Source organism: Letharia lupina (genome assembly GCF_014066315.1).
Source record: "Letharia lupina isolate WasteWater1 chromosome Unknown contig_8, whole genome shotgun sequence".
Classification (NCBI taxonomy): domain Eukaryota; kingdom Fungi; phylum Ascomycota; class Lecanoromycetes; order Lecanorales; family Parmeliaceae; genus Letharia; species Letharia lupina.
In genome coordinates, this window is record NW_023502977.1 from 1 (window position 1) to 65,622 (window position 65,622).

At 40.6% G+C, this 65,622-nt stretch overlaps 14 protein-coding genes across 14 annotated transcripts; 7 read left to right on the forward strand and 7 right to left on the reverse strand.

The window, feature by feature from the left end:
- Positions 1–12,455: 12,455 nt before the first annotated feature.
- HO133_009912 (uncharacterized protein) lies at positions 12,456–13,051 on the reverse strand (the record flags this gene model as incomplete). The annotated part of the gene is made up of 2 exons (XM_037300769.1): positions 12,456–12,879; positions 12,933–13,051. The coding sequence occupies 2 exons, from the start codon at positions 13,049–13,051 to the stop codon at positions 12,456–12,458; spliced, it is 543 nt and encodes a 180-aa protein (XP_037153586.1).
- Positions 13,052–13,498: 447 nt separating this feature from the next.
- HO133_009913 (uncharacterized protein) lies at positions 13,499–14,191 on the forward strand (the record flags this gene model as incomplete). The annotated part of the gene is made up of 2 exons (XM_037300770.1): positions 13,499–13,639; positions 13,694–14,191. 2 exons carry the CDS (start codon positions 13,499–13,501, stop codon positions 14,189–14,191), a joined length of 639 nt encoding a protein of 212 aa, XP_037153587.1.
- Positions 14,192–14,226: 35 nt separating this feature from the next.
- Positions 14,227–17,723, reverse strand: HO133_009914 (uncharacterized protein; the record flags this gene model as incomplete). The annotated part of the gene is made up of 4 exons (XM_037300771.1): positions 14,227–15,472; positions 15,524–17,237; positions 17,287–17,636; positions 17,668–17,723. 4 exons carry the CDS (start codon positions 17,721–17,723, stop codon positions 14,227–14,229), a joined length of 3,366 nt encoding a protein of 1,121 aa, XP_037153588.1.
- Positions 17,724–18,523: 800 nt separating this feature from the next.
- HO133_009915 (uncharacterized protein) lies at positions 18,524–19,930 on the forward strand (the record flags this gene model as incomplete). Its single annotated transcript, XM_037300772.1, has 1 exon — positions 18,524–19,930. One exon carries the CDS (start codon positions 18,524–18,526, stop codon positions 19,928–19,930), a length of 1,407 nt encoding a protein of 468 aa, XP_037153589.1.
- Positions 19,931–20,021: 91 nt separating this feature from the next.
- Positions 20,022–22,437, reverse strand: HO133_009916 (uncharacterized protein; the record flags this gene model as incomplete). The annotated part of the gene is made up of 2 exons (XM_037300773.1): positions 20,022–22,035; positions 22,094–22,437. 2 exons carry the CDS (start codon positions 22,435–22,437, stop codon positions 20,022–20,024), a joined length of 2,358 nt encoding a protein of 785 aa, XP_037153590.1.
- Positions 22,438–23,070: 633 nt separating this feature from the next.
- Positions 23,071–24,162, forward strand: HO133_009917 (uncharacterized protein; the record flags this gene model as incomplete). The annotated part of the gene is made up of 1 exon (XM_037300774.1): positions 23,071–24,162. The coding sequence occupies one exon, from the start codon at positions 23,071–23,073 to the stop codon at positions 24,160–24,162; it is 1,092 nt and encodes a 363-aa protein (XP_037153591.1).
- A 972-nt stretch (positions 24,163–25,134) lies between these two features.
- On the forward strand, positions 25,135–25,797 carry HO133_009918 (uncharacterized protein; the record flags this gene model as incomplete). The annotated part of the gene is made up of 2 exons (XM_037300775.1): positions 25,135–25,162; positions 25,208–25,797. The coding sequence occupies 2 exons, from the start codon at positions 25,135–25,137 to the stop codon at positions 25,795–25,797; spliced, it is 618 nt and encodes a 205-aa protein (XP_037153592.1).
- A 2,196-nt stretch (positions 25,798–27,993) lies between these two features.
- Positions 27,994–28,833, forward strand: HO133_009919 (uncharacterized protein; the record flags this gene model as incomplete). The annotated part of the gene is made up of 1 exon (XM_037300776.1): positions 27,994–28,833. One exon carries the CDS (start codon positions 27,994–27,996, stop codon positions 28,831–28,833), a length of 840 nt encoding a protein of 279 aa, XP_037153593.1.
- A 1,553-nt stretch (positions 28,834–30,386) lies between these two features.
- HO133_009920 (uncharacterized protein) lies at positions 30,387–30,927 on the forward strand (the record flags this gene model as incomplete). The annotated part of the gene is made up of 3 exons (XM_037300777.1): positions 30,387–30,390; positions 30,446–30,610; positions 30,662–30,927. 3 exons carry the CDS (start codon positions 30,387–30,389, stop codon positions 30,925–30,927), a joined length of 435 nt encoding a protein of 144 aa, XP_037153594.1.
- Positions 30,928–31,769: 842 nt separating this feature from the next.
- Positions 31,770–32,913, reverse strand: HO133_009921 (uncharacterized protein; the record flags this gene model as incomplete). Its single annotated transcript, XM_037300778.1, has 3 exons — positions 31,770–31,924; positions 32,064–32,540; positions 32,610–32,913. The coding sequence occupies 3 exons, from the start codon at positions 32,911–32,913 to the stop codon at positions 31,770–31,772; spliced, it is 936 nt and encodes a 311-aa protein (XP_037153595.1).
- A 1,342-nt stretch (positions 32,914–34,255) lies between these two features.
- HO133_009922 (uncharacterized protein) lies at positions 34,256–35,035 on the reverse strand (the record flags this gene model as incomplete). The annotated part of the gene is made up of 1 exon (XM_037300779.1): positions 34,256–35,035. The coding sequence occupies one exon, from the start codon at positions 35,033–35,035 to the stop codon at positions 34,256–34,258; it is 780 nt and encodes a 259-aa protein (XP_037153596.1).
- A 289-nt stretch (positions 35,036–35,324) lies between these two features.
- HO133_009923 (uncharacterized protein) lies at positions 35,325–35,825 on the forward strand (the record flags this gene model as incomplete). The annotated part of the gene is made up of 1 exon (XM_037300780.1): positions 35,325–35,825. One exon carries the CDS (start codon positions 35,325–35,327, stop codon positions 35,823–35,825), a length of 501 nt encoding a protein of 166 aa, XP_037153597.1.
- Positions 35,826–36,983: 1,158 nt separating this feature from the next.
- Positions 36,984–37,509, reverse strand: HO133_009924 (uncharacterized protein; the record flags this gene model as incomplete). Its single annotated transcript, XM_037300781.1, has 3 exons — positions 36,984–37,055; positions 37,130–37,215; positions 37,296–37,509. The coding sequence occupies 3 exons, from the start codon at positions 37,507–37,509 to the stop codon at positions 36,984–36,986; spliced, it is 372 nt and encodes a 123-aa protein (XP_037153598.1).
- Positions 37,510–40,077: 2,568 nt separating this feature from the next.
- On the reverse strand, positions 40,078–41,429 carry HO133_009925 (uncharacterized protein; the record flags this gene model as incomplete). The annotated part of the gene is made up of 3 exons (XM_037300782.1): positions 40,078–41,019; positions 41,217–41,345; positions 41,418–41,429. The coding sequence occupies 3 exons, from the start codon at positions 41,427–41,429 to the stop codon at positions 40,078–40,080; spliced, it is 1,083 nt and encodes a 360-aa protein (XP_037153599.1).
- Between the last annotated feature and the right edge of the window lie 24,193 nt (positions 41,430–65,622).

Here is a 65,622-nt window from a genome sequence, read left to right on the forward strand (position 1 = left end):
GTTAAGGTGTCTTTTTGTGAAGACACTATTGAATACTAGTGACGTATAGTTTTTATCTTGAGATGTTGATGTCTAGTCTCTCTCTGAGAGGGTCGATGTCTGTACTGGGGTATCGGCTTAAGGGGGGGTACGAACCGAAGTGGGAGTATCAACTAATATCCGATTAGAACCATCGTCCCACCTACTCTCTCACCTACTCTCTCACATATCGTCCTACTCGCTCCTTCGCTCGCTGACCCCGCTCCGTATGTCTGGTTAGGGTTAGGAATACTGTGATCTAACGTCCTCACAGAAGAGGTTGATGGAGGAGTATATTCTCATCTAGGTACTTCCTATATCGCTTTGTCTTTCAAATTTGTTAATATTCGAATATTATCGTATAATACTTGATGGTTACATATTTTTCTACCCGGGAGTGCCGTGATATGTATAGATGGACGATCTGGTCTCTCGCTAGGGGGCTGATATCTAGATGAAAGCATTGGCTGGTAATTGACTGACGCACCTACCCACCTACCAATCTACTCACCTACCCACTCACCTACCGACTTGTCTACTGACTTGTCTACTCACTCACCTACCCACTCATCTACTCACTCACCTACTCATTCACTCGCCCCGCTTCGCTCCGCTCCTCCCTACTCCGCACGTCCTGGTTAGGGTTAGGGACACACTTAACCCAGTCTACCTGTCAACAGGAGGGAATAACCCGGTATGCATACTTCTCAAATCGCCTCATCATTGATATTTATTCTCGATTGGTTATTACATTGGATACTGACGTCTGATGGCGGGTGCTGGTGTCTGTATGAGATTGGCGGTTGAGATTGGGGTGCTGCTGTCTGCATGAGAATGGCTGCTGATATTCATACTTATCCGACTGGAATATACATCCTCCTATCCACTCGCTTCGCTCCACACACTCGCTCCGCTTCGCTCCGTACACTCGCTCCGCTTCGCTCCGTACACTTGCTCCGCTCCGCTCCGCTCCGCTGAGCGGCCTTCGGCCGTGCTGCGCACGTCCCGTTTAGGGTTAGGGATACTTCGACACGGCATACACATCGAATGCGTTGATAAGAAGGGATGATATTACCTTGCCGTTGGCCCTTACTACTATATGGCTGGTCATAGGGGAACAACTATCTGATAATATATTCAGATATGCCGATGTTTAAGGAGATGGCGGATGTGCTTTCTGTTCGGGGATACTGATGTCTGTATGGAAGTGTCGGCTGATATGGGGCTGTATCCCATTAAACGATTCAACCAGCTATATCTGACTATACGTCCCTCCCACCCGCCCCCCACCGACAACACCCACACCACCCACACCACCTCGCTCCGCTACGCTCCGCCGGGCGGCCTTCGGCCTCGTCGCTTCGCTTCGCTTCGCTCCGCTCCACACGGCCTTCGGCCGTGCTACGCACGTCCTGATAGGGTGAGGGATACAACCACTTTCATCGCGTATGTCCAGGGCTGCTCCAGTTCCCACTATGCTTGCACCCGCCAAGCGTATGGTGATATTTTTCGATATGCTGATATCTAAGGACATGGCCGATGTGCTCTCTATTCGGGGATACTGATGTCCGGCCGGGGGGTGTGGATGGGATATCCCATCCACTGGCGCCTTGCGTGTAAAATGTCTTGGCATTCCTCACCAAAAAAATCTACTATTCTATTTATATGATATTTCTTCTAAATACTCTTTTCAATAGATAATATAATTATATATCGCTATTTCATATAGCTTATAATCGAATATATCTCGAGGTATCTACTAAGGTCGTTTTCTTCTATCTTAATAAGATATTTTAATTATATTAATAGATAATTCTAAGAGTAACTTTCTAATCTTTATAATCTTCTTTATCTTTTATCTTATATATAAGTAGACTACGTATAACTTAGCTTTATCTTTTATACGTTCTAGTCTATTATAATTATATATAATTATAAAATATACTTATACTATTAGAGAAGTTTTAATTAAAATAAATATATTAGAAAGTCTCTTAGAATCTTCGAATAATTAATTAATAAGTTTTATACGAAATTATTTATAGATATAATAATCTTATAACTTTACTTTTAATTATTTTAATATATAGTAAGCTAATTTATAGCTATTAACGATAGTAATATCTAGTAAGAAATATTATAAAGATTTTTAACTCTTATAATATACTCGTTATATATTATAATAACATCGCAATTAATTAATATTATTTATATTATTTATATAATAATTATAATTATTAATAAACTCGAGAATAAATAGCTCTTTTCGAGCTATAGTATAGTATATAAAGTATATACGTTTATAGCTATTTTAGCTAAATAACGACGGAGACGTTTTACTATCTCTCTATCGTTCGAGATAGTTATTATAAATAAAATTATATTCTAGTCTTTTTAAGTAAATTTCATAACTTTTCTATTATCTAATAAGCTTTTATAGAGTTTATTCTATTCTAAATTAAGATTTTACTTAGTTCTAAACTCTATAAGCCTCTCGTTTAATTCTCGATTAAACTTTATCTTTTCTTATTATATCTTAATATTCTCTTAAGTCTTAGAATCTTCTTATCTTATTATTATTATATATATAGTCTTAGCGACTTTAAATTCTTTAAATTATAGTTATAATAGTAATTATATTAAAGTAAATAAGTTATTTAATTAAACGATATAGATAAAGTCTTAATAAATATCTTCTTAAGTTAATAAGTCTAGCACTACGATCTAAGTTTAATTAAATCTTAGATTCTTAATTTAAAAGTCGTCTAGATTTTAAGACCTCTCTTTCTTATTTTAATTCTTGATATAATATATTTAATCTATTATATAGCCTTCGTTAATTAAGATTTATATCTTAAAATCTTTTAATATTAATTTATTTAATATATTTATAATTTCTCTAGTATATCTTATAAATTATTATATTATCTTATTTATAGCTAGATATATATCTAATTTCTAATACTTTTTAAAGATCTATCGAAGCGTATTACTTAAGAGTTTTAACTTATTAAATATAAACTCTCTTTAACCTGAAGGTAGTGGCTTTAAGATATAAAAAAATCTATCTATTTATTATTATCTTTTTAGATTAATATACTTAATAATCTACTTATAAATAGATCTTTTTAAAGAATTAATATTTTAGAAATCTGAAATACTTGACTTTATATAAAGATTTATTTAAATAAATACTCTTAAATAAACTCGAAATTCTTTAACTATAATAGGAAATTAAGTATATATATTAGATTTTTTAAACGCGGGGTATAAGAAAGTATACTTATTTATATACTATATAAGAACTTATAAGATCTCTTCGATAAAGAATAAGCTAAAGATATTATAAGAGTTAATATGTGCTAGAGCGCGAGCTTTTCAATAGTGAAAAGCTTATTAAGTACTAGTTTTTAACTATTTTTAATTTTTAGAAAGATTCTCTAAAACTTCTTAAATTCTTCGAGAGCTCTCTAAAAGCTCTTCGAGAGCTTCTATCGAGAGACTATTAAAGTAAATTTAAAATTTAATTATTAAGTAATATTTAATTAATTTTAAGCTTACTTTAATAGCCCCTCGATAGAAACTCTCGAAGAGCCTTTAAAGAGCTTTAAAGAGTTTAAGGGATTTTAAAGAATCTAATTCTGAGAATCGAGAGAGACGTTATAATTTATTTAATATACTTAGAGGGAGATCTTCTAAAATCCTTCTAACCCTTCGAGGGCTCTTTAAAAGCTTCTATTAGAGGGACTCTTCTCGCGAGCTCGATAAATCTTAGTTTTTAATATATCTTTACGAATACTTTATTAAATTTCATCTTCGCTATATTATTTAAAAGCGTATAGTTAACTCTATAACTTTATAAATTTATTTTATTATTATTTATTACGTAATATTAAAGAAATTAAATAGAATAAATTAATAAAGTTAATATTCGAGGTTTAGTCTTATAATATTTTCTCTTTTAAACGTACTCGTATTTAGATCGAAAATAAAGAAATAAGATATATTTTAGACTAGAAATAATAAAATTCGAGAATCTAATTAATTACTAGCCTCTTAGCGTAGAAGTTATTTAAGATTTTAAGTCTTAAGTATTAAGAAAGTAAGCTTTTTAATTAAAAGTAATAATATTAGATAAATAGCTTTGATTATAAGTAAGAGAATTATTGATATTTAGTGGTGTATAATTAGGCAATGGCCATAGCTTAGGAGAACGTTCTTTTAGGGCTTTCGGTACTGGATCCTTCCTTACGTGATCTAAATCATTTGACATCTTATTGCGAGGCATTTTTATTGATTTTTTAGGCTATTTGGCTTTCATCCGATGTCTGGTAGACGCGTTGTTTTGATGGTTTTTGGTGGTGGGGCTGTAGGGCTGAACCCCTGAATTTTACACCCTGCCAGTGGATGGGATAGACTTGTGCGTCATGGGGTAGACACCGTTTATCGACGGGGTTGATCCCTCGTGAATGATGCCCCACTCATGCAACTCATGTCTTTCAACCGTGAGCCTACGTTAAGCAAACAGTCTTAACCGATAACGGTGAGTTAAAACGGTCTAAAAACTCGATCGATGATAGCCCAAAACGAGTATCGCGGTAGTACTCCTTTCCAGTCCTAGATCCGCATAATCTCGCCGTCCAAAACACGCTCAATCGGCATCCTCTTCGTGATATCAATTGTCGATATCACCCTTCGCCCTTACAAGGATCTGATGTTCCATCAAAGAGGATGCTATTCTATTGTAGTCGCCACCGCAACTATAAGAGGTTCGGCTGGGTCTGACGAAAAAAGAGTCAAATCCTTGCCGAACGATCCAGTCCCGGACACACACCGTACGTATTGCGATGGACTTTAGTTGAATCCCACCGCACTATCGGCTCTTTGGTTTTCACTTTCCCGAAAAGCAGCATCGCATTCGTCGTACAAGGTCGCCAGCAACTCCATGCGCCCGTGTGGCGTGACGCAACAGAAGACGGGCGATGGGGATGCCAGTTTGGCCTTTTCGCGACCATGTTGTGACCATTGTCTTGTTGGTCAGGGATTCGCCTTTCGATCAAGTCTTGCTCATCCCGACATCTCCAAGTCATAAACATCGTAATCACATACGTCCCATGACGACACTATATATGCTCCCTACTCGATTTGCCAGCCGCTCATCGACAGCCTTACCTCTATGTTTTCACACCCTCAACAGACTAAGTCTTACAGTTTAGGGTCCTCTCGTTCCCGCCGGATATTCCCCCCGCCCCACGGGTCTGAGTCGTTCACCTATCTCATCTCGCACGCACCTCTACTCAGTTCCCGACCAAGCAACCCTTCTCTCCACGGGCGCCACACCAACGTAACGCATATACGTGCCGGTCCGGTAGCAATGGTTGGACGGAATTTTCTTTCCGCGTTGAAGGAAGAATACGACCAGTCATTCATAGAGGTCGTGCCGAGATGGGATTCGGTTTTGATAGCAATGTACGGTCGGCATATTTGCCCGATTCGCTTTCGACTATAAGCGGACAGTTCTTCGGGGCGCTGGAAACCCAGGCGTAGTTACAAAACTGACTCATCCCGTCGGATATTCGCCCCTACTGCATTCTCTAGCGTCTGCTCCCACTCAACATATGACTGTCAATAACCCAACGTCGACACCAGATTCCACAGGTGTACTCGGAGCCGGTGCTCCCGGTTCTCCGCGCACCTAACCACTTGATCACTCACCTCACCTCGTACAGCCCGTCCCATGCACTACCTGTCAACGATGGAACATATACGCCGTGGTAGAATGTCAGCAATGAATGTTTTGGCTACACTTGCATGCATCATCTCACAGTCCGTTATCTCCGTATGTCGGCGCTCTTTGTATCAATTAACTCATATACGTGTAATGCCGCTGCTAGTCATATCACTGGTGTTTAGAATGACGCCTTATTCCAATCGTGTTCCAGTCTTATTGATTAAATCCGCACTAATGAAATTACGTTTTGGGATACGGAAGTCGTTTCTTCAGTCTGCGGGGCTTCTGGGTCACGATTGCTATAACGACGTAAATTGGTACAAGTCTCATTCAGTAACGATCATCATCCAGGTTCAATCTGCCATACGGCGCTGACTTGTACGATGGCTTGAATTCCGTCTTAGGGCGGGAATGGAGAGCGTTGGAGATGTTGTCGAAGATCGCTAAACCTTGACAGCATCCGGGTCATTTCAACCCAACTGGTAGGAACATAGGCATGTCTGATCACAGTATATATCATCTATCCCATCGTCTGGCGACTTGCGGGTAAAATGTCTTGGCACCCACCACCAAAAACCTATTAACATGGTATGGCCTCCAAATGCTCCTTCCAACAAGCAATATGATTACATATCGTTATTCCACGTAGCTTACTGTCATATATACCTCTTGGGGTCTGCTGAGCCCGTTTTCTTTGGCCCTTATTTGGTATTCTGACGGTGTTAATAGATAATTTCAATAGTGGCTTCCTGATCTTTGCAAGTTTCTCCACTTTTCGCCCTGCATTTAAGCAAACTACGTATCGTTTGGCCTTGCCCCCCATACGTTCTAGCCCGCCATAATCGCGCATAGCTGCGGGGTATACTCGTGCTGATAGAGAGACTTTGACTGGACTAGGATAGCCGATAAGTCGCTCGAAGTGTGCAAATAACTGAGTAGCAAGTAGGCTTTAGATCCTCTCTCACGTGATTAACATCATTTGACACCTTATTGCGAGGCATTTTTTATTGATTTTTTAGGTTATTTGGCTTTCATCCGATGTCTGGTAGACGCGTTGTTTTGGTGGTTCGTAGGGTCAGGCCGGTAGGGCTGAACCCCTGACTTTTACCCCCTGCCAGACGATGGGATACGTGCGACGTTTGACTGAAAGTGCAGCGCAGGGTGGGTTTCGAGACTTTACGTTGGGACTGATGCTGGAACTCGAATAACAATGCCATATCGTGTCTTGTGTCGTACGTCTGATGGTCAATTTTCTCATGTTTGTCTAAGTAGACAATATATATGCGTCGGGAATAATCTCGCTTAAACAGCAAAAAAAGAAACCAAAACAAATATATTATTATGGCACATGTGAGATATAATGTGTCTCCGCTTCTCATTGGATATATGATCAACTACGCGAGTGCACATTTATCTTTTATTCCTATCGGTAGATTGATAAAGTGTAGTTGTCGAACAAGGCAGACAGATTGCCGAAACCCTAGGTTACCCCGACAACGCATCCGAACGCTAATCCAAACAACTCGGGTATACTACCGCTCAACGTCAAGAATCACACTCCCCCCCCCCATAAAAAAAAAAATTAAAAAAAAAAAAAAAAGAAAAAAAAAAAGGGATATTTTTTTCTCGTTACGTGACTCGTGGGGCATAAAACGCGTCATTTGGAGAGTTCACACTGAAAGCTTGTTACTGACGCTCCCTTTCGTATATTCTAATCTTCCAACTCACTTCAGTTGGTCCGCCACCATAATCTGTCACCCGGGATTGGTTCAGCGAATCGGCCTCACTAATTACGAGGTTTTTATGTCCCCAACAACGCACCGCACATCGGGCACGGTCTGAAACTGCACCACCTCCAAGGTGCCTGTTTCGTTGTTTGACATCGCTCTTGCACTATTCGATCGAGCTACTCGTGGATTCAGAGTGAGTTACTTGATAGAGCGAGGACACCAATAGATCAAGCGACATGCCGCTGGTGGAAATATTCATTGGTGTCCTCGCTCTATCAAGTAACTCACTTCTGGAATCCACGAGCTATCCCCGCATCGGATTGCCAAACAAAATTCTTCTTTGATCCAACTTGGCGTGTTCCGCTTTCAAATAGGGACAACTAACCGCCTACAGTCTGGAACCACTCCAGAAAACGTACCGCGGTTCCGACAAACCCTACATCCATCCCTCACACACGATTCTCAACCTGACATATAATGGTCATAGCGAGAACACGTCTCATATCGTAATCGATCGTACATGTTGCAGGACCCTCCCTCAGCCTGTACCGGGTTAAAAATATGGCGGTCGGTACTCGGTTCAAATCGAATAACGGCATCCGCTGAGTGTTGATGATGCGATCATGAATTGCGTACCCGACCGTCCTTTTTCCCGGTAATCGGTCATCCGTTGACCTCGAGCCCAAATGCAACCGCGAACGTATATGTGTTGACGGCATCAGCGTTGATCAATCAGCGCTGTGACTTGTGTCGTGCGATAACTGGTCGCGTACATCGAAACCTGCATGTTAAATACAGGATCACGTGAGCCGGAAATCCAACGACGCATTGAAATCGCCTCGACCTTGCCTCCCCCGATGGGAACTAGATTCGAACCGCCCTGTATCCGTACCTTTCAGATTCCGTCTGTATATTCACATACCGCGGTGGGGCTTAAGGGTTCAGGAACTTGCATTGAGTCGCAGCAGATCGAAACCCTCGAGTGGATCGTCCCTACGATCACGTAGCGGTGTTCGTTGAAACATCTTGACCGGCTCTAAATGTCTATGATCACAGTAAGAGCTTAAGACGAGCCGCGCAATGCTTTGAAATCTGCGACCGAACAGCCCGATTACCCACCCTTCGATGTTGGCGCATTGCACCGGGAACTGACGCCCATTGTGATTGGTTGACATACCCCTCAACTCCAGTATAGCTGCTTGGACCTTCGCGAAAGCCATACTTGTTCGAGGTACCACGCTCTCAATAATCGTAGCGGTCATTATTTACACACCCCTGGCACTCGATTCACCTGCGATTGTGTCTGTTCTCGTGTCGGTCCCACCTACCCACCCTCGCTCGATGTGGGCCCGTCGTTCCTGGACTCGTGTTACTCACAGCTCCGTGTGCCTGTTTAGGATGTCCTTCCTCGCTGCTGCATGGAAGGACAGATGTCTGTTGCCGGGTGTTGGTCCCTCTCGTAATAATCAAGCATCGACGAGGGCATATGTGTCAGTGTATCATATGCTATCATGACTGGGATGAGACTCGCTTTGATTCAGCTCAGTCAAGATATAACGATGTGATGTACATCGACTCCTTCATCTTAGCCAGGTCATTCGATAAGACGACACTTAGGTCTTCGACTAAATGGCGTGAACGGGATAAGACGACACTTAGGTCTTCGACTAAATGGCGTGAACGGGATCAGCGACCTATCCGGCTCGATTCTAAATCGGCACTACTTGCATGTCCTCCTTCAGTCTGTTTATTCTGAAGTATTCCTGACACGTTCAAGAGCTTGTACGCATGGTGAAGGCGTGGATGAGTCGCATTGACTTGGAAACTTGGACATACGAATCGCCTAACCGCTCACGTACGGTGCTGGTGCAGCTCGTTTGAAGCCGAGACCGGACGAAATCATTGCCACTTGTCCAACCACTTCCCTTGCATCCATTGTGAAGACACTTCTCCGTCCAGATTGGGTATATGCGCCCCTTTCTTTCGTCGGAGTGTCGAACGATTCCCGCATCCGGCCACATCACTCGCAATCAGTTTGAATACTTGCATCGGTCGGGTCTTGTACTTTACTTAATTTCCAAGGTTCAATATCTCTGAGAGACCCGCCCACCCTCCCCCGTTCGACATGGGTCTATCGGGCTGTGCTTGTACCCACTAAACCATTCAATGTCAGTGTAACTGCTATCCACCCTCGATGCAAGTAATACATCGCTGTGACTGGAGCCCTCAATCAAATCCGACATTGCACCCCTTTGCGAGTGGTTCGTTTGTCGGAATGGCCCGTCCACCCTCCCACACTCGTGACGGCTCAGCATCATGAATTGCTAGGATATGTACTTGTCAAAGTTCACTGCGTCAGAGAGTCCCACCCACCCTCCCACCATTATCATGGGTTTGTCGGTCCAGCCTTGTATCCAACAAAGCCGATCGGTGCCGGTGTAACTGCTATCCATACGCGATGCAAGTAATACATCACTGTGACTGGATGTCTGAATGCAATCTGGTATTCCAACCATTCTCATGTTTCGATGGTCGGAGTCGCCCATCCACCCTCCCACCTTCCAGACAGGCGCATCATCATGAATTGCCACAATCTGTACTTGTCAAAATTTACTGCGTCGCAGAGAAGAACCCACCCACCCCAGATCGAGACGGGTTCATCAGGCTGGTCTTGTATCCATCAAAGCCGTCAATGCCGGTGTACTTGCTGTTCATATCCGACGCAAATAAGACTTCAATGGCTGTGGCGCTCAATCAAACCTAGCATTCCACCCATTGGCGAGTGTTTCGATGGTCGGATTGAACCACCCACCCACCCCCAGTCGTGACGGGCGCAGCAACGTGATGTCATTGAAGCCGTTTTTGTGGTTGTCGGTCTAGATCTTGTCCGCTATCCACAAGAGGAGCATCCAACACATGGTGTCAATCTCCGCCGAAACCATTCGGTCCCTCCAAGGCTACTCCCGTCTGCGCACGAGACATGGACCACGAACGATATGAAAGTCGTTGGAATGCTGATATGGCAATACCTAACAGAGTATTAACGGATGCCCTCTCCTATCCACCCGAACAGCAATTCCATGTTTTTGGTCCACTGCCGTCATTGGCCACTGACGAAGAACCACCTGTCGCAATTTCGTCGCGTGCAACCTAACAGGAGTGTCCATGACATCCGTAGGCCGGCGAAATGACTCTCATGCCATGTACACCATATCCGCCACTGTGTCCCGTGTTCGTTACGGCAATGGAGCCGATGAGGTCGTCACTGCAACTCGGATCCTCGTAACAGGTCCTGCTATGCACCCGTCGATTATCTTCGATAGCCAACATCTGTCGTGTTGGTTGTAGCTGGCTTCGCGGTCGGTGCGGTGCCATGTCACTTGGACAGGCATTCCTCCTCCATTTTGGTATCCTGGATGAATACTCAATGTCAATGCATCCAGTATGCTCTGAATGCCGTTCCCAATTCTTTCTAGATATCGGTTTAATGGGTTTGGCGGATTGCGACCGTGCAATATGGTGGAGTCGCCGGTCGCGAGACCATCCTGCCCCTCAACATCACCAATACTGCTCGTATCAGCAAATAGAAAGCGGGGCGTGACGTTGGATACTTTAAATACCATTCTCCCGACCGGTAGCATCTCCGTTGAGTGATGTTGACCCATGATTCTGACTCCATCGAGGCATCCATCTCCCCGTCACACCCTTTCTTACTTGACGCCAACGAATGCAATAGAATCTCCAGAGCCAGGACACATTCTTCCAGTCCGTGAGCGGCCAGTGCATGTCTGCCAGCGCCGGTCTCTTCTGTCCATGCCGTCGCGCTGTCTTCCACCACTGCCACAATCTCACCAACTGCACTCTACAAACACATTCTGTCTACACGTCCTGGACATTCACTCTACTCTATCACTCTCTATTCCATCCATTTGGACGTACTCTTTCTACATACAGTACAATTGGAAGTACTCTTGTCTACACCATACAATTGGAAGTACTCTCTTCTCTATACTATCCACCCACCCGCCCGCTCCCCCAGCCTCCAGCCCCACCTCCCACCTACCTAGGGGAAAAATTTGCACCCCTCCGGGTGCATTATATGTTGAGAAACTAAGGCAAGCTAACTCCAATCTCCGACGCTTGTTCGAAGTTTACCAGGAGAGGTAAGAGGGACGGTCGGGAAACAGTGTGGACAGGCTCCCCGACCGGAAGGAACGTACCAATCTCGGCCGTCGTCATCGGAGGGGCTCGGATCCGACTCTTCGGCATGGTTCCCCTCCCGGGCGTCGTTCGGCTGCAAGGGATCTCGTATGCTGTAATGCGCTCGCGGAGTTTGGCCGCAACGGTGGCAGTTTGGTCGTTCGGGCGGGTAGGGCGTACATCTTTGTTTACTGCATTACTCCACCATAAGTATACAGATGGCCGGCCTCATTCTCCAATAGACCACACTTGCCTGATGGTGCTGAGCGCTTCCAATAATGTCATGGTGGCTCTCTGGGGCCCAAATTCCCCGCCCCCTTCCACCCCCCCCCACCCCCCCTTTTCCCCCCCCTTTTTCCCCCCCCCCCCCCCCACCCCCCCCAAAACCCCCCCCCCCCAAGGGGGGGACCGAGTATGTTGCCTGCGTGTTCGCTGAGAAAGTAGTCGAGGAACTTGCAGATGGGGTATTCGAGGGGTCGTTACCCAAAGATGTTGCGCGTATAGTCGCTGATGGAGTAATCGAAGGAGCATGTGAAGGGTTATTGCCCAAAAATGTTGCGTGAAGTCATGGGTGTAAGTCTCTTGAGAAATAACCAATCTTCCAGAGTGGCAACCAATCTATCACTGAGTCCATGGTTCTCGTTACCAATTATCGCGAAAATGGTTTCATATCATTACCGAGTATCAGCGAGAGATGTACATGCGACCTTTCGTCTCTTTGGTATATTGTCTGCTAGATACATTTCAAAGCCATATATTCTGCCGTTACGGAATCTCTATACAGGTATCATGTCTCCAAAATCTCCGGTCCCCACATGACCCTTTTTACCGTCGTACACCTCGAATGCCATTCCAAAGTACCCATACAAGCTGGTAAACAACGCGATACCTCTCAAAGTCGACACCACTGATGCGTAGGTCATGCGGAAAGATGGTGCAGCGAAGTCGTGCACGTTTATGACAACGTTGCCATACTTGTACTCGACCCGATTTAAGGGCAGGAAGCCGTCTCCTCCCTTTGCGAGGACAGCGCCGAAGAGGTATCCGATGCCTTCAATGACGCAAAGGTCAAGCTCCGTTTGCGATACAAGTTTGGTAAATCTGGAGAAAACGAGGCTGGTTTGGGTGCCTGGGATGTAGAAGATGATGGTGTTGTTGAGCAGAGATACCTTCTGCGGACTGGACGCGTTTATGGGTGCCCTGCATGTTCAGTAGACGTCCGCGCCAAGTCTGGCTGACTCGCCACTACTCACACTTGGTATATGGTTCCAATTGGTTGATTCAGTGCGATGTTGACGGGAAGGGTTGATGCGTAAGCTAATGTGCCAAAAAGGGTATATGCTAGGAGGATCAGCAGGAACCGGGACGCCATGACGCTGAGTATTGACCAAAGCAACAAGAGATTAGAGGAAGAGAAAATCTTCGCGGGGTCTGAGTCGCAATGTCGAGGGACAAGGGCCGTTCACCTTTGAGTGAAAGCGACTTGCGACTTGCGACTAGCGCAGCCTACACTATTTTAGATGGGAGCGGCTGTGGTAGGCTGAATCTGCACAGTGAGATCTTTAACCTATTCTTCGCATAGTCTCCAACGGAGATCCCCCCGAAACAATCTTTCCTATAACAATCTACAGCTCTGCTCTCTAGCGATACTGTGCGTTACATTACGAATAATCTTCATTCAATGCTGCGCCTTTGGAGCATAATCCTACTTGTACGATCGCACCCTTTCTACTGCCGCACATCTAGACCTCCTGGGTGGTAATTCGAGGCCTGGCATATGTGCGGAGACAGGATCATTGCCCAGCATGAAATCCAACAGATGGAGACCTGCAGTCTTCGTTTTGCTTCATATCTTACCAATTGCTTATGTGTTCACACTCCAGGAAATCATGCGTCCCCGCAGTCTTATAGCACCGACGCTTGTGCAAAACAACAGTACATCCTTATCGTCAATTGCAGGGTAAGCTTAGTCATATGCTTGGATTTGGACAAGGTCAACGAACACATGTACCAGATCTTGAAAACCCCACACTCCCCCCTGGACCCATGGACCTACATGGGCCCCAAAGGCCGCTACGAATTCTCCAACTACCGCAACCCCAGCATCAAACCTAACTGGCTGGCGACCTTCTTGTTGACCTGCCTGGGCGACATCTTCGATGCGACCGCAACCCAAGGCTTCAGACCAGACGAGCCTTACCCGGACGGAACCTACAACTGCCATCTGGATTACGTCTCGACGTCTGGATCAAGAGGGGATTTTGCACTCGGAATCACAAAGATAGAGGCGCCGGTTTGGTACATGACTTTCTCCGACATCGTGGATGATCTGGAAGCGCTTTGGTATGCCGCGCTGTGGTTTGAAGAAAGGGCCGCTGGTGTTCCGGAAATGGATTTCAATGTGTACCAATTTGATCGACAGAGTTCTGATGCTAGGGGCTCTTCTTTCCTGGCGTCTCGTGGTAACTTTTCATTCGCACTCATCGGCGAGGCCGACGTGGGTAACGCATAATTGTAGTTTGTTTGAACGATGGGTTCGTCGGAGGGTTAGACAGGCGCGTCACGGCGTCTTTTTGCCACTCGCTCCTTGAGTAGTTCACCAACCTTTCGAAATGGAATCGGCTTGGTCAGGTATTCGTCGAAACCGCATTTCGTGGCTTCCTCCCGATCGCGACTCGCACCGAGACCGGTGAGAGCCACAATGTATGAGCGGGCGTCTTTTCGCGATCGTTGACTGAACTGTGGCTCATCATGTTCCTTCTCATCGGCGGCGCCCTCGGTTTCAAACCGGCGAATCTTTCTCGTCGCCTCGAACCCATCCATTCCAGGCATGGAGATATCCATGAATACGACATCGTACGGTTCAACTGCCTTCTGGACCGCTTCCACAGCCTCAAACCCATCGCGCGCACTGTGGATAACGTCATCTTTCCGCTTTGAAAGGAAGCGTTGTAGGAGTTGCAAGTTGATTTCATTGTCATCCACAGCTAAGATTCGCAATCCTCCATTGGGTTTTCCTTTCTGGTTGGCCTCTTTGCGTGACGAGGTAGCATCTGTATGCCCGACTTCCATCGAATTGAATCTTTGCACCAAATCGCCCTCAAATTCGTTGGCAGCAGGCCGCTGAGGATCCGAGATGACCGACAGATGTTGGGGCCGTTCTTGTGGTCGTTGGTTGTCGTTCTCATTTCCAACCAAAGACACAGGTTCCGCAGGACCTGGAATGACCATCTCCGTACGTGGCTGAAGTATAGACAGTAGGTGCCGCGCGAGTTTGTACGGCCCAATGGGACGGGTAACATGCCCGACAACCATCCCAGCCGGATACCGTTGATGACCCTTTGACGTAAGGGTCCCGTTGAGTAGAAGTGTCGGAATATGTTGATTCCCCAGGTGAGACAACGCCGAAGTGGTGCAAGGCTCGTGGGCCTCCAAAGCGATCACCACGTCTGCGTTTGGTATGGTACCCCAGTCGGCGAAGGCGGTTACCGTAAACCCATACCAATCCGACATGTAGTTCCCGACGTGGTTCAAAATGATGTCCTGACCGTTGGCAGGATCTCCACGCATATTCGGAGGTCGCTGGAGCGCGACAGTACTTCCGACGGCAACCTTCTTGAGTGATTCCAATGTGTCATCGGCATCTTGAGGGTTTCCAATGCTGGGTTCTGGAATATCACACCCGTGTGAATGCTCCGGCTTTTCCATTGGAAGGCAGATCTCGACTTCTGTCCCTTTGCCTTGTAGACTGCGCACCGCAATGACACCTCCCAGCTGTTGAACAATGCTCCAACTAAAAGTTGTCAGCAGGTAACATGGCTCCCGTTGTATCAAAGAGACTCACACGATGGAGAGTCCCAGGCCAACCCCAGAAGCGAAGGTGTCGTCTTGCGCGAAAGGGGTATAGAGTCTGTGCCGAAGATACTCATTCGATATGCCACGTCCAGAGTCTTTGACCGTCAAAGAGACTGCGCATTTCTCAGCAGACATACCCTTGACCCCTCTTGCACGCGCCCTGACCGGGTCCTCCGCTCGGAGAGAGATCTGTATGAAGCCATTGTCGGTGTACTTTTGTGCGTTACCGAATATGTTCATGATGATTCGACGAATGGCTCCGGGCTGTGTAAGGAATCGCCAATCTCGCTCCTCAAAGTCCATGACGACCTCTACCGGCTTCCCCAAGGCCTTGACCACCTGCGACAAAGATCGAGGCCCTCTGGGCAAATCACCAGAGGTCGTGATGTCATCAAAATTCTTCGCGACGACCATGCCGTCGACAACCTCTTCACATAGAATCGCCATGTTTGTAACGGAATGCAATTCGTTCGGCAACGGACGGCCTTGTCCGGAAGTGGATCTGGATGCTTCGAAGGAATTGATTTTGCTGAATTCAAAAACGTGATTGATGGTTTCGAGTAAAGTACGGCCACAGTTTTGAACGGTCGATATCAACTCCGACTGCGTTTCGTCATCGGTCAGCTCCCGCAAGAATTCGGCACTCGCAAGGATGCCATGCAGAGGGCTTCGAAACTCGTGTGATATGCTGCTGATAAAGTCCGCTTTGGCTTGGTCCGCCCTGATGACATCGAGGCGGCTGATCTCCATGGTGACCGAGTTTGTAAATGCGGCAAGGTATGCGATCTCCGAGTGGACGGTGAACACCGGTACCGCGGAGTGGCTCCATACCAAACAGCCGGCGTACCATCTTTTGGTGGCTGCGTCCCACATGGGAAGGAAAACGATTTGTCGAGAGCTTTCAAATTTCCGTCTCAACAACGTGGCTTCGGCGATCTCCTCGGACATTCGCCTTTTCACGTCAACTCGGTGGCGGCCGGATTCACTTGACCTGTCTTGGACGTCGTGCAGCTCAACCTGCTCCAAAGACGAGAAGTAGTCTCCTTTGTCGAAATACCAAACGTTGCCTTTGGGGTACATGTTGAGCAAGGTCTGAAGGGTCTTACAGTCCAGTACATTCTTTGCAGGCCGGGCGGGCTGATGTTCCGTGCTCGTCGACATTGCCATGATTTCGGCGGCAGGGTTGCGATCGTCAGAGCTTCTGATTTGCCCCTCATGTGGTTCCGGGTCGGAAGACGAGTGGGCCGCTTGAGGGAGCTCTCGGTTGTGCCGGAAGACGGGCCTGTCATCTTTTCCATCCGCGGCCTCGGTGCTCCGTGCGATTGAAGTATTCGGGTCGGAGTATGCGTCCGTATAGCCGGCTTCGCTGAAACCGACAGCGGTGTCAAGAAACATGACTCCACCCGACTCGATCTCCAGCGACTCCCGTAGGATGATGGCGGCGCTCTCGAGTGTACGTTTGACCGGGTCTTTGGTCTGCGCGGGTGGTCTTTCCGAATCCTCTTGAACACGTCCTTTCTCGTTGAGTACATGTTCCGTATCCGATGATGCTCGAGTCTTGGGTTCATCATCATCACCGTCACGGGACTTGCTCTCAAGGAACCGTGCTATACCGTGGCTCATGAGAGAGACGCGTCTCCTCTCCGCAGCCTCCCGGTGCATCTCCAAATGTTTCATGACGCTTGCCGCTGATTGGCGCATAACTGTAGTCGAGTCAACATATCGATCGGACCGATGATGAGTGGTACGAACCTCTCCGCTGCTCCATATTTAGACCTTCAGGTCGTGGGTTGACGTCCAACAAGAAGAAAGACCCGATCTTTACCCCACGGCTTGTAGCGATGGGAGTGCCAGCATAGAACCGGTAGGCAGCGACGGAGCCATTGACGAATGGGAGATGGCAAAATCTCTCATCCTCCAACAGATCCTCGACCACGAGGCACGGGTACTCCGATGTGGAGTCGTCTGCCGCAACCGTATATTGACATATGCTCTCCCGCATTGATACCTCGGAGCATCCGAACCAATCCGCGTGTCCATTCACATTCTTCCCATCCAGCTCCGCCCCTGCCAAGAAGTATTGCGTCTCCCCATCGATCAAACTATAGGTACGCTCAGCATTCTTCAACGGACGTAATCATCTCCGGCCTCCTGACCTGATCATCGCCCTTTTGGCCCCCAGGCGCCATGCCGCAGTCTCCGCGAAAGATACGAGTGCATCGTCGTTTTGCAAGGAGACATTGAAACCGCTATTGGGGGCATGGCTGCCTTTTGAGGGAGCGAAGAACCTGCACGCCACGGTCGGATCAGATCAAGGAGGCACAAAGGGGATTTTGCCTCGGATTCACGTAGCAACGTACTTTCGAAGTTCTTGAGAACGCTGACTTTGAGTTGGGCCTCCAACAAATGGCATTGTGGGACGAGCGGACGCGACCTTGCTCTTGGGGTTGGATGCTACTGGCGAATGCCGTCTCTTCCAGGGCGTGGGCGCGCATTGGGGTCCTGCAGCCGTCGGAACCACATTGGAAGGTTCGAGAGAGGGGGGCTTGAAGAGGGTGAGGATTTTGAAATGTCAGGTGTCGTCGTGCTTTGATCGAGTCGAGGACATCAACAAGATCGCCACTAATCACGATCCGATGAAGCGGCACTAGAGCCGCGACAAGCGCTGAAACACTTTCAACACTAAAATAGCTCAATACCAATCATACGACTAGTGTGCCTCAAGGTCCTCATTTTCAACAGCCTTCTCGTTCGTCATCAAGCGGCTTGGCAACGTTCATCCCACGCTGTAATGCAGATATTCATACTCTTCGCGTCTTTTACGTGGGGGCAGCAGCACCAGACCTGGGGAGAGCACCGGCAACCCATCTTCTGGGGTCGTTGGAGAGATACTTTATGATTTAAACATCCCCAAAGCTGAATCACTATCAATCACGAAATCCTTGTCCCGTCTTTGACGCAGGTCCATACTCAAAGACACCGGGATCAAATGTCTTTCGGCGCTCTTGATCCAGGATCAGGTATGCAGCTCTCGTTTATTGGCCGGACCATCTCCGAATGCACATCGTGTCCCAGCGAGCCTAATGTCGCCGGATGCTGCCGGTTCCCGGCCAACGCGGAGGAGCGTCAACATCTCTCGGAATGCATTGATGCTGGTTGCGCCGAGCCGGTTTGCGATGAGTGCTCTCATCACGAAGATTGCTGCGACGATTGTCTCGTGGACTGCGGGTCAGATTGTGGAACTTCCTTTGGCTGCGACGAGCTTGACGTCAGGGTTGATGATACCTACGTCTTTGAGGGCTCTCACTCTGAACTCTTCGGTGATCAAACAGCGCAAACTTTCGGCTTTGGCTGCCGTCTTCCCCGGCTGGCAATGGACAACACGATTACCGAATCGGGTAATTTTGGCAAAACCCTTGACGATACCAGGTCATCTACACTTCCTGCACATGGTATGAATCAGAGCTATCCGGGCTCTAAAATACAGTCGTATCCTTCTTTCCAGACTCCTTGGGCGCCTCACACACCACTCAATGCGCCGGAAGCCACAACACCCAGCGGAGCAAGCTATGATTCTGACTTTCTGGGACTACGCAACCATGAGCTCGCACCCGCCAATGTCTCACCCCTAGCACGTAACGGTGATCCTCTCACATACACGTCAGACTCTACTCATGATAGCCCGGACCCGATGGACTTTTCACCAAGTGCGCATTACGATCACGTCAATCTGCTCACCGAGGAGTGTGATCCGACGAGACCGTTCCATCCTTCGTTACGCTGCCAATGGGCTGACCCGAACGGAAAGCCATGCGGAAAGAACTTGCGACTGGGTAACGACATGCATGAACACTTGAAATCCGCTCATGGAGTCAAGAGTGGAGTCTTCTGCCGCTGGGTCGGCTGTACCGTCGGTGTCTTCGGGGCATCTTTGCACAAGTTCGCCAGCAGTGTCGAACGCCATACATGGGGTCACAGTGGTTATCGTCCTTACAAGTGCTCGGCATGCAATGAAGGTTTCGCTGCGGCCAGTGTCCGCGATGAGCATTACACGAATATCCATTTACGCAAAAAGGTCTTCTCATGTGACTTGTGTCCTCACCAATGCACGAGCGCTACCAACCTGAAGAGGCACAAGGACGACAAGCACAGCGCAGAGAGATTCCAGTGCGAATTCTGTAATCGAAATGACAAGCGAAGACTCTTTCCTCGCGGACCGAATCTAGCACGCCATTTCCGAAACTGCAAGTACGTGCAGGCGCAGTTCCCAGAGGCTGCTGCCGCAGGAAAAGCGAAAGCTGACTGGCTGCCACCTGGTTACAAGAGGGGGCATCATGGCATGGACAGGGCCAAAGTCACACCTCCAAACTACCTGCCGGCGCAGATGGATACATGAGAGCAGGTGTGATGTTGTTGAGACCATTGACTAAGCCCTCAATGCCGTTCAATGATCCACCTTGTTCATGGTCCAAGACTCAAAAGGCAGCTCAGAAAGTCTTCCACAAGAAGTCATCGACGCTTCTTTCGCCCAATACAGCGCTCATGGCTTCCTGGCATGTACTTACCAACTCCTTGAACCCGAATGGCTGCAACTTGTGTTCGTTGGCCTTGTAACGATCGGCGGCTTGAAGGATGGCATCCAAGAAGCAAACACAGTTTCGTCCACGCTCTCCACCATCGTGTGTCTTGTCGCTTACGATAGAGATGATTTGCACACAACTCATGTAGATCTGGAAGAAGTTGACCCTTGCGATTGGAAAGGGACCGGCAAAATCTGGAAGAGTTGCTTCCTTGAGATGAGAAAATTGATGCGGGCATGACATGGACGTGTATTCCTGTGTCGGGTGGTTGTGCGCGCATGTATGCATCTCGTGATCCTTCTCACACGTGCCAGGACGGGCGGGAGCGTGGATACGATTCCAGAGACTTTCATTGACATGGTAGCCTTTCTCCTTGATGTGATAGAAGAGCGATATTTTGCAGTAGGCGAATCTTGTGTCGTTTGCCTCCTTTCGTAATCCAAATCCGGCGGTGGCTTTTGCCGTGTGAGCTGGGACGGCCATATGATGAGAGCCAGACCTGTGGTCCGAGCCATCAGACCTGAACTTCAACCTACCCCCCATATACCTGATGCAGCAAGCTTTGAAATTCCGGCTCGGCCGACCACCTGGAAATAGCACGTCATTGAATGTATTACGCAGCTGCTCGAGCAAAGGTATCGACCTGAAGCCGGTGAGCTCTCTCAGAGCATGATATACGTGGACGACAGATCCCACGTAATGCCGATAGCTGAACAAGCGCAGGCCATAGTAGAACAGAGTCTCATGCATCTCGAGTATATGAGATCCGGAAACCCAAGGTGACTGGAAGTACAGATCAAAGCACTTCTCCTGGAGGAAGGTTTTCAGGTCCAGTTCGAGGTTTCCCAAATGAAACGCCAGGGTTTGGGGACATCGGCACGGCATACTGGAGTCTTCGAGTACGGTGTGTACGCTGTGTAGCGCTTCCTGTGCGAGCTTGAGTGCTTGCAACCGACAGCTTGGAGGTGCGCACACCCCTTGGCATGCCAACATGAAGCTCTTGTAGGCATCCAGGAGCATGCGAAGCCCAAAGGCGCAGCGAAGACCGTTGACATTGTTCTCCTCATGTGTGAGGAAGTATCCGATATCTGCATACAAGGGCGATCCCGCACGAACTATATCTGTCGGCAGGCATTTGGCTTGCACATGCTGTTTGATATTATACAATATCATGCTCAGACACTTTTCGTCCGCTTCCCCCGAGTTCGGTCCTATTCGAAGAAGTATGTTTGAAGGCTTCGGTGTGCAGACCATCTCACTTCCATGCTTCGTCGCTCGGATGCTATCCTTCAGGTGCAACAGCAGGTGCCACGACTGTTGCAAGTTTTCGATTGCTTGCGTCCCTGGCTGTTCCGCGATGACCTTCACGGCGGTGGATCCCATTGGAGCGTCTTGCATTCCCATCAACTTCGCGCGCAATGCCCCAGGGTCGGAGCCATCGCATAAAAGATCAAGTCGCTGCTCAACGCTTTCGAACCTCGCAAAAGCAACATTCGTCATGAGAGCCGCCATCACCAGGGGGGTGTCACCCTTTCCGGCCTGCTCCCAAACCCCCTTTGTCGCAAGCAGTAGATCATCCATCTCCTGGAAAACATCGATCAGACTAAATGACGACCACAACGGAGGGAGATATACCTGTAGCTCCTTGCATATCTCAAAGGCATCACCCAACGGGTCATCAAGGAGTTGAGGGGTATCGTCAGTCCTTGGCACCGTAGCGACACCTTGTCTTGCACCTTCTCCATCACGATGATCGCTTGGCAAATCCGATCCGCAGTCACAGCAAGTGTCCGTCGTGCCAGGATTGAGGGCCGCAAATCGATTTTCCCATACCACTTGACTTTTCTGCCTACCCGTTCGCTTGCGGTCCTCCACGGGCTTGGCACAACATCCGTAGAGGTCGGTATAAATCTTGGTCAGGCTGCATCATCACCCCACGCCGGTCAGCAGTGCACAGGGAGCGAGACGTACCTACTCACCTTTCCGTGAAGAACTCGTGGTTGACGGTATCTTCAACGGTCACCTCGGGGCCACTTTTCGTCCTGAAGAAATTGCTGAGTTGTGTACGAGCGGCTATTACCTGGCGGAACTGAAAGTCAATGGAGTCTGGCATGACCACCGCCTTCTTTTGTACCACTTCCGCCAGGCCCAGCAGGTCCCTGATGGAGATGTTATGGAGACTTTTAATTTTGTTCGTGCCATGGCTCATCAACCAAGCAATTATTGCTCTCGTGTCTTGTTTGTACTGAACGTAGAGGTCGAAGAGGGAGGGAGGGATTCGTCCTCCGCTTGGAGGAGGTGGATGCGAGGTACCGAGCAGCATGTTCCCGTTCCCGCCGCTACTTGCATTTCATCTCCGGGATGCCCGTGTAATGGTGAGATTGGGCTACGGTGTATGCGGAAGATTGGTGATTTCTTAGAGTGAGCGAAAGATTCAAGAGATTTACAATGTCAAACTCGAAGGATTGTTCCTTGATGCAAAGATGATGGTGATTAGCAGAAGAATGACAAATGCGCGGTTTGGAAGCTTGATCGGAAGTCGTATATGGCAAACAATTAGAGGACCTTGACAGCAACGGGTAAGCGTATGGTTGTCTTTGAGGACTTTCCGCCGAAGGAGTCCTCCAATGATGGTTTGAGGAAGTTGATGGTTGGGTGATTGCGTGCTTATCTTCATGCATAAAGAAGTAAGCTTACACAAGGTCCTCATTCGACTAGTGCGTTCTAGGCCAGTTCATGGATTATTCACCAGGGTACACAATAGATTGTAAGATTAACATCAAGGTCCTCAACGTAGCCTTGCCTGTCTATCATTGGGTCACTACCAATGTCCCCCCTCCACCTCCCCCCACGATAATTCTCCTTCACCTTGATCCTCTGCATCCACAATTTTATACTCCCACCATTTCACTATTCCACCAAGTAAATTTAAACACCTCCTCATCCTACCACAATCATGTCTTCCAACGACTTTGGTACCGCAAACTTCAACTCTTCCAACGTCGACCTCGCAACAGCCGACCCCCGCGATGTCATCTGCGCCATCGCCGCCTCCGCCAACGAATACAACGGCCAGCTCGGCGCCCGCATATCAGCCCTCTTCGTCATCATGGCCGTTTCCACATGCGCCACCTTCTTCCCCGTCATCGCCAAAAGAGTCCCACGACTCCACGTACCCCTCTACGTCTACCTCTTCGCCCGCTACTTCGGCGCCGGCGTCATCGTCGCCACGGCCTTTATCCATCTCTTGGACCCGGCATACGGCGAGATAGGGCCCAATACCTGTGTGGGTATGACGGGAGGTTGGGCGCAGTACTCGTGGTGTCCCGCCATCGTCCTCACCTCTGTCATGATGATCTTTCTACTGGACTTTGGAGCCGAGCGCTACGTGGAGATCAAATACAACGTGCGCACGGAGCAGGACATCCAAGCCGCCGTCACGGGCGTCGAAGATGGTCCTCATGGCATACCCACAACGGACACGTCTCCAGCGAAAAACGATTACGAAAAAGGTTTCTCCGAGGAAATCGAATTCGGCGACACCGAAGCCGGCCGCCTCGCATTCAAGCAGCAGATCGCCGCCTTCCTGATCCTCGAATTCGGCGTCATATTCCACTCCGTGATCATCGGGCTGAACCTCGGCGTCGTCGGCTCCGAATTCAGCACCCTCTACGCCGTCCTCGTCTTCCATCAATCCTTCGAAGGTCTCGGCATCGGTGCGCGCATGTCCGCCATCCCCTTCAAACCTGGAGCCTGGCTTCCGTGGATCCTGTGCTCCGCGTACGGCTTGACGACGCCCATCGCCATCGCCATCGGACTCGGGCTACGCACGACGTACAATCCGAATTCCTTCACGGCCAACGTTGTCAGTGGCGTGCTGGATTCGATGAGCGCGGGGATTCTGATCTACACGGGGCTCGTGGAGTTGTTGGCGAGGGATTTCCTGTTCAACCCGTTGCGGACGAGAGATGGCAAGAGGTTGGCATTTATGATGGCGACGACGTTCCTGGGAGCGGGCATCATGGCCCTGCTCGGGAAATGGGCTTGAGGTGGATGGACAGAGGGTATGGATTCGAGGGGGAGGGTGGACTGGCTGTATTTTTGTTATTCATGGAGGCTTTGTCGGAAGGTTTGAAGGCCGGAATAGAGGTTTTGTATTTAGCTTATCCTGTGTATAGCCGGTCTGGACTTTGACACATAATCTTGTTTACATTGCTTCCATCTTGGAGTCGCTGTGTAATCATTCAGTGGTGGATTAAGTGCCCTGATATCGAGCGCGACCGGACAGCCTTTGATTCCTTCACCTTGACGGATCATCTGTCTTTCTTCGGATACTGTCGAATGATCTGAGCCCCTCATCAGAAGTCAGGCATTTTACACTCGTATCTCCAGAAATTCCTACCCATCTACGCACAGCCGCCCAAATCGGAGTGCGAATCTGTCACATAAGCGGAGAACACATCCGCTCCAACCATCCAAAAAAGCACTTCCCATGCCGCCGCACCTTTCACATCAAGCTTCTCAGTGCCCTTTACAACTTCTGAGTAAGATCACAGCCCCGACGTTCATTCAGAATATACAGGGATACCTATAACTGTATCTATCTCCGTTGACCTTGGAAAGAAGCATTCTAGGTACTATACATCCGAGTTTGGGGTTGTACGCGTAAGAATTTCGGGATGAGTGTATAGATATATATTGTAGAAATGGTGAGTGCGATGACGGCTCTCATCGTCAGATATGCCTAGGTCTATCTGGACGTTGTGGTAGGTCGGTCTCTTTAGACTCGATCGTTGGCGTTTCCCATACCGAGGCTGCCATTCCAAGGATATTGAGATGTTTCCAGGCCGACGTGGAGCGTTTGGAATCGCCGACCAACGTAATACTATTAAATCATTGTCTCGATGATCGTCAGAAGAGAATGTTTCACGGAAACGTTTATTCCTGGTAACAGCTGAAGTATCATTCGTTCATTGAATTATTGACAAGTTATAACTTACTCTCGTATTTAATCGTCACGATGGGTGCCGTTATTATAATTCAAATAGGTGACTTCAATCGGTGCACCTGCTATATAATGTGGTGTATGACAGGTCTTGCTTTACCGCAGATGCCTGACATCGCCGCAACCCTTGTCTATCGCATCACCACGACCTATCCTGCCATCGTATTCACTAGCATCGGCATAGAATTAATTCTTGTTCACTTGTTCATCTGCATTCGGTGGTGGGACGCTCTCCGAATATATGTTCAGCGCGACGATAAGACGTCAAACGCACCGTGGCTTCTGAAGATTCTGGGGATATATCGAGTTCCTACATCAAGAATCCAAACAAACCTATCTCGAGAAATCTTCACCTTTTCGAAAGCGATGAGGACAGGAACATCGGCCATGGAGAGAAAGATCCCGGGCGGACCATCGGAAATGCAACATCTGACGCAGGTTTGGTCCGAGGAACCCGAAAGTATGAATACAGGGAATGCCGGCGCTCGAGGCGGGTCTGTGGCCGACGATCAGTCAGAGCCCACACCTGCCGCAGATACAATCTCACAGTCAAGTGGAGTCGATCCGCTTTCTAGATCCGGGACCAACATGCCGTCAAATCAGAGAGTCGGCGATGCAATCCCGACAGGGAAGGCAATTACTGACAATCAGACTCCGCTCCCGACAGACGGCGCATGAGTAAAGGCTACCTATTAGGATGTGTAGTAGCAACCGTAAGGACACATCGTACTCCAGGTAATCTTACTCACCAAAGGCTTCATACAGTCTTCCGGATCCTTCAAGGTTTTGCCAGCATTACTGTCATGTTGAGCCCGCCTAGACTTGAGCAGCAGCAACCTTTTTCTACCGAGGTCAATTGCTGAAAGACTTATAGACCTATCAATGGGTTGGAGTCTTGAGAGAGTCTCAAACTGCATAGGCGGCTGAGATATTTGCTCCAGACCTCTAACAATTCACAAATACCTAGCAGATAGGGCAAAGAACAGCCGTGGAAAGTCTCTGACGGCATCGGTGGGCTATCTATGGACTTGAAGACTAACGGCATAGGTCTCCGGGTACGATGGAGTCCTAAGCCGCGGCCTCCTCCCAAACCCGCTGTCCATGCTTGTATATGTCCTTGGAATAACTTTTTCAAAATAGGTCGCATGCTTTGATACAAACATTCTTTGATCGCAATGCACGATATAAAAACAGAACAAAGGATTCATTATATCTTTATACCGTTGAACAAGCCGCCTTCTACGCTGAAGCCGACTCGATAAAGACAAAAGCAAACGGACAAGCATGTTCTGAAAGAGCGAATAACAAAGGGAGGTCTTCCCATAAATCCGCATGGCTCGAAGACTTCCTTGCCATGTTCTTAATGATTGATTGTAAACACTGGTTTCGCGCGGACGATGATGAACATTGACTGCCAAATCAAGAATTGTTTCGTGTAAGACTGTGCCTCCGCGCCCCTACTGCGCATCTTCGTCATGTCTGACCTGAAAAAGATCCTTAATGATCCATCCCAATCTTCAGAGTCCACCCTGTCCATTCTGTTCAATGCCGGTGACGCAGGCGATACCTTCCAGCGCGATATATTCCAATACCTTAACATTTGGGATGCCAGAAATATACGGATTGCAAGCAGACGTCTCGACCAAATTGTCAAAGGAGTGCCTATGTGGCAGACGCATGACAGACATGGTAACCTCATCTATACCCGCAATAGGCCTACGAACTCAACTGCTCCCACAACCCGTTCGACGCTGCGTTGGCTCGGAGCGCGGTGTAACGGGGAGCGATTTCCAGGACGGATCCCGTGCCAGACAGATCCCCTTACCAGCCTCCAAGTTAAAACGTGCACTGGCATTCAGCCACCGTTGAACGCCAGCCCTCCTCGGGCTTATCCATGTTGTGGCGATGTCTGCACTAGTTGTGTCAGCAGTGTGGCTAATCACTGGAGCGGTCTCGAGAGCCAGGCAATCAGGAAAGCGCATCGGACCAAACTGTGCAGACAATGTCAGCTCTACGAGGCAAGACGCCACCCGTGCGGTTACTCGGGCTGTGTTTGTCGGTCCTTGCTGAGCGATGGTTGGAAATGCTGGTCATGTCGGCACGAGACTCTCAGACAAGTAGGGAACAAAAGCACGAGACAATGGACATTGATTCGGGAATTCCATCGAGATCGTCAAGGGAGAAAGATCTCTGATCCCGATAGACCTCCGACATCCAAACCGGTTTGTCCTGGCTGCGCTCGATCTTTCATTAATCGGGACCTCCAGATTAGTCATGTAACCTATTGCATGTCATGCAACGGCGTCATCGTTAAAGCAAGTGTGGGTCCTGACTATCGTCCCACGGAACTAATGCCTACTCAGCCAGTGAGATGGTCGGCACGAATCGCTGCCAAATATGCCACGACGCCCCCGCTGGACTTTAAAGCGATCAAAATCCCCAGACGTTCATGAGCGACTCACCTTCCCACAGCTCCGGATGTGATGAATTTTGCCCCAAAGCCCGAGCGTGGGAAACAAAGCCAAACTCGAGTCGAGACGGAAGGCTTGGATCAACACTTGGTCGATTGGGTGTTGGTGTATCCTGATTTATGTTGTCTTTGCGGGACAAAGATACTGCATGATCGGCGTGAGATGTATCAAAGACGAATATAACAAAGACATACAGCCTGCACAATGCTATTCGTAACAAAGCTTCGACAATCGTATTCTATAGACTGTATCATTAGCACATTGTCTATAAATCCGCTTGATAACACTTTCCAGAACCCAAAAATTCTAGTACTTCTCTTCATTGCCCAACTTGTATTATCCTTCTTCATCATTCCTAACCCCACTCGAGACAATTCATTTCCCATTCTAACAATCTGCAACGATGAGGCTTTTTCCTCGCTCTATCCTGGGGTCCTTGGGATCCGTCACATCGCCCAAGAAGGGGAAAGACAAGGGAGCCGGACAAGACGCCGCGGCACCAAGTGTGCCAGGAGCAGGTAAAGACATACCAACACCCAGTATTCCGGGTGTGGGCAATGACCTGCCAACCCCTAGTGTGCCAGGGATCGCTAACGACATACCGACACCGAATGTCACCGATCTCCACAAGGACTCACCCACATCTAGCGCCGCTGGAGCCGCAAAGGGTACACCGGTCCCCAGTGCTGCAGGCGCGGAGTCAGCAAGCGATAGAAATGTGAACCCGTCTATATTCACCACATTTGTCACTGTCTCTGTCACAGATATCAGTACAGTAACTAGTGCAGATGTCACAGTGACCATTGTACAGCACGACTTGGCCACCGTGGCGACCACCGCGCCAACCACCGTTACGGTAATACAACATACTCTACCAACGACTGTCGCAACCACAATCGTCAAGACTAAATCCGTAACACCGTCTACCGAGCATATCGCAGCCGCGCACTCGACCGCGCCGCTCCCGCCAGCAGTAGCCGCAATGCCAACTGCAAAGAAGCACGTTGATCTCGCAGTGGTCTTATCGATGATTTTTGGGTTGATCACCTTGGGCCTCTTGGGCGCCGTTTACCTTTTGGTGACGAGGTCCCGCCGTCGCGCGGCGAAAGCAAAGCAGACGACCGGCATGAAGACGTATGCGGAGGAATTCGAATGGCCTCGGCAGCGACCTGTAGAAATGGATGGTATCAAGAGGAATGATGAATGGGGCCCGGTACAGAAGCATGCACGGGGCGTAGTGTAAAAGGTTAGAGGGAAGAGGGAAGAGGGAAGTGGTGAGTGGACTGGAATTCCAGGTTTGGAAGAAGCTTTGACACCTTGATTGTGCTAATGGCTGCTCCTATCCGTTTTCACAATAATGTACGCTACCAGTATCCGTCGTTTGACCGCATAGTGAACGTCGCTTTTGAACATTTTCCCGTCTAGCTGATCAATACTTTGTGATGGCGCAATTGCGGTGGGGCTCATGCCTACGCATCTGTCCGTCTTGAAAGTGACGGTCTCGATCGGGCGCCTTGCGCTGTCTATTGGGCCAAGAAGGCCTGTATTTGGTATCCGTGAAGCATCCTGGCCATAACCAAATGGTGATGTGTTGGTGCTAACCTCGGCGGTGATCCACTCGTAACACCCACAATCAACGCGATGCATCATACTCACGCATCTTTTGCAAGAGCTCAAAGCCAGTGCGGCCGCCTCCTCGCCTATACACCGTCGGGCTAGACGAATTTCGGTCAGCTGATGTCATGACCGATTACCAATCATTGCCACGTCTTCTTGTCAATAGTTGCCAATTTCTTGGTTCGTTGCGTGGGGGAGGCGGCCAGCCGACCTTGAGCGCGGTCACCTCTTTCGGGTTACCATAAGAAAAGTCTCCGACCGATAAGGATGCTATCAGCAAAGAATTCCTCGCTTTACCATTTCGTACAGTTTATTGTGCTTCAAGGTCCCAGCAGGCAAGTGACGACCGACACATCCCTGTTTGGCCGCCATGAAATCAGCATAGTGTAAGCCAAGAGCAGAACTCCTGCTGTCATTGCCTCGGAGCTGGCTATTGTCGCTGATCTCGATCCCGACCGAGGCTCCAAAATGATACTCTTTGCGTAAATATCAACTATGCGCGTGCTATCTACAACGCATATCTATGGCGCATATTGATGAGGCCATCTCTTCTCTATGCTTAGACTTACTGCAAAATGCGCAGCTAGTACAGTACAAGTATTTTCGCTTTGGTATTGATATCTCAACTTGCTGTCCGTCGCCCTCGCGCTCTCTGTTTCGGCGTTCCCCTTTCCAAAAATTTCACTTTGAAGCGAGGCTTCGGTGCAAGAGTCAGCTTCTTACAATGACAAATAGTCTTTCGTTCAAGTATGCCTCAGAAAGATATCGATACGACAAGTGGAGACAAACGAAGTATCCCGTAAAAAGTTATAAGCAGAGGGAAGACAGAATACGAAGATGACAGAGTCCCCAGACCAAGAAAAGGAGCCGATTGGTGGGCCTGCCTTCGCCCTGCATATTACATGCAGGACCCCTGCAGTGAGCATGCGATCGCATCCCACCGCCACATCTAGGATCAATATTATATAAACAGGCCCTGAGCTCCCGATACAGTCGTTGTACTCGAAAACATCGCCAGCAAGGATCACTTTCCAAAACTTCAAACACTACTGTGCAATCAAAATGCTATCCCCCTTGCTGTCCCTCGGCACTCTGCTAATCAGCTCTTCCTTCGCGCAATACGCTCCAGCGTATCTTATCGCTGCCGACGTCTATGGGAAAAGCTGTTCAACATGCGGCATGAGTACGTCTTCCTTCGATCATGCTTCCTTTGAGTTGGACTAAACATCGATATCTAGTCGCGGCCTTCCCTACAGGCAAGGGCACGAATGTCGCTATTCTCACCAATGACACCAGCAAAGCATTGACTGGTCAATTCAACAACACATACTGGACATTCAGTGGCTTCAGCAAAACCCACTCCCTATACATGGAGCCTACCGCCGATAGCAAAAATTTTCCTTGTGCGTCCCACACTCGTTCCATCAAAGGAAAGAACTGACACCGGAATGCAGACTATGGCAATGTAGGCATCAATTCCGGCTTTGCTACGCCGGGTTTCAGTGAAGGTGACGAGGATGGCCTGCTTGTGTGGAACAACACGGATATGGCGAATGGGGGATCTTGGTTTGCGTTTTGCCCAACCCTCGTACCTGGACACGAGTCGGCGGGGCTGCAGGACCGGGTGTTTTGGCAGTCGAATCAGGCGCCGGCTGAGGGTATGACAAATTGCACCACCATCGTATTCCATGGTGCTTTTGAAGGAGCTCAAGAGGAGTAAGCATTTGTCGAGACTCTTTTCTGGAAAAAAGGGGAAGAGAGTCAATTGCAGTGCGTTGGATGAGGGAAAAGAAGTTTGAACGGATGGTGTAAGCAAGAAAAGGATTTAAAATAGAAAGCGTTGATTAGATGAAAATAGAGAATGTCAGAACACAAAATAAGCTTGGGTATTGCTATTTGTAAAAGACACTGGTTCCCACCTTCGGATAAGAAAATTTTCCCTCATAAGAATTCCCGTTCTCACCCATAACCGAGTCATTTACCCTCCGAGGCTTGATGGAAACCTCTCTACTTGTGGTATGACTGCTGAGTTCATTCATGGGGGGAATCTTCCAAATCTGATTAATTAGTAGCCTTGAGCATCGCTGCGTATAACACATTCCCAATAGTGGGATCACCGATTGGTTCACTCGTCAGAGAGGCTTGCTCTGCCTTCCCGTGGTGTTTTGCGGGGAGCATCTCAAGGTTTTAAGGGGGGTGTTGTCCTCGAAGCTAGCGGAAGTTACTGCGCACCGTCGAAACCCACGCAGGTTTGCCGAGATGATATTGATATGGGGAGCCGGTGTGATTAGCACGATGAAGAACGACGGACGCAACAGCCGACGCAGGATTAGAAGAGGCAAACCTCTAATGACTGTAGTTTGACAGTCACTGGAACGTGCTTCTCTTCATGTGCGTTAATGCGGTCAACAAGTTCGACCATCAGATCAATGATTTCTAAACCAATGCGCACTAGATCGTCCTACGACCACCACAATCCGGTTTCGAATCGTACCAGTGACTAGTCGCGTAGGGGTCTAAGAAACGAGGTTGGTAATACCAGTGACGAGGACGACCAGTCTGCTATGCAGCAATACCCAGCTGAACTCCCTCCCGCAGCGCAAAGCTGACACTGGGCTCGGCAATATTCCACACCACATAGTGGGTCCCGAAGAACGGCGCGCCCATCACCGCGCAACCTGACGGGCAAGACTGGGCCACGAGACCTCCGTAACACACTACATGTATCACGAAATGAGGTTAGAAACGGTCGCGATTCTCAGTCTCGCGGTGGTAGCACGGTGGGGGAGCGAACAGATGGATGTTGGAAGGACCTAGAGAGGGGAATGTGAGGGAAGTGGAGAGAACGTCACGTACTCGGAACTTCGACTTCAAGGACCGGCACGTTGTAGGCGAGCGCGCCCGTGAAACTCGAGCCTGGAATCACATGTTGGTACTGACCGTTCAGGGGACTGGTGAAGTGAAGGTCAGGGAGCTTGGCGGAGCACGGCATCGCCCAATTCGTGCCATTTATACGGACGGCGTTGGGAATAGACTGCCAGTACGCGTTGACGGTGTCGTTTTGTATGGCGATGGTTGGACTGCCGAGATCGAAAAACATAGTGTCTTGCGGGTATGTCTTACCCCTCACGGTAAAGCTGAGGTTGTTGACGAGCCAGAGGGAACTAGTTGAGTTGTCAACGGCCAACTTTTTCAGACTAGAGCTGTATGTTGGGTCGACCGCGCCAAAACCAAGGGTACCTCCAGCATTGGTCAAGTCGAAGAGCGTTGTAAAGATGGGGGCATCTAGGCCGTGTTGAATAAGCTCGATGAACGTCGGTGGCTTATTTGTGACTTTCAAATGCATATACGTCAGTTACTAGCACGTTTTAGTTCCTCTTCTCTGTTCGCATTCCCACGTACTCGAATTCCCGGGTGACCATCCCAAGGCTAGAAGCCCGTCGCTGTAGAACCAGTCCCCTGGTACGACTTGTGCAGCACCAAATTGCATAGAGACCCCAACGCCGGCAACGCTGACCGTATCTTGGACCACTATGCCAGAGATACCGCTGCTTCCGCCCGAGTATGTCAGGGAAAAATCCGAGCCGCTGACGACGGGACTAGGAGCAATGGCTCCGTAATCATACTCCGTGTGCTTGCCAGACCCGCCTTGTGGAGGCTCCGATATCTGGTTGCTCCATACCCACCTGCGGTTGAACAAGGACATTGTCAACATAAAATCGTCGTCTGTCAACAGAGGCGCTTGTGAAAGAGTATCTCACGTAGTCTCAGATCCTGTGTCTAACTCCAACGAGAAAGTCTGGTCTCGGATGGTAACATCTACAAGCCAAGCGTATTCTCCGGTGTTGTCGGTGTATCCCGTCACGTCAGTGGATCCAGATCCAGTCTGGAGTCTTCGCTGCAGTGGGAGAGAGAAAGATCCGGGCATCTGATTCATGGCATGTTGAGGCGCCGCTAACACGCCGGTCCTTATGTGGAGCAGAGAGACTGCGATGACGAAATGAATGAGTATGGATAGCATTGTGAGAATGAGCGAAAGGCTTTACGAGATGAAATGGAAAAGAACGAACGATCAAGTAAAGCGGAAAAGAATGAACGTCTGCCAGAGCAGAGCAGAGTAGAATGTGGATCTCTATACGGTATAAGGAAAGTAGAACAATGTCAGCTCCGACAGGAAGTTGGTGCACTTTTATTCATAATGCAGTGAAGAACCAAAGGCAGATTATTGCGACGTGGGTTGTTGTTTCATCCTGTTACGAAACACCGAAAGCAACGCTAAGCCACAGATAGATTAATTGATGTAATAACAATATTACATAATTTACATAATCAGGACAACAGGGTAGGCGCAGCATGTTTCACCTGCGCCTCCCGGAGACGGTATGCTCAAACAGGGTACGGTAGGCAAGGGTGTCCGAAACGCTTAGGCAGAATACTAGTACGTTCGGCACTGGGTCTGAATCCTTTCCTAGCACTAGATTTAGCCGAAATGTAATCGTGGGGATTTGGGGTAGGCAAAGAGACTTGAAGTTCGCCGGCATCAATCACTTGCTACCAGCTGCCAACTCCGATTGGATTCTCTCGGCCGACTGTATCATACTTGACATGTCATGTGAGGTCGACGGGTCTCAAAGGATGAAGCATACGGGACGGGACGACAAGGAGAAAAACGTGATTTGGAAGGCGATGTGGCAGGATCGGAATGACAGCATTGATGTTCCTTTTTCAACTCACTGGAAGGGTATGAGTAGAGAGACTCGCAATGGTCAACAGGACCCAGTGGGTGCAAAATTGAGGAAGTCATGAACGGTGTTGCCACGTGAGCTGAATGGATCTGGACAATTCTCTGGACACAAAAATCAGCAGAGTAATGCCATAAGCTTCGTTGGAACATACATAAGCAATAATTTGACATCAACCTTGACGGCCGCAAGTGTAGCACAAGCCAGCCCTGTATTTGACCCGACTCTCCTACTCAACCTTTCTAGCCATTTCAAGGTTCGACTTTGACCATTCGAAGCCGAGTTTCTGACCATCGTCTGTCCATCTCACGACTCCTCAACCTCCCTGACTACCCTCTCAAAATTCCCCACATCATGCGCGAACCTTCCCAGAAACAGCCCATCCACCCCCTCCTTCAGCGTCCCCCAAGTCCCGGGCTTCGCACTCCCACCATACAATATCCTTACATCCGCCCTCTCCTCCACCGTCCCAATCAATTGCTTCAGACTCTTCACCACCGCAAGTACATGATCCGCACTCGCAGGCTCCTGCGCTCCAATCGCCCACACAGGCTCATAGGCAAATATGATGGGTGCGTCGCCAGGGACGGCTCGCAAAACGCTCATGACTTGAGGAGAGCACTCGCGGACCGCGATTCCGACGCCCTCGGACATGATACCGCTCCGCGATTTCTCTCCGATGCAGACGAGTGGTATCATGCCATTTCGTACAACAGCCTCCGCTTTTGTAGCCACCACTTCGTCCGTCTCATTGAACGGCGCTCTTCTCCTCTCCGCATGGCCCAGACAGACGACCCGACAGCCCAATTGCTTCAGCATGAGTGGAGAGACTTCGCCGGTGTAGGCGCCGCTGTCCTCTGCGTGACAGTTCTGGGCGCCTAGGATGACCTGGGGGGTCATATCCAAAAGATCGGAGGCAGAGGCGAGGCAGGGATAGGCGGGGAGGATGAAGATACCGGTTGAGATGGAGGCAGGTGGGGCGACGAACCTGGCGATGGCGGTGATGTAGGCGGTGGTGCTGGGCGCGTCGAAGTACATTTTCAGGTTGACGCCTACAAGGCGTTCGGGGAGGGTTGGAGGTTTCATGGCTGCGGTTGAAGTAGAACAGACAGGGTTTGATGTGATGAGCTGGTCGGGATGAGCTGCGCAGTTGAAAGCAGTGAAGAAGGTGAAGGCACTGTTCATTGACCGAGGCGGTTCGGCAAACCTTCCCTAAAGAGACGAAACGGCAATGACGTTTTTGCGGGGAACCCAAGTCAATCTCGGTTGACATTGACGACCTCCACTCTTGAACAATGCTTCCAAAACGGCTGATTCAACAGGAAGCCCGACTACTTCCACCTTCCCCCTAAACATCTCGACCCCCAACCCAAAAATGGCAGCCCACGGTCTCCGCATTGCCGTCGGCGGCGACGAGGCCGGCTTCTCCTACAAAGACACCATCAAAGCCGACCTCGAAAAGGACCCCCGAGTCTCCAAAGTAATCGACGTGGGCGTCATCCACAACGAAGACAAAACCGCCTACCCGCACGTCGCCGTCGATGCCTCCAAGCTCGTCCTCTCCGGCGAAGCCGACCGCGCCCTGTTGATATGTGGGACTGGGCTCGGCGTCGCCATCTCCGCGAACAAAGTACCGGGCATAAGAGCCGTGACGGCGCACGACAGTTTCAGTGTCGAGAGGGCGGTGATGAGTAACAACGCGCAGGTGTTTTGTATGGGGCAGCGGGTTGTGGGGATAGAGTTGGCGCGGAGGCTGGCGAAGGAGTGGGTGGGGTATACGTTCGACCCGGAGAGTGCGAGTGCGGAGAAGGTTCAGGTGATTAGCGACTATGAGGCCCAGCATCATGCCAAAGGGGTGCATGAGAAGACTGCGTGATTAGGAGTAGTGGTTGCTGGGGTAGATGTTGAGTAGGGGAAACCTTCAGCCTTGAACGTACGTGTCAGCACACAGAGCTCCTTGTGGCTCATATCAGCACGATGAACCATGATTTCCTCAGCTTCATGCCGTATTATCGAGATACTAATACAAGCGTCGAGAGGTGAATTTGTTGTTCGAAGCTTGATTTATCTAATCTTTCATGACAAGCTCAGACATTGCTTTTCCTGTCGAAGATGGGGATGGGATAGGGACATTGAGCGACTTTTGCGAAGCAAGCTGTCGGCTTTGCACATCCATGTTGCGGGGTGAATTATAAACGTTCATTGACGCTTTATTTTGGCGCAAACACACCGGCCATGAAGGAATCATGCCGCCTTTGCGTGAAAGCCAGCACATAATTCATCTCTGACGCTTACTCTCCAGTCAATCCGACTTGAGCACAGCAGTATGATCATAGGCTGCCGTACCACCCAGAAGATCTAGCGCTAAGATGTCATAGAGGATCAAGAGGTCATGGAGAGTCACCACGCCCTAGAAAGAGAACCCGGGAGCTTCGTCCTACATCAAGGCCGGCTATGCCCGAGATGGGCGAGTCCACAGGCTAATTCTTCGTCTCCCACACCATATCATCAGGAAGGGTCAGCAAAGTTACCCATGGTCAAAGTAAATTGCAAAAGCGAAACCGAATCCAGAAGATAGAATCCCCGTGCTGATATCTACCATAACTAGGGTGGTAATATGGAACGCGGTCGCTGGCTCACCGAGCTTTTGAGATTCCAACGACCGTCCTACTGGTCTTTGTATCAAAAGTGGATATTCCAGTCTTGTGCTCATCACTGATATCTTTACCGATCCGCCGTAGTAAGGGGGGCCCAGTTGACTTGAAGATAGTAACAAACTGAGCGTCTGGGGGAGTGTCACATCGAAAAGGAATATGAGTGTGGTTGGAATGTAGCTCAATGGCTAAACACATCAGAAAGCTAGCGGTGGCACAAGATGATGGATGAAGAGCTTCTACTATCATGACGCAGACTCCAAAAGCGATGAGCGTTCCGTACGGGCCATTCCTCCTTTCCCGATCCAACCAGCATTATTAAAGATAATTCAATGTCAGTCTCCCCCAAAATCGCCGTGCAGCACATCACAGCATTTGACCTAGAGTCGTCGACTGGTTGGCTCGTAGACCTGAGTCGGAAGGCCGCAGCCAGTCTCGATACCAGCGGTAACCTGGTCACCGCAGCATAAGCACCAGTACAGCTCACGTTCCATGCACGCGAGAGAGACAAAGATTGAGGACTTACGGTAACAGCGCAGCATTGAGGCGCATAATCATAGGGGCAGTAGCCGAACTCGTAGGTAATCTGCCCGCCTGCCATGGCATTGATACCTATTATTATGAAGTAGCGTCGTCAGTACATGCCTGTCAGACCGCAGGCAACATCATCGCATCAGCTGGTGAAGACATACAGCCGGTGTGGGTACCGGTCGGCTCTCCGGCCACACCGGCGATGGTGGTACCGTTGCAGCACTGAAGGACATCGGGAACGGTGCAGAAGTTTTCGACCGAGGCATCCCAACCTGCAGGGGCGGAACCGCCGGAGCCGTAGGTGTTGCCTGGGGTAGGCACCGCGAGGGCCAGGGGGGCGATGAGCGCCGCGAGAAGGAGGGCGAGAGGTGCCATTGGGAAGGACGCGGTGGAGATTGAGAACGAAGTGGGAAGATTCTGGGGATGAGCGGTGAGTGGGGGAAGGATTGGCTAAAAGAGAATGATACTGATGAGATGGAGAGGGTTGGGGAAGTGGAGAGATGTGGTGCTCTTCTTATAATTTTCCTTCTTCCCACCATGTATGCTTCTTCCACGTGATGACTCTAGGCAGTGGCACACGGGTCGGACAACGCCCTTGTACGGGCATAGTTATGTGACGACATCGACCTCTTCCGCTCTCGCCTTAGGATACATGTGATCCTTCGTTGGCCAAGAAAGTCCCACCATTGGTTCAGCCCCCCCCCAACTCTCCCGAGCATTTCCTCAAGATGAGTGCCTCCCTTGCCTCACACGAGTACGGCCGGCTCTACGGCGCTGACATTAAGCTATATGATGTATGCAAAGCCGGTAGTTGAAATCGGAGAAGCTGGTGCTCTTGTCGCCTGCCCCTGGCAACAGTGCGCGGAATCAACATCGAAGAGATTTTCACGGCAGTTCCTGTTGACCTTGAACGACGTGGAGGATCAGATTGCAAAAACCACTCCCGTACTAGAACGCTCGCGAGATGGTGAAAGTAATCTGTGCTTAGGCTTGCCTAAAAGGAAGAAGCAGTGCTTGCTGTATAGAGCTTGTCACACAACATTTGAACTAAATTTTCTGGTGTTGAAACACCATTCGGCTGTACTTGCAACTCGGTGAGAAGGGAAGCTCTTCTCGTCACCTCGAGCAGTTTCGTGTGCCGCTTTTTCCTCTCTCCACTTTGGCATCGGCCATATTATGGGGAAATCCATGCGATTTGGCTTAAATGCGATCATGTCGGTATGGCATTTGGCCGCGTGCTTTTCAATGTCATCTTCGGTGGGGGAAACAGGGCGGGGGCGGGGGGCGGGTCACGTTGCTGGATTGCATGTGGATTCCCGGTTTATATCGGTCCCAATAGTCGCAGATCTTTTAGCGGAGTGTTAGTCTCAATTGATGTAGACTAAGAATTGATGAAGTATTTAGAAGGTTGCATTGAACGCTCTGGCTAAATAATTTTTAGTTTTCGTGTGTCACCACTTCCCGTCACTGAGTCACCTTGATGTTGTGGGGGTCTTGACCGATGAAGTCCGAGGCGGTTGGAGTCAGCAAGATAGCACGCTAATCCAAAAAAAAGAGAACGCAGCTTTCTCTTCCCGTCTATCTTGACCGAATATTTCACATAGGCTCACTCGGACATCTAATTTTGGAGTGTTCGCTGGTACTTGGTAGTGTTCGGTGCTTTATCTGCACGATCAACCTATATGATCATGGATATATTAAACATTGCAACGACAGCAAACACTGCCATTGCCACCTCCAAGGCTGTTACAGTGACTCAACTACTGACACAACTACCATCAGCGATTCTCTCGCCGAGTGGCTCTAACCGCCCAGAACCTAGTAGAACAGTAGGTGCTAGCACTAGGGCCGTAATTGGGATTGCTGCTGTTGTAATCGCCATACTCTGTGTGTGCATTTCAACTAATCAAAAAGCGGAAGGTTCGCCGCTCCGTGGAGACAAGAGCTCGAGCAAGACCAGCCATCGACCACATCTAGAGCTCTTTGGCTCGTAAATCGGATTCGAAGTCGACACTAATTCTAAGCATGAGAACCCTGTTGCCGTCGGATGTGACTTGTCCTCTGAATAATTGGATACGAGAAGGTAGGAATAGTGATAGTACAAGACAACCGCTGTTACAAGGATTCGAAAACTTACCCCATAGTAAGCTACGTATAGAGTAGTCAATATTCTCAGGAGACATCCGTGTTGTCGTACGGTGAAGATGTCCGATTCAGCCTAGAGAATTTTGCTTGACTCACGAGCTAGTTAGCAGCTCCCCGCGTTAATCCACGAGGCTGGACCTGAAGCTTTATCTTACCTTGGTGATCAGGCTACCCGGAGAATAAATTTGTATTCGACTAATCCTCCCGCAGTCCCGCCAGTCACGATTTCATAAAGGCCTATTGCCTGACCCTCTTGGCGTCACATTTCCGAGACGCTATGACATGCTTCGTGATGTATTTGAACGAATGATTGATAAGATGGTATTATTAAGGGGTCTCCTTGGTGTTACCTCAGAGCTTCGGGAAGGAATAGCAATCTAAGCACCTCCTGGGAATAACATTCCGGTAAGACATCCTGACATATCACGCAACTCGTATGGTATAATGCATTTGAGTGATTTTTTAGATGCGAGCTTCATTCTGAGAGCGTTGAGGACAACGCAGACTCGAGAGCGGTTTTTAAACCCAGCTCAGGGCTGTGACTGCTAAGCCGGTGGACAGGATGCCGGTCATTGTCACGAAAATGGATGTTTGGTCGTTCCCATCAAGATCATATAGTGATAAGCCTCTTGACCAATCACCGAGAACCGCTCTGCCTCTATATATTGCTTCTACATGCTTCAGATGCCGCAGAGACCTTATAGCTCTGATCCCTTCGCATAACCCAAAATCCAAACGATGAAATAATCCACATTAGAATCTACCAGAAATATACCCATGTGTGCCGAAAACAGTATTCTAGTCCTGCACACCCTTAATCAACGTCTTAATTCCCTCACCTTTCCGTGTCGTCTCCCACGCCTCCACCGCCTGCCCAAATTCAACCGTCTTCGTAATCAGTTCTCTTACACGCAGCTTTCCCTCACTTATCAAGCTCAACGCCAACTTGAAATCGCCGCTCGAATACCGGAAACATCCCTTCATCGTCAACTCTTTCTCCGACATCGCCACGATCGGAAAGTCCATCACGTTCCTCCCCAATCCGCCCTGCACGTAAGACCCACCGACCCGCAGCACATGGATCCCCGTCTGCACCGACGGCGCGGCCCCACTCGCCTCCATCACCACATCCGCCCCATCATCAAGCCCATGCTCCGCAATCAGCCTCGCCGCATTCTCTTCCGCCGAAGCCCCGGAGTCAGGAACAAACGTGCCACAACCCCCGACAAAACTCTTCGCAACCTCCAACTTCCGCTCCAAGATATCAACCATGACCACCTTACTCGCCCCAAACGCTCTCGCGACACCTCCGCACAACAACCCCACGGTCCCGGACCCGAAAACCACCACCGTCTGCCCCACCCGCACGTCCACCAACCGCGCCATATGCACCGCCACGCTCGCCGGCTCCACCAGCACCCCTTCTTCCAGGCTCACCCCCGCAGGCAACTTGTAGCAGTAGTCCTCCGGCAGCTTGAAAAACTTGCACAAAGTGCCGTGGGCTTCGGGCGGACTGGCCGCGAACGTCATCGACGCGCACAGATTGTACCGGCCTTCTTTGCAGCGGGCGCATCGCCGGCACGGGAAGCCGGGTTCAAGCGCGACGCGGTCGCCAGGGGTGAGTGAGCGGACGGATGAGCCGATGCTGTGGACGGTGCCGGAGGCTTCGTGGCCGAGAACGAGGGGCTTACCGGGGACGATGGAGTTGGCGCCCATGCTGCCGTGGAGATACCAGTGTACCTGAGGGTGGTCAGCTTCTTTGGTGCGTAGGTGGTGATTTGCATTTGGTCATGGGGCTACAGGGTAATGGATCTTGCAGGCGACTCGGACATTTGAAAAGGTGTTGAGTGATAAGGTTAACATTGTCTAATCGAAACTGCTGTAGTCGACAACATGACTGGGAAAAAGAGATTGAGATAGAGAGAGACATGGCTTACATCGCTTCCGCAGACGCCAACATATTGGATGCGGATGATGACGTCGTGCGGGTCGCATATCTCAGGTACCGGCCTGTCTCCATACTTGGCCTCTTGGGGACCGTAGAGAAAGCAAGATGGGTTCTCATTCTGCAACAAACCCCGTTAGCAGGATCTTCAACCAAGCTTCTACACAAATGCTGTCGCGGGAGACGGTGGCACCTTTTCCGACATTATTGTGGCTTAATTATATTTTTACTTATAGCGGAAGAAGAAGAAAGAAGTGCGTGGTATTGGGAGATGCTTGTATAAAAAGTTTTCAATGAACCCCAGCAAAACAAGCGGCTGAGGTGTCTAAATATTTTATGTTGTAGCGCGGCGTTTGGCGGATAATTGTTGGTTTTGACGGCTTATAGCCATTAGCCACGGCTTATGGCCATTAGCCACAATGTGGCTGAGGGCTACAGCCATATAGCCATAGATAAATATAGCCATAGGTAACATAGTCATTAGCAACAGTCATATAGTTATAGGTAATAGTCATATAGCTATAGCTATAGTATGCTAGGGTAATTAGTTTACTTAGCGTATATATAAAACTAATACGTTTAAAAGACTAAGATATAATTCTTAAAGTAATTCGATTTATTATAAACTATAAGCCGAAATCGAATAACTCGAAAAAACGAATCTTTAGTAATTTAGTAAGCGACTTTTTATATTTATATTAAATCTATATCTACTTATATAAAATTCTTTTCTTATATTCTATCTATCTATATATATAATTTATTTATATAATATTTATATATAGTCTTAACTTTAATTATATTAGATATAATCTATTATATTATTAATAGATTATAAATCTAATTAACTATTAATCGAGATTTTAATCTTTTACTATATCTATTTATTAGTATATATAAAAGAATAAGATAGAGCTAAGCTAGAAAATCTTAAATTTATATATATAGTTAATTATAAATTTATTAGATCTACGCTTTTTAGTTAGATACCGCGAGTAAATAAATTAGCATCCGTAATTATTAAAAATCTATAAAAATCTATATATAGAAGTTTTATACTTTAAAATAATTAGCTTTCTAAGAATACTATTACTTTATAATTTCATAAATTATAAAACTTAGTTTACGCTTTCTAACGCTATAAAAATTATAAAGTTTATTTTACTATTAATAAATTAAACTAATATTTAAATATCGTAATTATATTAAATACATCTAGAATTAGATAATAATTCTTTTACTTATTTATATAACTATTATTTCTTTATTACTCTATTAATTCTACTAATTTTATTAATATAAATATATTTATCTTCTCTATCTCTCGCTCTTATATTATTAAGTCTATAAGATATATATATCTCTTTTACTCGCCTCTTATAGCCCTTATTAACGCCCTTAGATTATTTCTTAGCGAATTCGCTATTATAAATAATCGAGACTGTAAGCGAGCTTAATAGCTATTTACTACTACTTATAAACGTATTAAAAGATTCTTAAAAAGAGTCTAAATGAATATATTTTTCTCTATATACTCCTTTTAAACTAGCGATAATATCTTTTAATCTAGCAATATTATCTTTTAAAATACGTCTTTCTTCTTTATCTATTCTTTATTACTCTATTTTAAAGCCTCTTAACGCGTATTAAATCTTAAATATTATTAAGAAAAAGCTCTTAAATAAGAGAAAAACGCTATCGAAGACTTTCTATTATAAGATCTATTAATAGACTTCTTTAATAACGATTTCGATAGTCTATATTCTTTTAGCTTATCTTTTAACTTTTATTTAGATTCTATTTAACCTCTAATAAGACTTATTAATTATATCGCGTATCACCTATATACTATAGAGTTTATACGATATAATTTAAATTCTATAGACTAGATTTATAACAGCTACGATATAATATTATAAAAAGATAAGATAGTCGAATAATACTATAATAGTAAAAAGATTAAAGTTAATATATTTAAAATAGATATCGATTAAGAAGTAAACGATATAGAATAAGATTATAAGAATATCGAAATGAGTATAAATAATCTAATTAATCTCAGCGAGTATATTATTAATTAAATTCTTTATTCTTTAACGTTAAAGATCTTAAATTTTATTAATAATTATAAAGAATTTTATTACTATAGCGTTTAATATAATAATATAGCCTCTATAGCCTTATAGTAGATTATTATTAATTATTTAGTCGCCTTCTATATATATAAAATTTAAGAAGTAATTACTATTTATATATTTATTTTAACGCCTTTAAAGAGCGAAAAATCGATCTTTAGTTAAATTTATATTATAAATAATATTTAAAATTAATTTATAATACGATATAACTTTCTCTTAATCGCGTTTTTTATATTAACTTTATTAGATATAACTATTATAACTATATTAATTAAACACTTTATTATAAAATAATTATAATTCTTAGAAATTGTTACGAGCGTACCCTACATCTCCTTGACACACCATTTAGCCCTATAGCCTATTAGAGCCTAGCGTGTCTTAGCAGAGGCATCTACTACTACCTAATACCTTCTATCTATATAGTTATCCGGTACCTAGTTATCTTATTCAATATATCTATATTAATATCACATCTATACCGATTCTAATAGAAATATTAATTTCTATATTAATACTCTTAAATCGATATCTAAAAGACTAAAGGCTAATTTAAATATATAAGATTATAAGCTATTTTATAAGAACTTATAGTATTATAATCTATATATCTATAATTATCTTATTTTAAATAAAATTACTATCGTCTAAGAGAGTAATATTAATAATCTATTAAATATATCTAAGACTAAGAATATATTAATAAAAACTCGAAGTAATAAGAGATTTAGTATTTCATATTAATATTTAATCTATATACTCTTACGCTATTCTCTTATCTTCTTATTTAATAAATAGTTATAATATAATAATATATTCTATATAGATAATATATTAGATAAAAGTCTTCTTATTTAGCGAAGTAGAAATAATAAAGTTATTTTATAAATTAGAGAAACTATTAGCTAAGATAACTTTATATAAATAATACTTATCTTATATTATAGATCTATCTTATTTATTTCTTCTATTCTATTAATCGCTAATTTCTTATAAATATATAATATAAAGTTATCTTAATAAGTTTAATCGCCTTCTCTACTACGATAGATTATTATAATATTTTATTTATAATATCTATATAACTATTAAAAATAATAAACTCTATTAATTAAAGATAAATTAGAAGATTATTTAAATTAATATCTATTAAATAATTATTAATATTTATATTAGTAAAGCTATTATAGATAATTAGACTAATAAATAATATATTATTCTCTCTTTCTTCTATTAAGAAAGTTTATAATTTATAAAATAACTCTATTAGAATATTATTACTCTATTTACTAAATTCGATTAGTTAAATCTCTTTACGACTTTTATTTATAATTTAAAATAAATCGAGATTACTAAAAATCTTTTATTTAACGAATACGTTATTAATTAATTTAATCTAATTATTAAGATATTTAGATTAAAGCTAAAGGCTTTTATAAATAATATTCTAAAAAAAAAGATATTAGATATACTTTTATTCTTTTTATCCTCTATTATAATATAATAACTCTCCTTCTTTTCATTTAATAGAATAGCTCTTTAAACGATATATTAATTAGATAATTAATATAAATTATAGTTTCTAGAAATACTTCTAATACGATTTAACTTACTATATATCATAATTTCTATTAATTAGCTCTACGATATTATCTATTTTTTTTTTTACTTCTATAAGAGCGAAGTATAATTAATTAAAATATCGATTAATCTTAACTCTAATTAACTTTATAAGTAATAAGTCAAGTTCTCGCCTATATCTATACTATAGAATTTTAAAAACGAGGTCTATCGTATATTTACATCTTTATTATATTATATTCTAAAAACTAATTTTTTAGTATCGCTAAGATAAATATCGCTATTAATACTAAGATTTCTAATTAAAATCTATTTCTTAATCTCTATATAATTATTATTAGATATATACTTTATAGAAATTATAGCTAATATATTACTAGTAAAATAAATACTATTTTATTTTATTAAAACTTAAATAAAAACGTATATAATAAGTAATTTCCGAAGAACTTTAGCGATTATATCGTCTTTAAATTAGATTTTAAATATCTTATATATTATCGATATAGATTTACTAAGATATTAGATAATAATTTTAAATAGAATTACTAGATAATATTTTATAGTCTCTATTTATTAATTAAGTATAACGCTTATATTAATATAAAGATTTATATTAATATTAAAATTTATAAATATATTTTTAAATATATTTATAAGAGTAGCGATTAAATTAATTTTTAAATAGAGTATAAAAATAATATAGATTAAGACGATATAGATCTAAATTAGATAAATAAGATTTAAGAATATTAAGATATATAATAAATAGGCTTTATAAAAGCTTATTAAAGAATTTTTAACTTTAAATTATATAATTATAATCTTTCTATTAAACGATTATTTATCTATCTTTCAAATTAATATAATATAATATTTAATAATAATAATAATTTAAATTAGATAATTAATATAATATATAAATACTAAATTAAGCTAATAGCCTTTTTTTAATTAAATTAATAATATTAATAGCGAAGACGAGTAAAAGATCTCTTCTATATCGATCTATCGAAGTAATATATCTAAAAAAAAAATAAGCGAGATATATTTAAATAAAGTTTATATTAGAGGCGTAGAAGTATTATTATAAAAATATATTATATTAATTTAAACGCTAAAAAGCTCTTCTATTTATAATATCTTCTTCTAAATATATTAAATTCTATATTCTTTAAAGACTTATATATAATAAATAATAATATTCTTTTTTTCTATTATAGTATTTATATAATAAGAGATTTACTTTATAATAATATTAAATAAAATTAAATATTAAATAAAATAGCGATCTAATAGAGAGAATACGTCTTATAAAATCTCTTTATAATAATTCTATTATAATATAAACTTAATAACTCTCTAAATCTATAAAATAATTATAAATTAAGATATATAGATAATTTCTTCTTTATTAAATAGAAATACTTTAAGCGTAATATAAATAGCTTATCGCGCTAATAATAGTATTAAAATATTATAACTTTTTTTAATATAATATTTCTTTTTTTATATATTAAAACTTTTTATATTAGATATATTTTTTCTTAGCAATTTCTTTAATAAATTAAAATATTTTAAATTATAAAATAAAAAGATTATCGCGCTAATAATAATTTTGAAATATCGCGATATTTTTTAATATAATATTCTTTTTTTAATTACTAAAACTTTTCATATTAGATATATTTTTTCTTTTTTTATTCGCAAATAATTTAATTCTTCTTTTATACTTTATATATATTTCTTAATTAATATATATTATTCTTTATTTAAATTATCTAATAATCTTATTTATATTCTTTAGACTTAATATTATATTCTCTATCTATCGAACGATATATAATATAAATAGATTATCGTCGAAGACTTCTATCTTTATTTAATTTAAATTCGCTTAAAAAAAAGTAATATTAGCTCTATAAAGAATATTAGTCTTACTATCGACTTTAATCTACTTATAATTTAATAAAACTATAAATAATATTATATTAATAGTTAAAATTAACTTCTATATAAAGAATATAGCTATTAAATTAATATCTAGAAGTAGATATAGACAAATTTTAATAACGATTAAATCGCTATAGCCGACGCTATTTAAAACGTAATCTCTTATTTTAATAGCTAACTCTTTTTTCTCGATAGCTATAAAAATATCGATAAGATTATACTTTAAAATATTATATTATAAAAAATACGATATAACTCTAAAATAGCTATTATTATAGCTTTATCTAATATTATCTCTATTCTTTTTTAAAATAACGTTATTACTTATTCTCGCTTTAAGATTTCTCTTAATATTATTATTTAATCTAATTATAATATATCGATAAAGTCTAATTTAGCTTAATTATTAAAAGCGATTAAATTTATTTTCTAAAATGAGATCTCTATATAAAACCGCTATAATATTAAAACTATCGATTATATATTCTAAGATATTTAAAAGAATCTCGCTTCTTTTAATAGTATAGTTATATACTTCTATAATAACTTTTATTAAATTCTTTTAATTATTAAAGATATTAAATTAGATTATATCGTTTAAGTTATATTAAAAGCGTCTTATCTTTAAAATAATATTTAAATCTTTAAATTTATAGAAAATATAAGACTTTAAAATCTTAATCTAATTAATTAAGACTAAACTAATATAAAGAAATTCGTTTAAAGACTATTAGATACAGATAATAATATCTTAACAAGCTTTAAAAAATAAGAAGTTATTAATTAATTTATTAAGTAATTATTAAACGACTTTATTACTTAGCTAATTAATACTATTTATAATAATCTTAATCTATATTAAATAGCTAATTTCTATATATCTAGAATAATTCTTTATATTCTTAATAAAAATATCGCTTAATTTAATAGTTAAATTCTTAATAAGTTTTTTAGAGCTAAGATTATTTATAATAATAGAGATTAAGTTATTAATAAGAAAGATAGCTTTCTTTTATCTATTAAAATAATAAGTATCTTTAAACTAATCTTACTTCTACTCTATTACTTAAAGTTAAAATAAGATTATATAATAATATTATTAAAGAATTTAAAGTAGCGTATAAATCTATATAATAAAATATATTTATAAATTAAATATATTAAATCTAAAATACTTAATTATTATATTCTTAAAAGCGAATATAATAATAAATAATATTATATATTACGTATTCCTCTAACTCCGCCTAATTTAAATAATCTATATACTCTCTTTCGATATATTAAATTCTTAATCTAATTAGTCTTTAATATAACGATTAATAAATTCTAAAACTAATTATTATAATAGATTAATTTATATCTATACTTCGAGATCTTTATCTCTAATTAATTATATATAGTTTTAAACTAAATTATTAATAAGACTAATCTATTAATTATAATCTTAAGCGATTTATTAAAAAGATAATTTACTTAATTAATAAGATATATTAAGAATAAGATTATTAAATAGATATTTCTTCTTTAAATAAGAATATAATTAATTAATAATCTATAGTAATAAAAGTAGATTATTTATTATATAGAAAGTAAATAAAGTTTAATTTAACTTAAAATTAAGACTTTTATCTTTTTTATTAATTTTATAGTAATAAAAGTAAGTCAAAAACGTATAGTAAGCGATTAGAGTTCGATTTAACTTAGGACTAGAGCTAAAATTCCATTTAACTTAGAAAAATTCAACTCTATAAATTTAATTCATAGGCCTTTACTTGTTATTACTATAATCTCTTTAAATATTAGAGAATATAATTATCTTAAGAATTTTATTAAAAGATATTTAAGAGTAGAGCTATAGTAGACTAGAGAATAAGATTATTTATTCACTAAATAAATAGCGTTATTAATTAAAAATCTTTTTTATTTAAAAAAAAAAGAAAGAAAGAAGAAGAGAAAGAGGAGAATTTTCTATTCGATTTAGATAATTTATTAATAATTAATTTATTAGAGAAACTAAATAAGGAATTTATTAGTAAATTATATATTAAAATAAAAGTTCTAAAAAACTTAAATTACTATCTATAAATTTAAGATTATTAATAATTTTTTAAAAGATAAGATATCTTTAAAATAGTATTAGAGAAATTATTAATATTTATATAATTCGATAGAAAGTTAACTAAACGATAAATTATTTTAAATAAATAGATCGCTATATTAATTAGAGGTAATATTAATGAAAATTAAAAGAGTTATATCGCCTATCTTATTACTTTTAAATTTATATAAAATAAGCTTTATTAAATTTATAAAATAAGTAATAAAGAACGTCTTTCTATTATGTTATAGAAGTTTCTTAAGTATATTAAATTAGTAGATTAGACGATTAATTAAATAATAATAGATTTATAAAATTTATAAGATAAAGTTATAGATCTAAATCTAGCTTATATATTATATAATTTTACTATAATAACGATAATTATAAATATTTACTAGAGAAGTAAGTTTAATATAGCTAAATATAATTTAAGAATTAATAATAATCTTATTATCGAAATAGTTATAGAATATTTATGAATTATAAAATAAGATAAATAGATTAAAAATAAAAGTCTTTTTATATATAATAAATAAAAGGACTAGTTAGACTAAAAATCTCTTAGAGATATAAGTAAGATAGAATATTATAACTATAGAAAAATCGGGTATTATAAAAGAGAGTATTTAAATAAAAAGAATAAAAAGAATAAGAATTATAAGACGAAGGATTTAGATAAGCGAAATTGTAAATTAAAGAATTAATTAAAGGGTTTAAAGATATTTAAAAATAGTAGATAAGAATATTTAGATTATACTATTATAATAGCGAATAAATTAGATAACGATAATAATATTAGCGATATAAGCGATATATATAATTAAAAGAAAGACTTATAAATAATTAGGGAAAAGCTAGAGTCTATAAATAATATATTATTAATAAAGAATTTCTTTATAATAGTAGACTTTTTAGAAGATAGTAGCTAGCTAATAGACTTCGAAGCGACTCGCTATATAATATTAAATAAAAAACTATTTATTGACTTATAGCTTTATTAGAAGAAGATGAAATTCGATAATTAAAGTAAGTTAATAATGAGAGATAGAAGAATTATTCGAATTTATATAGATAACTATATATAGATTATAAAGGATATTCTATATATTTTAGAAATAGATAATAATCTACTATCTATTATAGTATTAAATTAAAAGGGTTTTAAAGTATAATTCGAAAGTCTATATATTAGAATTATTAATATATCTATAAATAAGATAATAGTAAGAGGCTATGTGAGGAATAGCTTATATTAGTTAATTAAATCGATATTTAATAGAGTATTCGCTTTTAGAGAGTCTAGATCTTCTATTAAAAGTATATCTATATCTATAAAATAAGAATAAATTAATTATTTTTGATTAATATATTAATAATTAAGTTATATCTATTAGAATCAATATAGATGTAATATTAATATAGGTATATTGAATAAGATAACTAGGTATTAAATAACTATGTAGGTAGAAGATATTAGATAGTAGTAGATGCCTCTGCTAAGATACGCTAGGCCCTAATAGGCTATAGGGCTAGATGGTGTATTAAGGGAGATGTAGAGTACGCTCGTAATACTACCTTCCCCCCTTATAGAATTATGCCCTTATGATTGACAAGTGAAAGAGTAGTAGAAATAGTATACATATACGCTCGCTTGAAAATTGATGAAATAATAAAGAACTTTTGATATTCGAGATCTCTAATATCTCGATATTCTTCGACAGTAGTATAGGTAGCGAGAGCCTATATCTTAGTCTCTGAGTTGGTATTATTATTAGTTAGAGGTATAATGGGTATAGAAGTTTTAAATTAAAAGGAATTAGTGGGGTAATAGACGAGTAGTGATTATAAGTATTTTGATTAGTAATAATGATTTTCGAGTCGATATTCTAGCGCGAAGAATAATAATGAAATGATGCGACTTGATTGGTCGAGGGGTCTCGAATTAAATCGAGTCGTAAGCGCTAAACTTTAATCTAATATCAAATTATATTGAAGTAGATCTCTTCGTAATAAGTTATCTAATCGATATCGATTATATCTAGCGACGGCGATAGTAAGGTTCGCGTATAATCTGATATGGTCTCGGAATACGTTACGAGTTGTGCTAATATAGGGAGCCGGCTTGGTGGGCCTAATATGAGATCGTTGTAAAGTAATATGGGCCTAAGAAATCGTTTTGTGAATGTAAAAATGAAGTTATTATGAAATATCGGATGGTTTTAATTCGTTTAAAAATGTAATGTTCGAGATATTTGACGCTAGTGGGCTGTCTGCGAGTATCGTTTATGAAAATCGTTAATTATATCTTAATAATTTTCAAATTCGCTATCGTTCGAGTTATATTATTTAAGATCCTTATTAAAACTCTTCTATTTTGTTCTATATTTGAGATGGTCGTTAATAAATTTAAAGGCGAGGATCTTCTTTACTATTTATTTGATTCGGTTATTAATAGTAATATACTTTGATAAAGAATTAATCTATTTAGATAGAGGGTTTATCGATATAAGGGTTAAGAGATTGAGGTAAAAGATATTATAGATCTTTATGCTTATTAAAAGCTTTAAGCGATATAAGGTTTTTATAAGATTTATTACTCTAAATAGACTATACCTCTTATTATCTAGCTTCTAAGATGATTAATCTAAGGTGATATTCTTATTACTAAGAAAGATTATATTATTTATTTTAAAAGTAATCTTTTAGCGTCGCTTATTAGTCTAGATTATTATAACCTTTTAAGCGCGATTTATATTATTTCGAATATAATTAAGAACTTACTATATATACTTAATAATATCCCTCGCTCGAGTAATATTAAGACGCTTATAAGTGATATTATAGTCGATAATATTTAAGCTAAAACTTATTTAAGAATAAAAGCTCTTATTCGCGAAGAATAGTGAAATACTCGTAGTTATAAATATAGTATTATTATTAATAAACTCGATAATAGATAACTATCTAGATTAATCGTCTTATATATAGTTATAATATATTCGAAGATAACGTTCTATGTTGAAATTCGGGTTACGTGACTCTTAACGATCACGTAATATGGTCACGTAATACGCCTTAGCGTGTTCGTATCTAGTCGCTCTTTTCTTTATAGTAACTCTATAGTTAACAACTAAGTATCTTATCTTATATTTCTATAGATTATAAGCCCGAGCTCTACTCGGTAACTATTATATTATAACTACTATTTATCTCTATAACTATAACTACTCTTAGACTTTTAGTATCTATCTTATAGTATCTAAAGTCTATTATATAGAGATAATAGCAGCTATAGAGATATTCTTTTAATCTTCTTAATAAGAGTATTTCCCTCTCTTAAAATAATTATAAGTCTAAACAAATATAATTCGCTAATAATATAAAGGGCTAAAAGCTACTTTCGCTTTTACTCTAAGCGAGTCGAGATATACCACCTCTAGCCAAAATATCGAACTCGCTAAATATATTAAGTATACAATTATATCGCCGTACGATCGAGTTATATCGCTAAGGCTTTTAAATCTTATTAACTTTCGCTAAATTAGAATACTTAATTTTATTAAAAGTAGAGTTATTCTATATTAATATTAAGTTTAAAATCATATATTAACTACTCAACTAATAACTATTAACTAAAAGTGGCTAGATGCTAGCACTAATAGTCTAATCATAGTCTAGAGCATTTTAGAGCTGGCACTACTATCTCTTAGTGCGCTTATAAGCCTATTAAGACTAAAATAATAAGAATATCTTATTAATATTAACTTCTAGACCTTTAGAAGCCCCTTAAAGAAGAGGGCTAGAGCTCTATTATCGAATTCTTTTTTCGCGATTATCTATATTCTATTACCGTGATTATAAAGTTAGAATAGTTTTCGAAGTCTTACGGTAGCAGCTAGTAACGTGAATGTTCTAGATCTAAGTCTCTAAACGAGTAGTATAAGAAGAGTGCTAATCCCCCTTTAAGAAGAAGATTTACACGTCTATAATAACTGTATTTCGTATAGTCTTATTAGAAATTAGCCTATATTTATAAGTTATCTTTATTATTAAGTATCTTTTATTTTAACTAGATTATTCGTATCTATTGTAGCTCTACATATAAGCACTTCTTATTTCTTATATAAGAACTCGAAGCTTAAAGGCGATAGTTGGCTAATACCGATAAAACCTTTAAAAACTCTAACGACGATTAGAGTATCTATTCTACTCCCGCTACTTTATTAAATAATAATCTTATTAACCTTAAATCTAAAGTTAGCGAAGATACTCTTAGCTCTATAAGCGATATTGAGCTATTCGGTCTTTATGCTAAGGAGCCTATTTTACTTACTTCGAAGTCACCCTTAGAGTCTTCCTTTAATTCTATTATCTCGCCTAAAATAGTAGCTAAATTACTATTATTATCGCCGCTATCGCCCTCTCTATTAATATCCTATATATTATTATCTAGACTATCCTCTAGCGATGATGGATCTAAATAATTAGTTATAGCGCGCTATGACTAATACCCCTAATTAGTCCTAATCTAACGAGAATAGTTTTCCTCTAATCTTTATCGCTATTCTAGAATTCAATATAAGATATATTAGATAAAGATAAGATATTAAGAGCTAATTAATACTTAATAATCTTTTATTCTTTATTAAAATCACTAAGCTTAAAACTTATATAGCTATTTTCTAACGCCTCGGGTATAGTAGTCGCTAGCTCATCGAGATCGATTACGATAATAAGGATTCTTAGGCGATGCTGGACGCTATCGTTAAATACTATAAGCCTAAAGACTTCGAGCTCTATACGAAGCTAATTCGCTAACTACTCGATATTACCCTTACTTTCAAAAAAGGCGTTCGCCAATACGAAAAGAACTTTTATAAGATTATTACCAAAATCGCTAGTCTATATAAATCGCTCGCTCTATTAGAGCTCTTTCTAATTTAGCTCTTTCTTATAAAACTCGAGAACTCTTTTAATATCTTCGTAATAACTTATATCTAGACTTACGAGCTATATAACGACAAGGCTGTTAAATTCGATAAAATTATCTATATCGCGGTGAATAAAGAGATTTATCTACTATTATTTAAAGACGGCGGTATCGCTATATACGCTATCTATAATAATAGCAAGAGTAAAGATAAGTAGTTCGCTAGATATTATAAAGCTGGCGGCTTAGAAATCAATCGCGAAACTTACCCTTTATATAAAGTCGTTAGATATAAATTTAAATATTCCTCAACTAAATATTAGATTAAGTTTTCTTATCTAAAGCCCGAAAAGTTTATATCGAATAAGGAAAAGAAGAAGAAGGCTTAAATCGCCGCGATTAACTTTAATAATATAGGGGAGGGCCTTAGTATTAAGCGTAAGCGTATCGAAGAGGCGCCCTCTAACGCTTTTGCTTTAGAGGAGGATAAATACCTTAATATTAACTATGCCTTTCTAGAAGAATTAGATTTAATTATATATTATATAAATTCTAGTCTCGACAATTTTAATATCCTTAATGTAGCTGATAATAAGAAAATTATTAATTTAATAGTCGTTGATTCTAGTCTAGAGTATAACTTGATGGTAGCTAACTTCGTCGATCTATACTCTCATATAATAGTAAACTCTAGCTACTCTCGCTATTCCTTCGCCAATTATTCGATATTTATTATCTATAAAAAGATCTACTCTCGCTCTATCCGCGGTATTAAAAGCAGTTAAGTTTAACCCCTCGGCCGTAATACTATCAGCTTAAACTACTCTATTTAAGATAAGCGTATAAGTATTACCCTACTTAACGTCTTATATATACCCGATATAGGCGTTAATCTTCTTTTCATCGATAAACTCTTAGATATTAATATCGCAATCGATTTCTATAAGACTAGCTACGCTCTAATTAAAGACGATCTAAAGCTTATAAATACTCGTAATCGAGATTTATTCTTTCTCGACCTCTAAAATAGTTTAAATAGTGCTTTAACGATATACAGTGTTTCTTCGAACCCGATTTATTAACTCTAATATACTCATATAGACTATTTAGATTAGTAGAACCTAAATAGACTCCCCGCTATAGCGGTAGGTGTGGATTTTATTAAGGATATCGCGAATGAGTATACTTGCGAGTGCTATATTATAGAGCGTTAAAAGGCTATCCTCTATACTAGTTTCACTACGCCCGATATATAATTAAGCGAATTCATTTATAGCGATCTTATAGAGTCTCTATTCTCTATAGATTTTAATAACTATAGATACTTTATAATATTTAAGAATGATTTTATCTTCTACTCTAAAGTCTACTATATCCACTATAAGAGTAAGATCTTCGCTATATTCTTACGATTTAAGGCCCGTCTTAAGTTATATAGCTATAAGATCTCTCATATTCGCCTTGATAATGGGGGCGAGTATATATCTAAAGCCTTTCTTAACTATCTCGCTCTATCGAGTATTAAATAGAAACCCATCATACCTAATAACCCTTAGATGAATGATACAGCCGAGCGTTTTAGATAGACCTTACTATATAAGATATATTCTATTCTTTTAAGCTTTAATCTCAATAAATCTTTTTAGTCTAAAATCGTTATCATCGCTAACTATCTAACGATGCGATCGCCTAACGTTAGAATTATCGTAACCTCTTTCAAGGCCTTCTATTAGCGAAAGTCTATTCTTTCTTACTTACGTATAATCAGTTTTATCGCTTACGCGATAAAACGAATCTAGAAGAAGCTTATAGATTAAAGCGAAAAGTGTATACTACTAAGATATAAGGGGGAGTATATCTTTCGACTATATAATCTTACTAAGAAGATAGTTGTTCGCGTTAATAGCGCGCACTTTATAAAAAAACGATCTTTAATTATAAACTCGAAAGAAGAAATTAAGGCTTATAAGCTCTCGAATAAGTAACAACGTCTAATAGTATTAATATCCGCTATAGGGGAGGTATTAAATAAGTAGTATATTATAGATATTTCGAAAGACGTTGAATCTAAAGAAGTATTAGAAGACGTTATATCTGTGATTGGAATAGCCACTAAACCTTCGGCGGCTTCGAGACCTTTAGTATCTATAAGGTTAAGGCTAAATTTCCTCTAGCCAGCTAATAAGCCAGCGCCTTCGCGGAGATCTACGCAAGAGCCTTTAATACGGCGTATCTAATTAACTACGCGAGAGCCCTCAGCTTAAGCGCCCTTAATACGGGCTACTCGATTAAATATTACATTTATATCTATATCGATAGTTCGACCTACGCTATCTATACGGGAAATTTCCTTAAACTTAGATTTATTATTTACTATTATCGAAGTTATATAAGCTATCCGCGAAGACCATAAGTTAAGCGCTATTTAAAGGGTGCTATACAATCACCTAGATCTTATAATTTCGAATCTATAGAATCTATTCCCTAACCCTCTTTCGGGAGCCTTTACGATATTCGCCCTACTTATGAACCATATTAATAAGTCGAATATTTTCGAGCTTACTACTTACGAGCAGGCTATATCTAATTAGCTATCTCGAATAAATTAAGAACTTTTTATAAAGGATGAGTATAAATCTCTTATGGATAATAACACTTAATATCTTATTTAGGCGCCTCTTAAGACTTATATTCTAAGAGATAGATAGATCTATATCTTAAAATGAGGTCTCGATAGAGAAATTACTCGCTATAAGATACGCTAGATTATTCGAGGATTCGAATAGTAGAAGGGCTATAACTATTATAACACTTTCGCGTTAATAGTAAAGCTTATAAGCTATAAGGCGATCTTCGCACTTATAGCCGCTCTAAATTAAGATCTAAAGCAAATAAATGTTAAAACTGCCTTTCTATATGGTAATGTGAAGGAAGAGATTTATATACGCCAACCCGATGGCTTTAGTAAAAACAATATTAAGGTCTATAAGCTAAATAAGATACTTTATAGTTTAAAGTAGTTTTCTCGAGTCTGGTATTAATATTTCTCGAAGTATATGAAGGAATTAGGTCTTCTCTCTATCGAATTGAATGATAATATATTTATAGACTCTAAGAAGAGTACTATTATAACGCTCTATATTAATAATATCTTAATTATCGATTTAAGTAAAGTTAGAATTCAGCGAATTAAGAAGAGACTTAACGCGAAGTTTTATATATCGAACTTAAGATTATATATCTACTACTTAGATATAATTGTTAAGAGAAATCGTCGTAGTAATATCCTTCGCCTAAAATAAGAGGCTTATATTACTCGGTTTTTGAACTATTTCAACTGTTGGAACCTCACCCCGATATTAACGCCCCTCGAAACCAGCCGTAAACTGGCTTCCATCGAAGAGGGCTATGTCGCTCTAAGAAAATTGTAAGAGGACTACTAATCCGCGGTGGGATCTCTTATATATGCTATACTCGGTACTCGTCTTGATATCGCCTACGCGGTATTATTGGTAAATCGCTACTTAGTTAACTCGACTTCAGCGCACTAAAATGCGATTATTCGAATCTTTCGATACCTAAGAGATATAGTACACTACGAACTCGTATATAAAGGCTCTCTTTAAGAACTCATCGATTACACCAATTCTAATTAGACTAATAATACGATCCGAAGATCTATATCTAGCTATCTCTTCAATATAAAAAGCGATATAATTAGTTAATTATCTAAGCGTTAAGCTATCGTGGTATTATTTACTTATAAGATAGAGTATATCGGTTAGATATAGGCTATTAAAGAAGCGATCTGGCTGAAGAACCTACTTAATTAACTTCTTCGCCCCGACAATATAAACTCTAAAGCCATCGTTATTTTCGGTGATAATTAGGGTGTAATTGCCCTCGTAAAGAACGCTTAGTTCTATGCTCGCACCAAGCATATTAATATTACCTACCATTTCGTGCGGGAAAAGATTAATGATGGTACTATAGATATATGATATATTCCCACTAATAAATAGATGGCTAATAGACTTATCAAGGCCCTTTGCTTGGACAAATTCGTTGCTTTTCGGGATGCCCTTGGGGTGGAAGCTGCACCTACTCACGCCCTTAATAGCCGCTAACCTCACTGCTACCTCAGTATAGCCTCAGTTTAATGATGCCTAACAGGGGAGCCATTCTATTACACCTGCACCTGGATCTAGGGGAATCGCCTGCTACCGACTACTCCAAGGGAGCTATTTCATTGGTCCCCGCACTACGGGTGATCTACCCGAGCCGCCCGCCGAGCCGCCATATCAGACTTGGCACTCAGCGGACTCGCCAATCCACACCGGAACAGCTATTTCTTCAGCGCTATTGCCGCTATCGTTACCAAACTTCCAGGGCTCTTTCGGGGGACCCGTACCTATTCGTCACCAATGCCTCGGGTATTGCACCTCCAAATTACCGCTGTCACAGCCACTATTGCCAAGGGCCAGATACCTGGAACGACCCCCGCAGGGGGCCTGGCAGCCGGCGATATACAGCTAGGAGGATTTCTTCCAATTATTTCATTCAGCCACCCCCACATATATCCTCCGGCCTCGAATCGGTCGATTTTTGGTGTGCACCAGATGGCCTGGAAATAAAATTTCCGAAAAACCGCTTTTTGACAAAAAGTGGAATTTGGGTCGAATTTTGGTGGGGGACTGGTTTAACATAGTCGTTTTCAGATTTCGACTTTTCACCTTACCTACCCTGTTTTGAACGTCGCGAACTTTAAATCTCATGTTTTTCAATTTCGTTCATATGGGGGGGTAGAGGTGAAGGGGGTATAAGGGGTATGCCTTTACGCTAGCTACCCGGCGCTAACTCACTCTAGCTATCCAGCTCGGATTTCACTTTAATCACTCGGCGCTAGTCTCACTTTGGTAACCCGGCGAAAATCGACCAAGTCATTTCACCTTACCTACCCGGTTTTGGACCCTATCAGCATTGAGCTTCGTGTCCACTGGGTTTCGCCTATGAGAGGATACGTGCGAAGGGGAGTGTTGAAATTCGGGTCACGTGACTCTTGGCGGTCACGTGACATGGTCACGTGACACGCCTTAGCGTGTCCGTATCTAGTCGCTCTTTCCTCCATAGTAACTCTATAGTTAACAACTAAGTATCTTATCTCATATTTCCACATTTTCTATTCTAGTTAGCCCGTTTAATTTATCTATCAATTTTGAGGTGGAAAGCTGTTAATAATTTAGCCTTAATCTCGAGTCGTTTATAGAAGAATTTCTATATTGTTGATATAAATTAAGAGTCTTTATTCGAAATTATCGATGTCGATAGCCTATATAAGCGAAAGATCTTTTTAAATAATATATTGATCGTCTTTTTGATCGTGGTTTTTTTGTTTATATTAGAGTACGCGACGTAGTATCGTTTCTTAATAAGTTAGTTTATCGCTACTTAGATAGTATTATATTTATTAGATATAGATAAATCTATTATAAAGTCTATCGAGATATCTTATTATCGCTTTTAAGAAATTAGTAGTAATTATAGTAGATTATATTTTCGATCGCGAGGGGTTTTAAATCTATAATAAGCGTAGTAGTTTCGGATGTAAGTAGAAACTATAGCTTTTATATCTTATTAATAGTATTTTCACTTAAGTAGCTTATAGATATAGACTATATCGGGATATTCATATAAGGGCTAATCGTGTATTTCGCGAATAATGTCGGTGTATAGACTTTTTGGTATTTATAAGCGATTCTTATAATAGAATACTTTATTCTCTATAGAGTACTTATTAAGTATAACTTTATAGAGTTTATTCTTACTTTTCGTAATTATCTTATAAATCTCGTTATATAACTTATTAGCTTTATTTTTTTAGACTATTCTATAAAAGATAGAGTTATTAATAATATATATCTTAACGTTATTACTATTAAGTTTTAAATGATTGAATATAAGTATTATTTAATATTACTACTTTAAGCGCTCGTTTTTAGAGCTATTTGATTTAGAATTGGCTATATATATAAGTATATCGGCCTTAATATTTTAAGGCCTTAAGCGATAGATGATTTTAATATTAAATTCGAATAATATATTTAAATAGCGGGCTTAGCGACGGCTTAGATCTCTTTTTTTAATAAAGTATATTAAGCTCTTATAATTCGTAAAGATCTTAATAGAGATATTAATATATTTTAACTTAGGACGCTAGTGTTTTAGATAGCGAATAATAATTAGTAACTTCTTATTATAGATCTAATAGTTATATTTAGCTAAGATAAGGTTTTTATTATAGAAAGTTATTAGGTATAAGACTTTGTTATCGTTATATTAGAATAGAATATTATTATTAACGTAATTAAAGGAGTTCGTTTTAAGTATAGCGTTTTTCGATCTATCGAAATGATATAGAATTGAAGCTCTTATAATAGCTATTTTTAGTAAATAAAAGACTTTTTAATAGGCCGATGATTAATTAAATATTGCTTTCTTAATTATAAGTTTTATTATTAATTTTACGATCTTCGAGAAGTCTCTTATAAATTAATAATAGAAGTTATAAAAGCTAATAAAAGCCTATATCTCTTTTAAAGTAGTAGGTATAGATTATTTAATAATAGCTTAAATTTTAATAGAGTTTATTCGAAGGTTATTAATCGAAATAAGAAGATCTAAAAACTTTATCTCTTAGATATAAAATTTGTATTTAAGAATATTTATTTATAATCTAATCTTTCATAGCTTTTAAAGAATCTTTCGAATATATATAACGTGTTTTTTTCTCGATTAACTGTGAATAAGAATATCGTTAAGATAGACTTAATAGAAGTCGTTTAGATACTTAAATAGAATATTATTTATATATTATTAATAGATGACTGAGCTATTAATTAGATCGAAGGAAAGTATTTAATATTTATATACGCCGAGAAAGATAATAAATATAATGAAATTCTTATTATCGAGATATATATGCAATTTATTAAATACGGCTATAATATCTAATCGAGTGAGATATTTATAGCTTTAAATTCTCGCGAGAATCTCGTCTATTAATAGAATTAAATATCGATTTCTCTTAGTAATAGCGTTTAGTCTTTAATAGTTTATATAAAAGCGTAGACCCCTATTTGGTTTCTTAGTAAATAAGATAAGAAATGTGAACGAAGCATAACTAGGTGTTATAAAGCCCTTTTTTAGATATTTATCTAAATACTTCTTAATTTATTTTAACTTATATTTAAATATAGAATAAACTCGACTCTTCGATAAATCGACTATATTAGTCTCGATAAACTTTAATTTATAATTATAAGAGCGGTGTAATAGTAGTTCGTCTATCTTCGTTCTATCGAAAATATCTAAATAGTCGTAATACTCGATAAGAAGTTTTCTTTTAATATTTTTAGAGCTAACGACTTTGATAGCGCTGATTTAAATAAGATAATTCGATTTATAATATCTCTTATACTTCTTTTCTGAGTTGTAAGGGTATGACTTATTGATTAGTATGTGAGGATTATGTGGTTTCTTTAGAGGAGGTAACTTTTTTAGTAGTGGGTTATAGATCTCGTTTATGATAAGGGTAAATAGTCGATTTCCCTTATTACGCGCTAATTAATAATATGATATCATATTAATTTCGGCGATATTAATGAATTGTAGGTTTATATCTCATTTTTATCTTGCGTTCTAGAGAGTAGGTGTAGATCTCTTCTTATTGATTGGTTCGCTAGAGACGTTCGAATCGATAGTGGAGTTTAAGTCGTTATTATATATAAGTTAGAGAGAAATTTTTTTCTTTAAGATAGCCTATAGAGTAGGGGGTTTCGATTTCGGATTTGGTAAGATAGCGAGATCCTTCGCTATTAAGGTCTCGTTATTATTATAATTATAGCGGTCTAATATAAAAAGAATCTTATCTTTCATTATATTAAGAAGCACTCTATATTTATTTATCTATGGTTTTCCTAAAATTATGTTATATATAAGGGGGGCGATGAGTATAGAATACGTTTCCTCTCGATAATTATTTACTATTATTATTGGAAGTAAATAGTAGGTAATAGATTTCTTCGCGATTCGGCTATCGTAATTCTTTAGCGGTTTAGATTTTAATAGTAGGATTGGTTTTAATAGTAATTCTTCGTAAACCCTATAAACTAGAGATTTATTAATAACTATATATATCTTAGTATATTTATTATTAATAAGGGCGTTCTAAAGTAAGTATTTTCGTCTCTATAATGATAGTGTAATTTGTATCCTAAAAGAATAGCGTGTTAAAGGATTATTGGGAGTATTTAGTAGATATATATTATGGGTCCCTCTTATCGTGGCTTTAATAGAGGCTATTCGTTTCCTAAATCTTTAGAGGCTTTATAAGCGTCGGCTAATAGATTTACTTTATATTCGTTATCGATAATAAGTTCGTAGATTCTTATCTCTCGTAAGGTCTTCTTATTAGTATTAGTTTGTCTCTATATTAGATAGTCGCGCCTTATATAATCTATCTTTCTATAATTAAAATATATTAAGTTTCTTAAATCTACATCGATTGTCGCTTTTAATATACTCTGAAAGATACTTAGAGTGTAAGTACCCGATATAATAGCGAAAGATATATAATCCTCGGTTATAACGATAATCGTCTTCCTCATTCGAGTTATAATAATTTTGAGAGTCGTTTTATTAAGGGATAGAGCTAGACGTTATTTATAGCCTGCGCGTTATAAGTTGTTATTATTTATAAGGTGTTTTTTAATGTTTCTTAGAGGTATGAACTTGTAATTAGAAAGGGCTATGAAAATGAAGTAAAGTCGGATATATGTTCGTAGCTTAATATTCAAATTATTCTTTAGATAGATTTCGTTATAGTTAAGTATGAAATCGAGTTTAACGAGTTTTATATAGAATTTATTAAAGGGCTAAATTATCTGTTGAAGGGAATCGTAGTCGTATCTTATCTTTTTATAACGATTCGTCTCTTTATAGATCTTAGTTAGCTGGTCTATAATCTCGCTAATTAATATATAGAAATTTGTAATATCTTTATATCTTCTATTTAGGGTATAAGAGATCGCTTCTCTATCTATGCGTGATAGGAGGTAGGTAATTTGAGACGTTTTAGTGGGGTAGTGATTCTTATTACTCGATAACTTTTTCTCTATTTTAACTAATTAATTCTCTTATATAGAATTCTTATCGTTAATAAAGAAGGGGGGATTCGATAGCTTGGTGGACTTCTCTTTTCTATAGATGGAGAGTGAAACTTGGGCGGGCTTTAGTGAGGTTGACGCTTATATCTTAGGGGTAATTTATGGGTTCTTAAATATATCTAACCGTATTGTTATTAGCTGTTATTAAAGCTCTCTATTATGTTCTTATAGTTTCTCAGCCTTGATACTGATTTGCTCTAAGCGTTATTGGGCCTTATTCTATTAGTCTACTATCTTATTCTTCTTAGTCTTGAGGTTAATATACTACTTAGCTATGTCTCGAAACTAGTCTCGTTGATAGCGGAGGTTGTGGAGTATGATAAGGAATTGATTAGGCTTCTTATTGGCCTAATAACGTAGTTGGTCGATGCTAATAACCTATTAAGAATTTATAATAGTCTCGATATCCTCTACTGTATTATTAGATAGCAAGGATTATCGATAATTAAATGTCTAAGTAAGGAGGTTGCTGACTCGATTTATTTTGCTTGATTATATATTCGAGATTTATAATGATTTTGAAATGAAAAGAAGAGAGTTTCTTTATTTCTCTTAAGTCTTTAGTATTATAAGTATCAAGTAAAGAAGGAAATAGAAAAATTTCTCACAATATCTTTTATAAGGCTTTACTATAAATTCGAAAAATGATATTATACTTTGCGGGGACTTTTTTCCTTGATTTATAGACTATTTAGACTGTCGTGAAAATTATAAATAGTTTAAATATCGTTTTTTTAAATGTCTTTACTCCGCTTAGAGGGTTAGTTATATAGTTGTTAAGTAGAATAGCAATTTCTTTAAATTTGCTAGCCGTATAAATAAACTAATTTAGTAATTACTTTATCTCTCTAACTGATTATAAGACCGTTACGCTATCTCGATAGATACTCTTTATAATATATTATCTGTGTAATAGATTTATCTAGAAATATAATAGCTTAACTTGATATCTTACTAAAGCCTCTACTAATAGGTTTCTTAAATTCATCTACTAATTCGAATGTAGTGAGTAAGATAATCTAGTTATAGTATTAGAATTAATATAGATGTAATATTAATATAGATATATTAAATAAGATAACTAGATATTAAATAACTATATAGATAGAAGGTATTAGGTAGTAGTAGATGTCTCTGCCAAGACACGCTAGGCCCTAATAGGCCATAGGGCTGGATAGTGTATTAAGGGAGATATAGGGTACGCTCGTAACAATATCGAAGCGTATCGTCTAAAAAATCTATATCTTTATATAAAAGATATAAAGAAAATAAAATTATTAGAAGAATTTTAATATAATATATATAACTTTATAAAAATAATTTAATAGATTAATAAGAATCTTAAATTAAAGAAAATAATATTAAAAGCTCGAATATATATTAACTTCTAGAAATTATATTTTATAACTAGTATTATTAAAGATAGTAAGTAATTTATATTATTTATCGATAAGACTATTAATTAATTAAACCTCGAGTCTATTATATTAAAGAAATAAATTTATATCTTTATTTTTAGAAATATAATTATAATTAATAAAATAATTAGAGTAAAAGAAGTAGTATTAGTTAGAATTAATAATATAGAAAAGTATAAATTAATCGAGGATATATTTAAGAAATAAGATATTATTATAGAATTTACGATTATTTATATTCTATATTAGAATAATATTATAGAACGATTTAATAGAACGTTAATTAAATTTATAAGATTTATATTTAACTAGTTAAATCTATTTATAAATTTCTAATTAGAGATTATAATCTATATAAACTATTTAAAAAATAGATTATTATATAATAGTAGAGAGAGTAAATTATCTTATAAATTATAATTTAATAAGAAATTAAACTTAAATTATAAAAAAGTCTTCGATTATCTATATTTAATTTATCTATTAAAAGAGAAATAAGAAAGTAAGCTATATATTATAGTCTACTAGAGTATATATATCGATTATTATTTATTCACTTAATATTAGATCTATATCTCTCGAAATAATTAATTTAAATAGCTTATAAATATTTATTTTTATAAGAACTATAAAGAAGTCTAATTAATAACTCTAACTTCGTTTTTAATAACTTATAAATTTATATAAGTAGATATCGCTTTTACTCGCTAAAACGATAATAATTTTAATAATATCTTTATTTAAAATAATATTAAGATTATATCTAATAATGATAATAATAAAAAGAATTATAAGAGATTTATATCGAATATTATATCGTCGCTATAAATCGAAGAAATTAAAGATATATAGAATTTTTAAATAGAGAGAGAAGTTTTTATTAACTTCTTAGAGAATATAAATAATAGTAGAGATTTGAAATTAAATAGCCTAAATGTATATTAAATTAAATTAAAATCTCTATTAAATTTTCGCGAAGTTAAAGAGACTCTTAATATCTTAAATAATAAGAAAATAATAAATTAAGAAATAATATTTAAGGTTAATATT